The sequence below is a fragment of the Ictidomys tridecemlineatus genome, chromosome 3, assembly GCF_052094955.1.
Source record: "Ictidomys tridecemlineatus isolate mIctTri1 chromosome 3, mIctTri1.hap1, whole genome shotgun sequence".
Taxonomy (NCBI): Eukaryota; Metazoa; Chordata; class Mammalia; order Rodentia; family Sciuridae; genus Ictidomys; species Ictidomys tridecemlineatus.
The window spans coordinates 64232039-64304127 of NC_135479.1; the positions used below are offsets into that span (position 1 = coordinate 64232039).

The 72089-nt window shown below is 40.0% G+C and overlaps 1 protein-coding gene and 1 pseudogene across 9 annotated transcripts; one reads left to right on the top strand and one right to left on the bottom strand.

Annotated features, from left to right (window-relative positions):
- Positions 1 to 10204: 10204 nt before the first annotated feature.
- On the top strand, positions 10205 to 44189 carry LOC106145337 (zinc finger protein 699-like). 9 transcript variants are annotated; one of them, XM_078043071.1, is made up of 9 exons: positions 10205 to 10339; positions 30423 to 30523; positions 30882 to 31005; positions 33149 to 33178; positions 33645 to 33786; positions 35124 to 35231; positions 36731 to 36833; positions 39676 to 39750; positions 41687 to 44189. In XM_078043071.1, the coding sequence occupies exons 2-6, from the start codon at positions 30476 to 30478 to the stop codon at positions 35218 to 35220; spliced, it is 441 nt and encodes a 146-aa protein (XP_077899197.1). In that variant the 5' UTR covers positions 10205 to 10339; positions 30423 to 30475; the 3' UTR covers positions 35221 to 35231; positions 36731 to 36833; positions 39676 to 39750; positions 41687 to 44189. The 9 variants fall into 9 exon arrangements, 3 of the variants coding, with proteins under 3 accessions (XP_077899197.1, XP_077899198.1, XP_077899199.1); XM_078043072.1 differs by having other exon boundaries at positions 36752 to 36833; XM_078043073.1 differs by lacking the exon at positions 30423 to 30523.
- A 2279-nt stretch (positions 44190 to 46468) lies between these two features.
- LOC101970015 (transcription initiation factor TFIID subunit 3 pseudogene) lies at positions 46469 to 48558 on the bottom strand (annotated as a pseudogene).
- Between the last annotated feature and the right edge of the window lie 23531 nt (positions 48559 to 72089).

The window sequence follows — 72089 nt, forward strand, 5'->3', positions numbered from 1 at the left end:
TAAATCAAGCTAATTAACATATCCATAATCTCACATACCTATATTTTTATGTTGAGAATACTTAAAATCTATTTTAACAATTTTGAAATACATGTTAGCATTGACTACAGTCACTACGCCATGTGGATTACTAAGACATTCCTCTGTGTTACGTACCAATAATATCTCCCCAATTCCCAGTCCCTGGTTACCATGACTTTGCTTTCTCCTGTGATTTCAAACATTATAGATTCCACATATGAGCTCATGTGGTATCTGTCCTTCTGTGCCTGTCTTATTCTCCTTAGTATAATTTCCTCCAGGTTCAGTTACGTTGTCAAAAACGACTACCCCTTTTTCCCCCTCTAAAAGAGGTTGAATAGTATTCTCTTCTGCATATACACCACATTTCCTTTTTCCATTCTTCTTAAATGGACACTTAGGTAGCCTCATGTCTTGACTCTTGTGTATCAAATCAATATTCTTATCATACTAGTATCTGCACAAATGTTCCCCAGTCATTTGGTGTTTTTTGGCTTTGTTTGTGGATTTTGTTTAAATTTTATGTGTTCAAGTTCATCAGGAATATCCTTGTTGGCTTCTGTTTTTTTTTTTCTTAATGCTTTAGAAAGAACTTCTCCACTATGAAATGATACAGTAACAATGATTCATCCATGTTATTTGTGAGTTTTTTTCATGGTTGCCGTTTCACAGCTACCCACTTTCAAGACCCTGCAGAAATTTCCAGGTCCATCAGGCCTGGGAACTGCTCCAGCTGCTCTGGGAGGTGCCAGTGTCCACCCGGGAAATTTTCCATGTCTCACCCGCGGGTCTCCCAATGGCCCCAGAGCGGCCCTGAGACTCTGGGAGTATGTGTTCCCTTCTTGGCAGCCGTCCTTGGGGGTGGGCCTCAGGGAAAACTTTTCCAAGATCCCCTTCTATAGGAGGGGACGGGAAGGGAAGGGGGGAAAGGAAGGGCAGCAGAATAAAATAGACTTTATTATTGCTGTATGTATATACGTGACTGCATGACCAATGTGATTCTGCAACCTGTGCACTCAGAAAAATGAGAAATTACACCCCATCTGATTCAAATGTATGAAATGTCAAGATCATTGTATATATATATATATATATATATATATATATATATATATATATACAATGTGAATTCTAGAGAACGATAATAATGGCAGGACTGATGGACAACCACATTTATATGATGTAACGACATATTATTACAAATCACAACCTACTTTTTTAGTCTTCAAGTTCTTTCCGCATCTGGTCGACCATATATATATATATATATATATATATATATATATATATATTAGAACACTTAGAGGTGTGTCCCCTAAAGAGTAAACCAACATTAGTCCTAGGCCAAAGGCTACCCTGACCATGTCTTCACAAAGCCTGAGCAAGGCTCACCAGGTATATGTAGTATCCATGTAAAAGAAATGCACCCCAGAACAAAATTAAGAACATTTACACGAACATCTGTAGTACCAAAATATCTGTACTCCAAAATTCAGACCCTTTGTTATTTGATCAAAACTTAAGCATCATGAAAAGAAAAATAGAAAAATACAATCAATCGATAAAAAAGATTGGTTCAAATGTTAATCAGGACGGCTAATATGAAAAATTGTAGACAGATTCCTAAAAAAAAAAAAATCAAAAAAAGAAAGACCACATGATCCAACAACCAACTTCTGAATTCTCCCTAAAAGAAAAAAAAAAGATGCCCTTCTATAGCGATGCCTGGCTAGACCTGTCGGGAATTCCGAGGCAGACACCCTGGGGAGGCGCCAGATGCTCTTTGCCTCTGGGGCTCAGAAATGAGACCCAGGGAACACAGGACAAGGCCGGGCATGGGGCAGCCACTGCAAGCGACTGTCAGTCAAGGAAGCTGACCCACCTGGGTCATTGGCGCTGATCACCGGGCGCCACCTGGCGGTCACTTTTCTCCTGTCTCGGAGGGTCGACCAGATGCGGAAAGAACTTGAAGACTAAAAAAGTAGGTTGTGATTTGTAATAATATGTCGTTACATCATATAAATGTGGTTGCCCATCAGTCCTGCCATTATTATCGTTCTCTAGAATTCACTGGTGGTTATAGTTACGTGCGACTCCTGTAGAGCTGGATCTCAAAAGGCTGGGGGGACGAGGGACCCCTGGCTGCAGTCCTGAGTCCTGTTGCATCCTGTGGATGATGGCGGTGGCCTTCTTGGAGGAGGTGGGACTGAGAGAGGGTGGTGTGTGGGGAGTGTTCGGCAGCAGAAATAAACGCACAGGCGGGGCACAAGCTCCTAGGGACCCCAGGAAGGCTTGCTCATTTTCTTGGTCCACACTCTTCTGAACACCCTCTTAGGGCTTAGGCTACCTCCTACTTCCAGACGTAGAAAAACACTGGGAGGCAACTCGAAGGCGGATCACCTGGTTGCACAAGAGATGGCCCTGGTGGGAGCCTTCTCTCTCTTTTACCAGGAGGCTAACTTGGCCCCTCTAGGTTGGTCTGTCAGACCCAGGAGAGCAGGGCCCCCACACAGGTGTACATACAGGTCTAGACTGCTGCAAGGGTGACTCTTACTGTTCATGCTGCTTTTGTTTTTATCTTCTTTGGACAGAGCTTTTCTATGTTAGTGACAACGTGGCAATTTTCCAAATAGGATGCTGCTGCCTGTCTACCTTGCAACTGCCACCTGTAAACAGAAAACCCTTCCTCCCTACATGTCCTGTTTTATTGTTTTGCAGAATGCTCAACAGCACATAAATGTAAACATTCACCTGTGAAGAAGAGGAGCTAGAGCTTAAGGACAAATAGGTGCCATAATTCTTTTGTTTTAAATTAATAGGAGAGTCCCGCACACCTCTGGACTCAAGCCAATTGAGAGCTATTCATAGGGCACCACCCTGTGATGAGTTTGGGTTCTCTTGGCAATCCTACTTCTGATGCCAGTGTGTCAGGAGTCCCTAAGACCACTCCAGGCTCAGTATTCTCCAAGACTTACAGAGCCCACAAAGCTCATTAGACTTGTGGTCAGTTTGTCCCAGCATTTGTGTTAAATATCCAGCACTGTGATAAAATACCTAAGATAATTTAAAAGAGAAAGGGTTTATCTTGCTATTTCAAAGATTACTTTTTTAAAGAAAATATGTTTAGTTGTAGATGCGCACAATACCTTTATTTTATTTATCTATTTTTTTTATGTGGTGCTGAGGATCAAACCCAGTGCCTCACATGTGCTAGACAAGTGCTCTCCCACTGAGCTACAACCCCAGCCCTACTTCAGACATTTCGGTTTGAGGTCATTTGGAACCACGGTGTCTGCCTCACTGTGGTGAGGCAGCACTTCATGGTGAGAAAACATGGCAGAGAAAGATGCTCACCTCGTGGCAGCTGTGAATCAGAGAAAGACAGGAAGGGACTAGAGTCCTCCTATGCACATAAAAGGCATACTTCCAGTGACTTAGCTTCTTTCCACTAGGCCCCACCTGCTACTACCTTCCAATAGTGCCACACTAAGCCTTTAACACAGGCCTTTGTGTGTGTGTGTGGGGGGGCTTTCAATATCCAAACCACAGGATAATGAAAGGACAAAAATTCAAATAAGCAAAGAGTGTGAAATAGTGTGAAATCAGGAGAAAGCCGAGTTAGGCTCCCAAATGCCCCCCTTCCAGTGGGTTTGCATGGAGACATGCCTAATTCTCCCAGCAGCAATGTGTGACACCACTTGGAAAGATTTGCCAACCTAGGGAGCTTCCTCAAGTCTTGGTGTCAGGAGTTTTATTAGGTGGGATCTGGGTTTGGGGGGGTCAAATAAATCCATGGCTCTCTCTGTCCTGTGGTTGACCTTAGTTAAACTTTGGGTCCCTCGAAGACAAACGGATTCAGCATAATCCAGGGCCTCAGGCATACAAAAACATTCTGATAAGGAAGAATATCCCAAAATGGAAGGAGACCCTCATTGTTATACAAAATTATATATAAGGGGATATGAAAAAAAAAGAATACCCCAGAAATAAGTCCTGAAGACAGGCCCATGCTGGGAATGTGCTAGGTTTGTGTAAACTAGGTGGCTAACTTAGACCTTTTACTATGTACGGTTATGTAAGGGAGGGAGGAGACCATTGGAAGTCATCTTAAAATTTTGTTTATTATATTCTGAAAGAACTTGATAAGGAATATGCCATATTTCCTCCCAAAGATCAGTAGAGGAAAGAAGCTACTTTTTGGTCTTTCTTACCCCTACCACATCCACAACAGAAGTTCAGATAAGTGCATGTGGCACATTCATCCTAAGTTTAATGTTCCATACATATTTTTTTTTTTTTTACAAAATGCGTTTGCATAGAAAATAAACATTTGAGCCTGGCTTGGTGGTGTACTCCTGAAATTCCAGTTACTTGAGAGGTTAAGGCAGAAAGATTGCAAATTAGAAGCCAGCTTCTGAGGATGTATGTAGATCAGGGAGGCAAATATAGATAGGATTGTCCCCTGAATTAAACATTCTACCTCACCTTTAGCAATGTGTTACAACAAGGGTTTTTCTTTCTACACCTACCCAGGTTTGTTTTCGATAAATGAAATCCTTATCTACACCCCTGGCCTGCAACAGAATTGTATTTGCTTGGTCCTCCTGAATGGATTTGGGAAGACATGTGGTTATCCACAGTTCTCTGCAAGTTTGTTCTGAAGAACATCTTCCAATAACATGACTTCCAATGTCCTTAGGGAATGATAAAATTTTGGAAAATTGAAGCTTTTGCATCCATGGGCAGAAAAAGAAGAATTCTTTTTTTATTAGTTGTTCAAAACATTACATAGCTCTTGACATATCATATTTCATACATTTGATTCAAGTGGGTTATGAACTCCTATTTTCCCCTCGTATACAGATTGCAGAATCACATTAGTTACACATCCACGTTTTTACATACTGCCATACTAGTGTCTGTTGCCTTTCCTATCCTCTACTATCCCCCCTCCCCTCCCCTCCCATCTTCTCTCTCTACCCCATCTACTGTACTTCATTTCTCTCCCTTGTTTTTTCCCCTCTTTCCCTTCACCTCCTCTTATATGTAATTTTGTATAACGATGAGGGTCTCCTTCCATCCATGCAATTTCCCTTCTCTCTCCCTTTCCCTCCCACCTCTCGTCTCTGTTTAATGTTAATCTTCTTCTCATGCTAAAAGAAGAATTCTTGAAAGGCCATAAGTTCTCAAACTCCAACAGGGCCTAAGATTTTCCCTTCTAAGACCAGGACTGTTTCTATTACAAAACACAGCCCTTGAATCCACATGACCAGGCATGATCAGGCATGACCAGAGCTTCCACCTCATAAGGGAATGTTTGGTACTACAAGCTTAACAGTTTGTTACAGGATTCCTTGAGTTTGCCTCTTGGTGGGAAGCAAACACCAAGAATGTCTATTGCACAAAAGTTTATTTGCAGCAAATAAGGAGACCATGAGGAATCTATTCCAAAGCCATGACCCCCTGAATTTAGGTAAGGTGGGTAAATTCATCTGAACAGAGAATGCTTATTCAAAGGGGTAGAAACATGATCATATACACAGGTGCACAGGTAGGAGGGTACATTTGCTCAGCTGCATTTTAATAACATGCTATAGTTTGATGTTACAGAAGTGAGGCATTGGCCCTCCTTGGCTGAAGATTTTAGCATTAAAATGAGGTTAACTTTATCAAATATGTAGCCTGCTCTCTGAGGTCTTCTGCCTGGTGGAATGGTTCATACTAGTTTGAAGCTGTATAATGCTTACCCCCACCCCCCCTCTCTTCCAGGAACTTCCAAGAAAATCTTAAGAAGTTAATTGGAAAACAACTTTATATGAAAAACAACATTAAAGCTGGACACTATGATGCACACCTATAATCCCAGCGACTCAGGAGGCTGAAGCAGGAGGATTGCAAGTCCAAAGCCATCCTCAGCAAATTAGTGAAGCCCTAAGCAATTTAGCAAGATCCTGTCTTAAAATTAAAAATAAATTTAAAAAAAGGGTTAGGGAGGTTTCTCAGTGGTTAAGCACCCCTGAGTTCAGTTCCTGGTACCAAAATCAAAACCAAAATCAAAACAACAACTTTAAAGAAAGTTACCTAGGTATGGCAGCTGCAGCTAGGCTTCTCCTGCAATGCCGAGTCTCCTGCTGACAATTGAGTACTGTCTACCCTTGACTCCCCATGAGTTGTCATTTAATGGAAGGTTGCAGACACAATCACTATATAGGGGAGCAGAAGGAGGTGCCCAGCATCCTGCTTGTGATGCCGTGTTCAGAAAGCTCCCTGAATGCATCTGAGAACCATCTTCTGTCAGCAGAGGCAAAGTTCAGATCAAAGAATCAGATTGCTCCAGGTTGGTAGGTGGTCAAAGATTTATTCAGGGGAGCCTACCTATGAGGGTAGCTCTCTGGATGAGAGATGCAAGCCTTGTCTAGCTTTTAGACCATGCAGAAAGCAGGGGATGGGGAGGATTCACTAAGGACAGGTGTAGCCATCTGGTTGCTTCTCAGTCTGGTCACTCTCTGCTTAAAGATATTGTGTGAGTCAGAGCTGTAGCAGTTATCTTGGTCATCTGCCTCCTGAAACCATTTCACCATCATACACACACAGCACCCAAGCTGCCCTCAGCCGGTGTCTGCAGCCCCATCATGGATGCAGTTCTTGTCTACTTGTGCAGGCTGATTTCTCCGCCTTTCCTGTGAGAGAATCCAGTTTCAGTGTCAGCCCTTGGCAGATCTCAAAGCAAGGTACCACCCTGGGTGTTATCTCAGTTCTTACCATGTAACTGCAGCCGGGAGAAGGGATAATCGAGACCAGAGCTGAGAGTCCTTGTCCTGTCCACCCTTGCCTCTGTAAGAGGCGATGCTGGAGAAGCCCTGCTCCATTCTGAGACTTGTACTTCTTCCTCTTACGTCAAAGACATTAGTCTCAATTGGTGTTTTCTCCTTTTCATTAAAAAAATTCATTTCTTCTAAAAGTACCCTTTCAGAATTCCAATATATGCAACAGATAAATTTGGCTGAAGGTGAGCAGGCATATGGTTGGAGGAACGGAGTGATAATCATATTGCATACTTTTATTCAATTCCAGTAGTAGCATAATCCTGCCTTACTCCAGCGGATTTGTTCCAAGACCCTCAATGGATGTCAGAAACTGGACATTACTGAATCATGTTTATATCTCATGTTTTTTTTTCCCATCCAACTTCAGTATAAGATTCCGCCCCCCCCACCTTGTTAAGTTGAGAACATCCAACTATTCCCTTAAAGGAAGCATTTTATGGCTTCTTGGTGGCACATCTGGATCGCCAACATCACTACTTCTATGATTTGGGACCATTAATAAATAAAATAAGGGTTATTTGAACACAAGCCCTGCAATATTGCAACAGATGATTTGATAGTGGAGACAGCTACTAAGTGACTAATGGGAGGGTAACACACACATTCTAGTGTGCTGGACAAAAGAATGTCTCCTATCCCAGGTAGGATGGTGTGATATTTCATCACACTACTTAGAAGTGCGTGCCATTTAAAACTCATGAATTATTTCTGGAATTTTCTATTTAATATTTTCAGACTTGCAGTTCACTTCAACTAACGGAAATGGTGGAAATTGAAACCTGGGATGAGGGAGACTACTGTCCATAAAATGCTTCCGTTGATATCAACCTACAAATCAGATAAAGCTCTTTGCCACGACGTTCTTAGTACTTTGGCCACCTCTTGCTCAGAATTCAGGGTGAGATGGGGATAGAAAATTCTTAACTTTCTTCTAGTACAAATTTTTCCTTCAGTGATTTCAATGAGAGTCTGCAGTCTGAAGAGTAATGCATAAAGCATTTAACATCTGCTACGGTTTGAATACGAGGTCTCTCTCAAACCGCTGTGTGAATGCAGAAGTATTCAGAGGTACAATGATTGGATCAGGAGAGTTGCAACCTAAATGGTCCACCCTAGTTTGGATGGAATGTCTTGTCCAACTGTAGGCAGCTGGAGCATGGCTGGAGGCAGTGGGTCATTGGGGTTGTGTCCTGGAGGGGTTCATCATCCCTGTAGCCCCTTTCCCCTGCCTCTCTACTTCCCTGCTGCCATGTCCTGAGCAGCTTCCGTCTACCTTGCCCTTCTTCCACAATGTACTGCCTCATCTTGGGCCCAGAACAATGGATTTATCCCACCATGGACTACGTTTCTGAAACCACGAGATGAAATAAACTTTCCCTTCCTTAAATTTGTTTTTCTATTTTTGGTGTTAGGAATTGAATCCAGGGGCACTTTACCACTGAGATATATCCCTAGTCCTTTTAAATAATTTTTTTTTTGTGTGTGTGTGTTGAGACAGAGTCTTGCTAAGTTAGTTGCTTAAGGTCTTGCAAAGTTGGTGAGGCTGGCCTCAAACCTGCAATCCTCCTGTTTCAGCCTCCTGATTTGTTGGGTTTGACAAGTGTGCACCACCACCACCATGCTTGGCCTCTAAGTTTTCTTGTATTTTGATCACCACAATAGAAAGCAGACTAACACTACATCTTTTTTTTTTTTTTTGAGAGAGAGAGAGAGAGAGAGAGAGAGAGAGAGAGAGAGAGAAGAGAAGAGAGAGAGAGAGAATATGAATTTAATATTTTTTCTTTTAGTTTTTGGCGGACACAACATCTTTGTTTGTATGTGGTGCTGAGTATCCAACCCCGGGCCGCACGCATGCCAGGGGAGAGCGCTACCTCTTGAGCCACATCCGAAGCTCCAACACAACATCTATTTACTCAACTTCTCTATCTTCCTTGTTCTAGGCACAGATGGTATGTTAGTTAGGTTTCCATTGCTATGACAAAATACCTGAGAAAAACAAAAAGAGGAAAGGTCATTTGGCTCCATTGTTTCTGGGCCTGTGGTGAGGATGAACATCCTAGCTAGGAGCCTGTTGGAAAATGAAGATGCTCATATTATGGCAGCCAGGGAAGCAGGAGCATAAAGAGCTTATTTTTTGAACAAAACCCATCCCCCCCCATCCCATCCACCTACTGATGAGGTCAGCACTCCATCATCTAATCACCTTTAAAGGCCTCCCTTGTGAACACTCCTGCATTGAGGACCAAACCCTATGAACTTCTGGGAACATTTCAGATCCATACAGAGCAGATGGAGTTTACAAACAATTGGTCCTATCTGCAGATTATTTTTATAAAATCCCGAATATTTGGGAACATTTAGGTGATCACATTAGATTTTTTTTCTCATGGATTTTATATTGTGTGATTACATCATTACCTTTTAATAGTATTTTAAACCCTTCTAAGGATGCTATTGTTCTTTACTCCTAACATACACAAAATCATACTGAATCAGACACAAGTTTTTTGTATAGAAAGTATCAATATTAGTTGAAACGTCATTTTCCATGTTATAATTTAGATAGAACTCCAATAAAAATACCAATGAACTTATTTTTTTTCTGAAACCTGACAGGGTAATTATGAGGCCCATATAGAATTGAAATCCCAAAAACAGTGTGAATATGGTCTGGTTAGTCCTAAAAGAAGTCCCCTTTATCTTAAGTGTAGTGTTGATGCTTACTTTGACAAATAGAGGAAAAAAAATCAAGAAATTGACCCAAATGAAAATGCAAATGCAGTACAATGTATTACTGTACGGCTGGAAACTTAAATGAACGGGCAAAAGACTGTTAAAATTAATTAATTCAGAAAATTGATAAAAATTTGCAAGTTAAAATTGAATCTATACTTACACTATATGCCTAAAAATAAAAAACCATTGAGGGATTTAAATGTGAAAAAAGAAAACACAAAACCTAGAAGAAATAGTGTGAGAGTAAAATTTCCCAACTAGGACTCAAAACGGTCACTTAGTTAAAAAAAAAAAAAAAAAAGAATCCCACATTAAACTACATAAAAATTAAAAGTTCTACATACAAAAAAAAGAGAAAAAAGAAACAAAGAAATGACCAAAGTCAAAAGGCACTCTGGGAAACTTCTAAGATGTTCCCAGTGTCTGTCCAGAACACACCAAAATAAAGAAACCGCGGTCTAGGAGAAGATGCTATCGGACCTACGACCCCGGGGCTCACAGCCACCTCCGCAGTGGCGGCGCCCAAGGTAGAGTAGGCGGGGCGGAGGGCTACAGGGCATTCTGGGTAGCGAGGGGCGGAGGCCGCGCGGAGGCCTCTGGGTATTGTAGTCCAGGGAGGAGACGCACCGCGGAGGATTCTGGGTGTCGAGGTCTCAGACCACGCCCAACTCCCTGAGTCTGTGTGGGGTTGATGGGCGGTGCTCTGCGTTTTCTTGTCCCTGATGTTTGCGTCATCGTTCACGTCATTCGCTCGGGTAAGCGAGATTCCTGCCTTTCTTCTGTCGCGAGTGTTCTTCCTTCTCCGAAAGGAGGGCGGCGGGGATAGGACTGGCCCCGCGCTTGGGCGGGAAGGGGGCTTTGTGGCGCGAAGCGCTGGTGGGACTCAGGTCTGGAGTTGGCGTGTTCTTGGCCGAGGGGACGAGGCTCCAGATGAGCCTTTGGAGGACACCCTGGGCGCCTCTGCCCCGACAGCCCCTGGTTAGGGGTGCCACTCCCGTCTTTGTCCCTGGGCGCGTGAAGGGACAGTAAATCTCTGCGCGGGATCTTGGAGGGGTGGCCGGGTCCCCGAGGTCCTAGTGTGTCTGGGTCACTGCTCCTCGGGTGGGTGTGGGGCAGGTGGCCAGTGAATCTGAGGAGTGAATTTTTGAAGGGGAGGGGGCTTGTGATGTATGGAGGGCAGAATACGGTCTGTCTTGCCTCTAGTTCTGGGTGAGAGTGCGAGCGTTTTGCTGTCGACAGAAAAAGGTTAAAATTAAAAAAAAAAAGACAGAAAAAGTAAAACTTTTATTCATCCAAGGTATGATTCCACGTACGTGAAAAAAATCCTAAGGAGGAATCTGTGATCAAACAAGTAGAACTAACAAGTGAATTTAGGAACGAGGATAGTGTAAGTGCTCGGTTCACAAATGAGGGAAGCAGGAGATGGGAAGCAAACCTCCCATCAGCAAGCTTTTCATTTATTCTGCAGCCAAGTCAGTCGATCAGGCTCCTGAGGGCTCATTTTCAGGGCAGGGGAAATGCCTTGTCCTTGCAGAAGGAACATGGGTTTTGTAGTTTACAATGAGGATGAATTTAATCATTGGAGACTGCAGGCGTGCAGTTTGGACAGACAGGGACCTAGTTGTGCAGGTTAAAATTTTAACTCAGGAAGGCATTTGTAAAAAGTTTGAAGCTCCTTGTCACTGGGTGACAACTCAGGTGTTCACTGCTTATCTTCCTTCCTCTGGGACCCATTGTCACCTAGAGCTTCACTAATAGCTTTTTTGTTTTCCAGGACTCATCTGCAGTGGGAATGGGTAAGAGTCCAGGGCCCAGCATTTCAGTATTTGCTTCCTTCCTTCAGGACCCATTGGAGTTGGGAAGGGCTAAATGTTTGCTTTTGGTGGAAATGCTGGGGGCAACCTGCTTTTCCCTCAAGGCCCATTGATTCTGGGGAAGGATGTGTACTGGAAGAGGTTCAATGTTTGGCTAATTTTCTTCCTTCCTTTGGAGCCACACTGCCCCTCCATTTTTCTTGGGGGGGCTGTCTTGTAGGAATATTATTTTCCATAACACTTCAGATGGTATTTTTAAAAAACACCTGTAATTATAAGGGGAAGCAAACGCTATCAAAACCATCACATTACTATCAAATCAAAATATTTTGGGGGCTTGGGATGTAGCTTAGTGGTAGAGCTCTTGCTTAGCACATAAAGGCCCTGAGTGCAACACACACACACACACACACACACACCAAAAATAAAAATAAAATATAGGAAATATCTTTGTGACTTTGAATAGGTGATGATAGAACAGTTGGTACCTGAAAGGATGTTATTTTTTTTAAATACAAAGAAATCATAGCAGAAATAAATTTCTTTAAAATGCCTTTCAACTTAGAGAAGATATGGAATTCACTGTTTTTCTTCCCCAACTGGTTGTTCTCCAGTGTTTATTAACTTTCTCCAAGATGATATTTCTCATATCTCAAATTGACTGATTTGTTACTGCTGGTCATATATTTTCATCATGGTCATACTAACTTCTTTGTTCCTGCATGTGTCACTCTTAATTTCCTATTTTTCCTGTCTTTTATCACTTTGTTTTTAATGAAGAAATTAACTTAAAATACTGTCAAAGGACAAAAATACAATTTATAGATTTTTCTTCTTTTTTTCTTTTTTCTTTCTTTCTTTTTTTTTTTGGTACTAGGAGGTGAACCTAGGGATACCTTACAACTGATCTACAACCCTAACCCTTACTTTTAATTTTTAGACAAGTTGCAGAAGCCAGCTTTGAACTTATGATTGTCCTGACTTAGTCTCCCAAGTTGCTGGAATTACAGGCCTGTACCACTATGCCTAGCTAGTTATAGATCCTAATTGGTTTTGTTTTCTACTCTAGAATTAGGCAACGCTTTATTTCAAAAAATAAAATCATTGTTTCTGGTCTGGGGTTGTGGCTCAGTGGCAGAGCGCTTGCCTAGCACAAGTAAGGCACTGGGTTTGATCCTCAGCACCACATAAAAATAAATAAAGGTATTATGTCAAACTACAACTAAAAAATTAAAAAAATATTGTTCCAATTATCTAAGCAGAGGTTAGTCTTATAGCTGGAAAGAGCTAAAGAAAACAGAAGAATAACAGATTGGTTTTCAGGTTAGTTCAAGTTACCTGTTTTTGCCTAAGGATTAAGGCATTGGAACTCAATTATCATACCAATTGAAACTGTCCTGTTTAGGTAATGCATCTCTCTCATCCTGATTTCTTAGCGGGTTCCATGAAAATAAGAGGAAAATTGTAATGGAAACAACAGTGAAAGATCTTCTCAAAAGTGGTAGGAAGCAGTACTAATGGAAGGACTTATGCAGTATTCCAGCTGCTACCTGGAATGTGAACCTTGGTCCTCTTTTCACAGGAAAGCAGAGAGTTGAAACTCTAGACCTCATTCTAGTGTTTCGAGAAAGATTTAAAAAGTCAGACACCAAAGTCATGCAAGAGAATTTTATGAGAAGTGAAAGTGAGGTGAAAATAAAAATGAGACTTAAACAGAAAGCATGCTCAAGGGAGAGAGTGGTCCGTCTCCAATCAGAGAACAACATAGAAGATAATGCTGTCCCCAATTTTATTACTGTTTGATGTTTAGCAGACCTGGGGACAACCTTCTTTGCCAGTCAGTTATTCAGTTCCTCCTTCATGTCAAGCAGTGGAGTTTCTGACCTCAGTTGGTCCTCTGTGGAACTGTCACGGTGGCCATCCTCTTTAGGGGGGGCTTCATCCACAAGTCAATCCCATGTTAATGTGGGCACTGGGGTCAGTTGCTGGTCAAAAGTTACCTTAGTGCGCCCATGCTACTAAAGAAATCTTCTTTCCCAGACAAATGAAGACAACTTTAGCCATAATTCCTAGCTTTATGTCAACATCAATAGACCCTAACAAGAGTTATGCCATTAATCCTTTTCTCTTGACATATTTCCCAATTAGCTCCTTTTGCTTCTATTTCTTTTCTACAAGGTAACTACCACACTTTGCTTTCTTGTTTACTTTGGAAGTAGTTTAACGCAGACCCTAAAGTAATGTAAAGAACACCTGTGACCTTGCCTGCATTTCACTGCTCATTGCTATCTACTATCTAACAATCTCTACCCTTTGACTGTGGACATCTGGATTTTTGACTTAAGTGACTGGACAATTGTACTCTGCTCCATAGGTTCAATATGCATGTCAAGAGATTATAGAACTCTGGGTTGGGGTTGTGGCTCATCGGTAGAGCGCTTGCCTAGCACTTGTGAGGCATGAAGCCCTGGGTTCGATCCTCTGCCCAAATAAAAAAATAAATAAGTAAAATAAAGGTATTGTGTACAACTACAAAATAAATATTTAAAAAAGAGGTTATAGAACTCTTTGTTTATGGTTTCTGTTCTTTTTATACATTCTGGCCCATGTTCCTTCTCAACATTCAAAAGCCACTAGAAGTTCCCATTTTCCTGCCTTCCTTGAAACAATGATTCAGAGCAATCACAACCTGTATCTCTCAAATTGCAATTTCTAATGTAACAGTGGTCCACTTTATGCTTTGAATATCGCCCTCACTGCTGTGCTACTGAGATTTATTTTTAAAAGGACACATTTCTTTCTCTTTCTCTCTCCCTCCTCTTCCCTAATCTCTCTCACTCCCTAATCTCAGGAGAAATAGTCTTAATTTTCTTCCCCATCCCAGGCAGAGTTATCTGTCTTTGAACACATGACCGCCCCACAAAAATAGTTGAACTGATTTTAGGGATGGTACCAGAAGATCTCAGAAATGATTAATCCCAAATTAACAAGTAAATTACAACTCCGACAGAGAACACAATAGAGAATGCAGCCTTTGAATCACCTCTTTAAAAATCCCATTTCCCTGGATGGGCAGAACCACAGCCTCTGGGATAGCAGTCCCCTGTGTTTCTCTTTTGTTAGCAAAGTAATTCAACTTTTTTCTCTTTTTTCTCCAAACTCTGTCCTCATTATTGGATTGGCATTGGGGACAAGAACTCAGCTTTCAAAAACACTAAGACCCCCAAATCCTTTTTTGCTTTTGCAGTTTTTGAGTTTGGTTTGATCAGCCTGGTGATATGGAACTTTAGTATGAGTGACTGTATTCTGATGGTTAGCCTGGGCTTCTGGGGCTAGTGCAGGAACTTGGTGCAAAACACTGGCTTCCTATAATTTTTATTTAACAGTTAGCTTGTTAAACTTAGAATATCAGTACTACTCTCAGTTACCATCATTTTGCTCTTGTTGCCAAACCTCAGACCTTGCCCAAATGCCAATCCAATAATGACATGGTTTTGAGAAAAAAGAAGAAGATTTATTGCTTTGTTAACAAAGGAGACACCTCAGGGGACTCCTGTCCCAGAGGCTGTGATTCTCCCCATCAGCAGGAGCAGGGGGCTTTTAAAGAGGTGACTCTTGGGCTACTTCCACAGGTTCTCTATCTGGAGTTGTAATTCACTTGTTAATTTGGGAGATAGTCATTTCTGAGATCTGGTACCATCCCCAAAGTCTGGATTACTTTGTTCCTATGGTGGGTGTGGACTCAGGGACAGCAGGGAGAGAGGAACAGGAAGACACATGTTCTTTTTTTTGATTTTTTTTCTTAGTTGTAGTTGGACACAATACCTTTATTTTATTTATTTATTTTTATGTGGTGCTGAGGATCGAACCCAGGGCCTCACACATGCTAGGTGAGCGCTCTACCGCTGAGCCACGACCCCAGCGCTTCTATGGACACAAACATAATATATTTATTTGTGTTTATTTATTTTTATAGTGTGGTGCTGAGGATTGAACCCAGGGCCTCACACATGGGAGAAAAGTGCTCTACCACTGAGCTACAACCCCAACCTGAAACATCTCTATTTTAAAAGTAAGTTGGAGTGTCAGAGCATCGAGGGTTACAGTGTCAGCACCTCATTCATGAACCAGGAAGACTATCACAGCTATCAAGAGGCTAATACCAAGATTTGGAGCATGCTTCCTAACCAAGGTCTCCATTGATTCAGACCAACTAAAATCAAGGAGTCAGGGCTGGAGTGTGGCTCAGTGGTAGAGAACTTGCCTAGCATTTGTGAGGCCCTGGGTTTGATTCTCAGCACTGCATATAAATAAGTAAAATAAAGGTCCATTGACAAATAAAAAATATTTAAAAAATTAAAAAAAGTGCCAGTTGATGAGTACATTTATTTTAACCAAGTAGTCTGTTCGTCAGCTAGGTCTGTTCAAAACCCAGTATTTGTCTATTGCAATATCTGCTCAGATTCTTACTGGTCTAGACAGTAGGTGGAAATTCTGAAGTTAACCACTAGGTGGACTAAATGATCTCCTAGGACCTGTAAGGATTTGTGTTTGACTTAGCCATCACTATTTCAGGTTACACATAGAAGCTGCTGATTGTGAAATTCTAACCTACAACATTGTCTGGTCAAGTGAAAGAGTCTTATTATGATAGGGAGTCTTATCCTGATGGTCTCTGGAAAATATGCCCACAGCATGAAGTCAGCAACTTCTTGTCCTGGTTTCCAGTTTTGAATGTTGCCAGTTATGGTATCAGATATTTTGGTGAACGCTATGTGGTCCATGCATCAAACATAGAATTTGTCACTTGGAATTTATATCAAGCCATGCAGCTTCAGTGTATAGAGCTTCAGGAACCAATGAGTTTTTGTTCTTGGTTGGAGAGTTGTAGTCAGATGTTGTGAGCCAGCTGTGGTCTGTGTTTGTGAGCTGTGAGCATCCGAGCACATGAGAGGACTGGATTGACATTGCTGCTCTGAGTGGGCTGTACGATGTATGTGTCCTTTTTGCTCACTCTGCCTTTGATCGCACACAGCACCTGAGATGGGTGTGGCTTTCCAAGATGTCAGTCAAATCTGCTGACTGCAAGACATTACCAAGCAACCCCCTGAAACCCAATCCCTTGCCTTATTTGGGTTGAACTTTCTCAAATGTCTTTCTCCCCAATAAATGGGATGGTTTTCAGGTGGCACTCTCTTTTTCCAATGGACCCTTAAAGTCGAGAGCCATCCCTGATTTCTGCAAGTAAAAGGTATTTCTCTGTGTTATGTGCTTCCTTTGCTGTTTTCTTAGTCATTGATGTAGCCAGCTCTTGTGAACCCAGCCCAGCTAGCTGGCGATAGTCAATATTAAAGCAAACTAGAAGGATTCAGAATCCAGTCATCCTATGGGTAGATCATAAAACTACAAATAATGAAGAGGGCTACATTTCAATACTGGGTATACTATTTTTTTTTCTCTATAATCACCCCGATTTTACCATAGATAATCAAAGTAAGACTGGTTTGTTTGCAAAATAGGGTCTAGTCTTCTGATAATAGACTTATCTTGGAGATATTATAAGGCAAATTCTAGGTCATGGTAGTAAAGCCAGTATCACAGTAAAACTAGCCACAAGTTTTTTGGTTCCAGTGCCATATTTATGTATTTACAGTATATTTATACCATACTGTATAGTCTATTTAGCATGTAAAACATGTTTAACAAATAATATATGTGCCTGTTTTAGTCAGCTTTTTCTCTGCTGTGACAAGTACAGGAGGAAAACTTTATTTGGAGGCTCATGGTTCCAGAGGTCTTAATCCATAGATGGTAGGCCTAATTAATTATTCAGGGCTCAAGGTAAGGCAGATCATCACTGCAGAGGGAAGCAGCTCAAGACATGAGCCAGGAATCAGAGAGAGACACTAAGGTCAGCTCACAAAATATACACCCCCAAGGCATACCCTCCCTCAAAGACCCTCCTCCTCCAGCCACACCCACCCTCCAGCCACAGTTACCACTCAGTCAATCCTAATTCACTGATTGGGATAAGGGTCTCAAAACCCAATCATTTCACTTCCAAATATTCTTGCATTATCTCACACATGAGCTTCTGAAGGATACCCCCCCATCTAAACCATAACAGTGCCTTAATGAAAAAGACTTAAAAAATGCTCATGGTTATCTGAGTCACCAGGGAGTCATATCTTTTTGCTGTGGTTAGAGTTGTCTTGGTGTTGGTGATGGCTACTGCTGTATCAGGTAGTGACTGCTGAAGCTTGAGATTACTGTGACAATATCTTAAAATAAGACACAATAAAATCTGCTGCATTAATCAATTCTTCTTTTCATGAAAGAGTTCTTTGATAGCATTTTGTCCACAGTAGAACATCTTTCATAATTGGAGCCAATCCCCTCAAATCCCGCTGCTGCTTTTATAATCTAAGTTCATGTAACATTCTAGATCCTTTGTTGTCATTTCACAGTGTCCAGAGCATCTTCATCTATAGATGAAGACCCCTCTCAAAAAGTCACCTTCTTTGATCATCCATGACTGTTGGAATCAACTTTTTCCAAACTCTTATTAATATTGATATTTTTACTTCCTCTCATGAATCACAGATGTTCTTAATAGATGGTGAATCCTTTCCAGAAAGTTTTCAGTTTACTTTGCCCAGATCCATCCTAGGAATACCTGTGGCAGTTAGAGCCTTACAAAATGAATTAAGACTTGAAAGTCAAAATTACTTCTTGATCCATGGACCACAGAAAGGATGCTATGTTAGCAACCACAAAAACAGTATTAATCTTATTGCACATCTCCATCAGATCCCTTGGGTGACCAGGTGTGTCATCAATGAGCAGTTATATTTTGGAAGGAATCTTTTTTTCTGAGCAGTAGTTCTCACCTGTCAGCTTGACAGACTCAGTAAACCATGCTGCACACATATGTGCTCTCACCCAGGCTTTGTGGTTCATTCCCAGAGCACAGGCAGAGTGGCAAGCAAGCATTCCCTTGGGGCCCAGGATGGTCACAGTGGTAAGGGAGCATTGGCTTCAACTCAGGTCACCGGCTGCATCAGCCCCTACCGAGGAGTCAGCCTGTCCTTTGAAGCCAGGCGTTGACTTCTCCTTGGCTGTGAAGACCTGGGTGGCATCTTCTTCTAACCTGAGGCTGTTCCATCTACTTTGGAAATCTGTTGTTCAGAGCAGCCTCTTTCACCAGTTGTCTGAGCTGGATCCTCTGCATAACTGGCTGCAGCTTTTCTATCAGCACTTGGTGCTTTTCCTGGGACTTGAGTGTCATGGAGACAGCTCCTCCTCTTAAACCTCATGAACCCTTCTCTGTCTGCTTTCTTCTGCAGCTTTTTTTCCTTTTTAACTTCATAGAATTAAAGTGGGTTAGGGCCTTTTGCTCTGGATTAGACTTAAGAGATTGTTGTGGCTGGTTTGATCATTTATTCAGACCTCTAAAACTTTCTTCGTATCAGGCTGTTTCCCTTATCATTCCTGTTTTCACTGGACTGATGCTTTTAATTTCCTCTGAATATTTTTTCCTTTGCATTCACAATGAGCCATAGCTTTTGGCCTATCTTAGCTTTCTGTGTGCCATTCTCACTAAGCTTAATCAGTTTTAGCTTTTGATTTAAAGTGAGATGTTGAACATTTTTTTCCATATGTTTGTTGGCCATTTGTATATTTTTCTGTGAAGTGCCTGTTCAGTTCCTTTGCTCATTTATTGATTGGGTTATTTGTGTTTTTGGTGTTAAGTTTTTTGAGTTCTTTTTATATCCTGTTTCACCAAACACATAGGCACTATTGTAGGGGTTATTAATTGGCTTCTTTTTGACATTTTGTTGTTATGGTTGTTGGTTTGTTTCAAGGAACAGGGAGTCCTGAGGAGAGGGAGCCATATAGAGAATGGCCAGTTGATGGAGCAGTCACAACGTTTACTGATTCAATTCTCTGTCTTACATGGGCATGGTTCATGGTTCCCCAAGAGTTAAAATAGTTAACATCCAAGATGACTGATCACAAATCACTGTGACACATAATTATGGAAAACTTGAAGTAATAGGGAAAATTGTCAAAATGTGACACAGGGACATGAAGTAAGCATATACCATTAGAAAAAAAAAGTACTGAGCCAGGTGTGGGGCACACACCCATAATCCCAGCAATTTATGAGGCCGAGGCAGGACGATTCTAAGTTTGAGACCAGCCTGGTAATATAATGAGAAATTCTCAAAATAAAAATATAAAAATGTCTGGGAAGTTAGAGAGAAAATAGTACTGATAAACTCTCTGGTTGCCACAAATCTTCAACTTGTAAATAACAGTATCTGTGAAGCACATTAAAATGAATTATAATGAATCATAGTATGTTCATATTTGAGCAATTGTAGCCAGAATAACCCTATAAACTCCTAAATTTGTTTTATTAGAAATTTTAAAAGAATCTTATTTTTGAAATTTAAAGACTTTAAGGCTAAGAAGCTAAACCCAAGGCAGACGTCAGACTTTACCAGAAATACTTTATATGTTGATCTTGGGAAAGTTATATGTTGATCTTGGGAAAGAGCTGTTTTTTTTTTTTAAATTTTTTAAAAAGGTTTCTGCCTGTTGGCCTTGGTTTTTGAGATCTTTCCTAACCAGGAAAGATCTGTTTCTGTGTTTCTTTTTTGTACAATCTTGCAGTTGGAGTTTGTCAGAGGTCAAGTTAAGTGGAAGAGATTTGTATTTGCAGGTCTGTCTGTTTTAAAGGTTCCTGTCTGTCAGCCATGGTTTTTGGGATCCTCTCTTGTTTGTCTCTGTTTGTTATCTGTTACTGGCCCTTTAAAACATGGGCCATGCTATGTCCATCTTACTAGTAGCCTCTTGGGGAGAAAGATCTTGGCTAAGTGGGCCATCTATAGGTATAAACCTGTCTAAGAGAAAGATGATTTATTGTAAACAATCTGCCTTTGAATGGTTTTCTGGATTATTATGCAATCGTACAAATGGAGTTGGCCTGTCAGAAGTAAATTATACGGAAGAGATCTCTGTACAGGCATTTATGCACTTGCATGATAAGGAGTCTGAATAGTCAGAAACTAAGTTGAAGGTGCAAAAAGGCACTTCTGATCTGCAAGGATAGCAGAACTCCAGGAGAAAGTGTTAAAAAAAAATTAAATCCTTCAACCCAGTTCTGGCACTTCTAGTACTATTTCCCAGCTTGGCTCCAGGCAGCTGCAGATCATCTCTCTGTGGGTGAAGGACACCAGCCCTGGGCGGGGAAAAAAATCCCAGGAAACTGTCAGAGCTGTAGAAAAATGGGCAATGAGAACCTGGCCTCTGCCATGCCTTCTAGCCCCTTTTGCCCATGGGGGATGGAGGCTGCTGGCCACAAATAATGTGGCAGTAAGTTCCAACACTGTTAGTTTATGACCCGGGGACCAGAATAGTCTCCTCTGTTAAGATCTGACAGGACACCCCCTTGACCAGGAGATATCCATCACTGGGGCAGAGTAATTCTTGCTATAACAGTATTCCATCAAATTAAATGCCTGGGGACACACTCATACATTGCTGGTGGGACTGCAAAATGGTGCAGCCAATATGGTAAGCAGTATGGAGATTCCTTGGAAAACTGGGAATGAAACCACCTTTTGACCCAGCTATCCCACTCCTCGGTCTGTACCCAAATGACTTAAAAACATCATACTACAGGGACACAGCTACATCAGTGTTTATTGCAGTACAATTCACAATCGCCAAACTGGAACCGGCCTAGATGCCCTTCAGTAGATGAATGGATAAAGAAAATGTGGCATATATACACAATGGAATATTATTCAGCAGTGAAAGAGAATAAAATCATGGTGTTTGCAGGTAGATGGATAAAGTTGGAGAATATAATGCTAAGTGAAGTAAGACAATCCCCAAAAACCAAATACCAAATGTTTTCTCTGATATAAAAAGGCTGATTCATAGTGGAGTTGGGAGGGGGAGCATGGGAGGATTAGATGAACTGTAGAGAGGGGAAAGGGGAAAGAGGGGGAGGGAGTGGGTAAGGGGGTAAAAAAAGATGTACAAAAAGACATTAATGGTGTGAATATATTTTGTATACAAGCAGAGATATGAAAAATTGTGCTTTATATATGTAATATGAATTGCAATGCATTCTGCTGTCATATATGACAAATTAGAATAATAAAAAAAAATTCCTGGGGCGACTGGCAAGACAAACAACTGCACCCAGAAAAGAAAAAAAAAAAAGCAAACAAGCCAACCTCTGTTTTGTTGGCAGCTTCTGCAAAGGGATTTTCAAGAAAGCCTTAAAAAAAAAAAGATGGAAAGGGTCTCTTCTATTGAATATCAATATGCCTGTGTAAGACCCAAAGAAGACTCTGGGTACATTTGAGAGTATACCTAGAGTCACTTTACATTTAACTCACTTAAAGTTGATGACATTGTTTAATGATAAGGAATGCAGATGAGGCTCAAAATTATCCTGTTCTCCAACCCCTTGAATACAACCTGGGAGAAAAAAGGCACAATTTTTGTATATGCCAGATTGTTCGACCCTCTTCTGAGATGAAATTTGTTATATAAATTAAATGTACAGATAACATTCATAAGGATTGTTTCAGAATATGAATTTAAGAAAGGGTCTGAGACTAGAAAAGAGATATAAGAAAGTTGTAGGTATGGAAATATATTTTATTTCAGAAAATTAGAAGGTAAAAGAAATGTTTCTGGATGAAGTATTTTTGTATGGTAAAGTAAGATTCTTCTAAAGTCTAAGATGAAAGAGAAGCCAAAATTAGGAAATAAACAAGTTGTAGAATGTCTTAAGTTGCAGAAGGTTTGTGGAAGGTAAATCTCAAAAAATTTGGATTATTTATATTGGTTATAGTTAGCAAAAGTTATTCAAATTTTAATGTACTGATATGAAGCAAAGTCTGAAACTTTCCTTTCCCTTACTTAGGTAAAGATAGTCTTAAAGGAATTATGGTTTGTACCTGTTTTAAAGTCTTTTAAACGAAGACTTTGTAACTGGTTAAATAAACCACTATTATTTTAGGTTATAACCATATAGTCGATACCCTAAGTATATATGACTAGATATATGTGTACATCTGAGAACTATATTTGTCTGAGCCTTGTCTAAGTGTTATGTAAAAGTTTCTAAAATGAGCTGGTTTGCTGACAAGGTAACCAATAAGTGCCCTTCTTTACATTGTATCTGATGTAGAAGGGCCACACTGCCATTGGAAGACCTGTTAAGATGTAAGTATCTGTTTGCTTTGACTAAATCTATTTCTGATCATTAACACTGTTTCTCAAATATATAAGAGATTTAAGGCTATCCTTTTACTTTTTCTAGTACTGCTAACCCATGCAGACCTGTGATTATTGTTTCCATAAGCTATGGATTCTAAATTTTACTTTAAAAGTTAAAATTAGTTAATATAAGTACATCCGTGTAATTGTGATGCTAACCATTTCTGGCTTCTTTGTATATTAGATGTATTCATGTTCTTCAAGTATACAAGCCTTTTAAAATGGAAAGTTTGAAAAAAAATTTACCAAGTTGTTCTCCAAATCAAAATTGTTTGTAGTAATAATCTCCTTCAGATTTATATAGAAATAACTAATTTAGCTTGTATTTATTTATGTCATTTAATGTTTTCTAACTGGATAAGGTAACCTATCATCAATATTTACAAATAAAAGATTGTGTTACTCTTAACACTGGGATGGGACTTTAAATGTACTTTTGGAAGATAATAAGGGGATCCTGATTTGTTCAGAGGTTGACATGGTGGAACATGAGAACATTCTGCTCCCTTTTCCATGAAAGGGAAGTTAAAAGTTCTCTTAGTCTCTCTGTTTGATTATGTTTCAGATATAATATTGTATTTTGTTAACTGATATCCAGATAGACCCAGGAAATAAGACATGATAACTTCATAGAATGATATTTTAAAAGTGGGGAGGGTAAAGATCAGATTCAGAAATAATACACATTTCAAGATTTGACAAGAGACCAGCCTTAGTGGAGTTAAGGCTCTGCCTCTTGTTCTTTTTCATGTTCACATGACTCTGAAGTAGGCTAGAATTAAGCTTATCTAAAGTTGTGTTCAAAAGATACATATATATTTTCCTTTAAAGATTACTGTGATCTCAAAGTAAATGGTATGTAATACAAAACTTAAGTAAAGTTTTGGGTAAATTGTAAAGGTATTTAGGTTTACAAGAGTTTTTTAAAAGTAATATGTATATGTAATTGAGATGGAAAATATATAGGTTTTTTAAGAGGCTAAACAGACCCCAAAGAAACATTAGTGTTCAATTTGTATTTTTTCTTTTAAAGCTTTATAACTATTGCCTGTTAGTGTTTTGCAGAAGTACTACTTCTAACAGAATAACCTGAATTAATTTGAGATAATAAGCCATCACCTATAGGACAAATAGGATATAATGCTACTTCTAGTACCAATACTGACCCCAATTAAAAGAAAGGGATGACTGAAATTATAGATACTGAGGTTATAACCCATTACCCCTACTTTAAGACTGGTGAAACTAGCCTGCTGGATGTTTAAAGCCAAAAATGTGGAGAACAAATCAAGAAAATAAAAGGGCCAAGGAAAGAGCAGCCAGTATTTTGGTCCTTCCCCTCAAAGGTCAGCCAGGACCCATAGAATGACAGGACCCCTCTAAAGTATCCTTTAGTGCTGGTGAGTCACCTGACCTCCTTATCAGGGGAAGCTGGAGGACCCTAGAGAACAGGCAGCTAACCAGTGTGCATTCTGCAGAGAGGAGGGTCATTGAAGAGGGAGATGTCTCTGATGCTTCCAGAGGAAGCCATGTGTGGTTGGCAAAACTCTGACTCATCCTGCAGATGGCATGACAGGGAGAGGAAGGCTAAAGGAGCCAAGAGGCTTTTCAAATGTTCCTAAGGGTGGTCTCTGAGGAATCCCAGCTGACTCTTAACAGTAGATAGGAACAAGGTCAATTTTGACCAACTTGGTCTTAAACACCTGGTAGGAGAGTATAACCAAAGCATAGCCATATATGAACATTTAAAAGGAAAGACAATGTTTTTTTTTGTAAAAATGTAACTTAAGATGTACACTTATGTTAGCCCTACCAAAAGCAAGTGAAGCTGGAGGCTATAAAGCAAGTGTTCTTGTGTCTGAATGCCTAATAATAATGATCAAAAAGGACTCCAGGGTCACAAGTTTGTCCTGAGTCAATTTGAGCCTGATCTTATAGACCTACACCTAACCTCCTACATAGATAAATTTTGTCCTAGAGCACACCACACCCACCAATGATTATGAATTTCTGTTTTCAGAGACTGGCTGAAATACTAATTCCTTTTGTGTAATTATTTACAAAAAAGATAATGTTTTGCTCTCTTGTTTGTTGTTGTCTTCTATAATCCCTGCCCTATGTGTGCCTTGTCCAGTTACCCACCACCTGCTACCATGGACCTCTGGATTGTCCTGATGCTGAATTTAACTGTCCATTTCCCACCTGATAGAGGAAAAGGACTTCAGGTCACTTCCCCCACAACTTCACCCCACCCCCCCTCAGCAGGAAGCAGCTTGGAGATGTCATTGCTCATTTTTTCCCCATAGATATGGCATGTAGAAATTGATAGTGGGGAAATGTCACAGTGGCCCACTTTATGCGTTGAATATAGCCCTTGCTGCTCTGCCACTCGACTTATTTTTAAAAGAACATTCTTCTTTCTCTTCCTCTCTCCCTCCTCCTCGCTGATCTTTCCACCTCTCTAATCTCACAGGAAACAGGGTCACCTTTTTCCCTATCCTAGGCAGAATTGTTAGAGCACACCCACCACAGGAATGTAGTAATTCAGACTTTGGGGATGACACCAGAAGACCTCAAAAATGACTGTCTCCCAAATTAAAAAGTGAATTATAACTCCAATAGAGAACATGTAGAATGTGGCCTTTGAATCACCTCTTAAAAAAACCCCGTTTCCCAAATGGGGAGAGTCACATCCTCTGGGATAGGAATCCCCTGTGTTTCTCCTTTGTTAGCAAAGTAGAAATCCTTCTTTTTCCTTTTACTCCAAACTGTTCTTGGTATTGAATTTGCATTGGCGACATGGACTGAGCTTTTGATTACGAGACAACAACAGAAAAATAACTGATCAGTTAACATCATGTTACTTCAGGTAATTTTTTTTTTTTTTGGCAATGGTGAAGGCAGAGGAAACTTCATTACCATGCCAAATGAAATTGGCCTATTAGGAAAATTTAGTTATTTTTGCTCTAATTCTGATTGGTTTTACCTGGTTGCTTGGATCTCTATTGTTAAATAACTCCATTTTAAGTTTTAACCTGGTCTGTTGGGGACTAGTGCAGGAGCATAGTTCAAAACATTGTCCTCCTTAATTTTACAGAGAATAGCCTAGTGAAATCTTTATACTTATCATTTCCATTTATAGTCAGTCTATTACCATATATTCTATATTAAAAATAAACAGAATCATTTTAATTTATAGTTAGCCTTTTTACCTATATTCTGTATTAATTAAAATAAACATTAGAGAGAATAGTATGAGCCCCATGTAAATATTACCCAGTTCTAAAAATTATCAAGTGTGGCCAATATTGTTTCATTAGCTTCATAGGGTTAAAAGTCATGTTTTAAGCACAACTCAGACATTATTTTTAGTTATAAATAGTTAGTGGGTTTCTGTTTTAAAAAACAAAACAGTTTTAACACACAACAAAATTGATGACCCTTTAGAATTATCTAATAATTGATTATTGTTCACATTTATTTGGTTGGCTTAAAACTCTTTATAATGTTTGTTGAAATCAGGATCCTGATATCATCAGGTCATTCTTTGCATTATTAAGTTGTGTGTTAGGACTCTTTACTCATGACTACTCATTCCCTCATGTGACTAATTTGTGGAAGGTTTGGTATTTTCTTTTTAAAATAGATGGACACAATACCTTTATTTTATTTATTTATTTTTATGTGCCTCACACATGCTAGGCAAGGGTTTTACGACTGAGCCACAACCATACCCCCAGGCTTGGTATTTTCAAATTCCAAATATCAAATAACTGCACAGGGTATTATAAGAAGTATATTTGGTCTTTGTCTAAAACCATTGAGACTGGTTTTCTGAGTAATAGAAGTGTCTTTTGTTTTAATGAGCCCTTTTAATTAAATCTGAGTTTACAGTAATGAAGTAACTTAGGGTGGGCCTTATAGATAGTCTGGGGTAGGCTGACCAGCAGAGAGACCAAGTAATTAGGGTCTGGGACTCAGCCTCACCCATCAACTAACTGCTGAGAAGACTGGTGAGGGGATAGGTTGGATATTAAGCTCAATGAAATTTGAACAGCTATAGGAATATTGGCACAGGCCTGTCATCTCAGCTACTCTGGAGACTCAGGGAGGATTCCAAATTCCAGGCCAGCTTGGGTGGCATAGTGAGATCCCATCTCAAAAGCAAAACTAAATAAAACAACCCTTGAACAATAAAATTCCATGAGCCTTCTGGGTTAATAGTATGCAGAGGTGCTAGGAGGGTGGCAGACCTAGAAAGGGCATGGACACTCCATGTCCCTTCCCTACCCCAGTACATTTCAGTATCTAGATATTCATCTCTGTCCTTTATTTATTTTTTTTGCAGTACTGGGAATAAAATCCAAGGACACTGTACCACTGAGTTCCATCCCCAGCTCTTTTTATTTTTTTATTATGAGACAGGACCTCACAAAGTTGCCCAGGCTGGCCTTGAACTTGGGATCCTCTTGACTCAGCCTCATGAGTAGCTGCAGTGACACCCACTTGTATCCAGCTAGTTGGGTTGGGTATGCTTGGGTTATGCATTTGTGGATTCATTCATTTTGGATAGAAAAATATAACTGTGTAGTTAGACCTACAGTGGTTGTGTCTGTACTGAATGTATATAGACTTTTCCCTTGTCATTATTTCCTAAACAATACTTAACTATTGACAATAGTGCTTGCATAATATCAAAACCAGATTTTCAAACTCTGATGCTGTGTTCTTGCAGCAGGCCCCAGCTGCCTGCCAGTGACTTCTTTCTGGCTTCTTATCTCATAAATTTGAAGAATGAAATCCATAGATGAGGGAGAGTGAATGTAAAAAATGCAGGATTTATTCAAGTGAGAAGAAAAGAGACACAGTTCTTATAAAGCGAGAGGGGAACCAGTAGGGATTACCACTTAAACGCACTGGTCTAGGGGCTTATATAGCTACTAGGTAGAGGCATTGTTCAATATCCATGGTAATCAGGTCTTAGAAAAGTAACAAGACTCTTGGTCCAGCCTGCAATTCTGATTGGTTATCTCTTGAGTCTATAGCCTTCACTCAGGTCTGTCTTGCTTCCCTTTTCTTGCTGCTTTGGGACAAAAGAGTTGACTAGGTTGTTTGAAATGTTTCTACAGGTTAATGTCATGGAACAGCCTTTAATTTAGAGAACCTCTTTGGGAAAGGGGAGGCCTATTTCCTTAACTGCCTGTTTACTATCTGTCCATTCTACTTTATTCAATATTATGCATTATAAATCATCTAGGGATGATTTAAAGAATAGAGGGGAATACTGGTTTTGTGTAGGATAGTTGCAAGCACACCATTTTATTCAAGGTACTTGACGTCCTTGGATTTTTGTATCTTCAGGGCGTCATGGAACCATTTCCCCCATGGATACTGAGAAAAGACTGAAGTGTTATTCCTGAGTTCTGTGAGCCATTCTAGCAAATTGAACATAAGAAAGCAGGCCTTGGGAACTTGCGTATAGCCAGTAGGTAGAAACAGGTCTGAACATAGGGATTGGGTTGGTGTCTGAAGTGGGGACTCAAGAGACTGATTTACCTCTGGGACCTGGAACTCCCTCCAGGAAGACAGTGTTGGAATTGAATTATAGGAAGCCCAGTGGGTTTCTGCTGAAGAATTGCTTGCAGTGTGGGGACCCTACCTCCTGCCATATGTTAGAGGGTGGAAAGACAGGCTGTTTCATCAGACTGCTCCAAAACACTGACCCAGCTCTAGGGACACAGGGCCCTTAGTCCCAGATCAGAGTGTGGAGCTGAGTTTGCAGATAGTTGAGCTCTCTAGACCTTGATCAGGCTTCTGGGTGAGAATTGTGCTGGTGCCCCCAGAACTTGCTGATTGATGTTAGAATCAGGCTTGTTCCCACATGGGGGACAGTTGCATGCAAGTACACTGGCTTCTCTCGCTTCCCACAGGCTAGCCATCTTCAGGTTACCCTTCTACACGGGGAGCAGAAGAATGTCAGTGGGACTCCAGAGAGCTGGGAGAGAGGTCAGACTTCCCAGAAATTTCATCCTTGTGGTCACAGGATGGATGTTTTTCTTTCACTGGCCCTTGCAGCTGCAGGGTGAACGCCAGTGCAGGTCCCGGGGAAGTGATCTGGTTTATCTGGCATCCTCCCTGTGGGTGATTGGCCTGTGGGTGCATTGCCCATTAAGTAGTGAACCATGAGCCACACTCCAGAGCAAGTAGAGCAAAAGGTAGGAATGTCCCTGCTCAAGTGCCTGGTGATGATGTGTCAGGGAAGGGTAGGAGCAATAAAGGTCACAGATGGTTCCAGAAGGGAGGACTTAGCTGGGTGTGGTGGTGCATGTGAGTACTGATACAGGAGGATTACAAGTTCAAGGCTAGCTTAGCAAGACTCTCAGCAAATTAGTGAAACCTTTTCAAAAAATAAGTACTGAAAAGGCTGGGGATATAGCTTGGAGGTAAAATGCCACTGAGTTCAATTCCCAGTCCAAAGGAAAATAAGAAAACAGAGGGGCAGCAACTCCTGGGGATTTGGCAAGTCCAGGATTTGGGGAACAGGGTAGCAGTGTGATCCCCATCAGGCTGCCATTGTGCAGATGGCCCAGCTGCGTGGTGGAGAGTTTGTTGTAGCCAAGATTCTCATGTAGGCTGGTGGGTGAATCAGATGGATCTTGAATGGGATTGGGTTATATCAGAGGAAATAACCTGTGCGAGAAAATAGGGGTAGTCTGGGTGCTTTGTCATACCCCAAGTGAAGTGTCATACCCAAAGAAAACTGTGGATCCCTGAAACTGTGCAGTTCAAGGGAGATTTGAAAAGGCTAGCAGAGTCTTCACATCAAAGTGGTCTGTCAGAAGAACACTGTATTTTCTGGAAATGGCATGGGCTGGCCTCAGTGTCCCTATCACATTGTTTCTGCTTGGAATAGCTGTGGGCAGCATGACCAAGATATGGTCTCAGCAGTGGAATGTGGACATTTAGATTCCCAACTTGAGGGTAATGGCGGCCACACCTGATGTTCTGTGAGTTCTGGGGAAGGTGCAGAGTACTCAAGATGTCTGGATATATGTGGCTTGGCAGACAGCACATTTCATATTTGGTTGGGCTTTCAGCATTACACAACTGGGAGGTGCATTTACAGCTCTGCTTAGTGTCCCTGGGAGAAGAGCCACTGCTCTGGGCGGAGCTGGCACTGTCAGTTGGCCACAGGTGCTTGAGCTCCCTGTGTGCGGGCATTTTAGCTGGGGCAGGCACTGCCATCGGCATGCCTCTGCTGCTTCCTGCTGTCCTCTCACAGGGTGGCTGAGACTGGAGACAGTTCACAACTGCCTCCTTCACTTATCAGCATCAGCCCTTGTTCTGAAAGGCTCTATGTTGTTCACCTCTGAATTGCATGGGACAGAGGACTGGATGCCAGCCCGAGGAGCCCAACTTGGTCTTGAAGCCACCTGGGTTTTCCAGAACTTTAGAATAATTGTGGTATGATGCATCGATACTTGGGGGAAACAGGGATTGACTGTTCAGTGCCAAAGGATGCTTTGTAACCCGGGAGTCTAGTGGTCTGAGGAACATCCCTGAATAGGATTGAAATTTACCTGGCTTCTACAGAGAAGCCAGATTGGGCACCTTGGTGCAGAAAAGATGAGCCATGCCCTTTTCAGCAGTGCTTGCTTCGCTCATTCAAGTATACTCTGACAGCCCCTGAAATATCTCCATGTTCAATTTTGGGCAGGAATGCAGATCTGGGCTTGATCCTAGTCCTGAGATCCCATTGAGGAGATTTACATGTTCTGGGAAGTTAAAACTGTCAATTTTCATTTTGTCAGAACATCAGTAAGTATATTTACCTTGTTTGTAAATTCATGGACTGAATATCCAAATTGAGAAAGTGGCCCAAGGCATGAATCATTAAATGTTTGTAATGTGTTTTTATTTACTATTCTTATGCCCTGAGAAAACACTGTAGTTTAATTGATGAGTTTTTCTCTTCCTTTTGCCTGTGTTTGAAGCTCCAGGTGGGTTGGAACTGGGTTTTTCTTGCAAGCCCCACGAAGAACTGCCTAGCTGCTTGACACAGCAGGTTTATAACTACTGGGGAGGGGTGGCAGAGCCTTGGGACCCAGGACACCAGGTGGTAGGACGTGGAATATCCCCAGCTGCCTGATGAGCAGGGCTAGGCTTTGTGTTGCAGGATATTGTGGCCTTTATGGATGTGACTGTGAATTTCCCTCAGAAGGATTGGGGGCTGCTTGAGTCCTGCTCAGAAGACCTTGTACAAGGAGGTGATGAGAACTTTGACAACCTGGTCTCTCTAGGTAAGCCTGGCTGCTCTTAGGCTTGGCTCTTGCCTCCTGTGGCTCTGACTTTGCCATAGGTTTAGGCTCAGAAACAAGGACATTGCTTCCTCTATTTTCCTGGGGAAAATCTGACTCTAGTAGAATCTCACACTGGCAGACACTGCCTTCCTAGTCCCTTTTCTCCAAGCTGGGACTCTCCTGCTAAGGCAGTAGACTCTTATCAGGGTGCTCCCAGGTCCACACACTCCGCGTCCTGTCTGGGTCCACCAAATAGCCCGTTAAGCCTACAGCCAAGAGTCACCTCCCTATTTTTTTCTAGAAGCAGGAGTTCCCCATTGTAAGCTGGAACTCATCATTCAACTAGAGCAAAGGGAGGAGCCCTGGGGAAAAGAGCCAAGTTGTCTGCCAGGCACCTCTCTAGGTGCACGGGAAGGACAGGGCCTTGGAACCCAGTGTAATCAGTAGTGCATTAATTCATTTAAAATTTTTCTTCTTCTTATTATTTTTGCATTAATTCATTTTAATGTTAGTATAATGAAATACCTGAGTCAGCATAGTTATACAGAAAAGAGGTTTATTTAACTCACAGTTTAAGTCCAAGTTGAGGGCCCATATCTGGTGATGGCCTTCTTGCTTGGAGAGACACTAGGCAGCACAGGGCATCACATGGCGAGACAGGAAACATAGGTGACTGTGTCTCTCCGTCCTCTTCTAAAACGATCAGTATTCAATTATGGAGTCTCTGTCTTGGTAACCGCATCTAATTCTAATCATATCCCAAAGGCCCTGCCTTAAAACACCTAGTCAGACTAAGTTTTCATCATTTTATTATTATTATTTTCACAGTATTGGGGATTAGATTGCCCTGTGGGGCATTCTATATCGAGCTCCATCTCAGCCCTTCGTGTTTTTGTTTTGAGGCAGGGTCTCCTTAATTTGTTGAGACTGACTTTGAACTTACATTCCTTCTGCCTCAGCCTCCTAAGTTGCTGAGATCAGAGGTCTGTCCCTCACACCTAGCAGATTTCTACCCTTTTAGTACCTCATAATGGGTACCAGATTCCGACTTGTGAACCCTTAGGAAATACATACGAATCACATCTATACGGTAGTGAGGAGGAGACTTCTCTGAGGCCTGGGAAGGAGGCAGTTTTCCTGGCCTCCTTGGCTGCTCTTCAGCCTGCCTGGCTCTTCCTCCTTTCCAGGTCTCTGTCTTTGCCTGAGGGAAGGGCTACTTTGGTGTCCCTGGACTCATCTTCCTAAGATTCCCCCTTTTCTCCATTTAGCTCTCCTTTCTCCCGTCTTTCACCTTTTGCCAACTTCTTGTGACTGCCTGACTCTGGGAGCTCAAGTGCCTCTGCCCTTCTCATACCATTTGGTGTTTCCTATTTTTGGCCTTTTGGTCTGCACATCACTCTCCTACTTCAGTTTCTGTCTGTCACTTTGTTTCTCTTCTCATTTATTGTATCATTGCAGTACTTGAGAAATACAATACAGCATGGAAGACACAGAAATAAGCATCTGTTGGCCGTGTCCCCATCTTAAGAAACTAACCCCTTTCAAGGCCCTACTTCCCCTTCCTAGATTGTATTTCTCTGTGTTTCCCCCAGAGATAGCCATTACTTTTCAACTGGTCACTATTGTTCCCAGGTGTGACTTTGTTCTATTTCATATGTTCATGTTCCTAAACTATATGGTGCTGATGTCCGTGTTTCTTCACTTGACGTGACTGACACTGTGCTGCAGTATTTTCTGCTGTTTGCTTTGCTTTATGATGATGAACGAGAGAGATTTTCTCTATTGTGGGTTTTGCGATTCATTTATTCTCTCTTGGGCTTTATATAATTTCAGTGTCTAAAGAGAACACAGTTTGCCCATTTCCTTGTAGATGGACAGGTAATTAGTTACTGACTTGGGCTTCGTAACAGAGCAGCTGTAGTCAGGCCTGTTTGTGTCTGTTAAAGACCTGGGTACAGGTTTCTCTAAGATGCAAATGAGAGGAGAGTTGCCACACCACAGCTGTACATATATATCTTCAGCTCCTCTGAGGAGATTGTTCTCCAGTGAGGTCACACCACTTTCTCCTCCTGTATATCCTCACCATCAATTAGAAATATCAAACTTTATTGATGTGTAATGGATATGACATTGTTCCCCGCAGGTTTCAGCTTAATCAGCAGTGAGTTTGCAGGTAATTGGCATATATCTGTCAGTCACTGATATGTTTTCTGCTATGAGATATTTGCTTATATCTTTGGCCTATTTTTCTCTTGAATTATTGCATTGCATTATTCTCTTATTGATTTGTAGAAATTCTTTATAAATCCTGGAATTTAACTCCTGATTAAGATGTTTTCCTAGATCACCCACTTAATAGATGTTTTCCTAGATTACCCTCTTAATTGCCTTTTGTAATTTTGTAAAGATGGATTTCACTTGAATTCGACAGTCTGTTTCCTGTATGGTTGTGCTTCGTGTCTTATTTTGTGCATTTCTATTCTTAATTTTTGTATTTCTAATTGAAAGCATTTTTTCCTATTCCTAATTGTTTGTTTGAGGATAGTTGATTTCACTGAGAATGATGTGAAAGTTGTCTTTTGCTTTGCTGTTGGTATCTATCAGCAGAAATTTTTGAGTGTCATTTCCTGTTTTCCTAGACTATTTTTGTAGAGATGGAGATTCTCATTTTGTTTCAAAGTGGTGCTATTTGACAGGATTCCCAACTCAAGAGCACCATCTCCTGTCAGTGGAGGGAAGTGCAGCTTCCTTACAGGATGGTTTTCAATTTGGCTTCTTGAGGTAGGAGTTGCATCTTCCAATTTTTTTTTCCTTTTCTTTTAAAAAATCTTGTAGGATTCAGAAATTCCCTTCCTCTGCTACTTACTCCCTTCCCTCCTGTCTTCAGAGGTCTTTATTTCTTTCTTCTCTACCCTTTAACCTAGATGTTTGCCTTTGTAGGATTCTCTCTTCTTTCGTGTACTCTTTAAAGTCCCTGTAGTCACTGATTTGCTTTATTAGGACTACATTTATGACTATGTTGATAATAACTATTTTCATTTACTTTAGAATAGACATGTGCTATTTTGGAACAATGTTAGTTTAACTTGAGACCCTTTGTTCCCCCCTTTTCACACTATTTTTCTGGTCTCCTTCACTCCCCACAGTGGGATCACAGGAGAACTTTGCTGAACACTGGTGTTAATTCTTATCCTTATCCATAATTGATCATTTGTAAGTTTCTTTATTTTGTTATTCTTAGGGAGTCAGTTAGGGGTTTATCTGTTTTTACTGATCATTATAGCCTTTTGGAAGATTGTGTAGATCCAGATTTAGTTGGCTGCCATTATCCATGGATATTTGATATCTTCCTCTATTTATTTATGGTACTGAGGGAACCCAGGGGTGCTGGGTTCCCTGCCCCTTCCCCCCTTTTTTGGGAGAGTATCTCACTAATTTGCCCAGGCTAATTTGCCCTCCTGCATCCTCAGCCTCTTGAATTGCTGGGATTACAGGTGAGCACCTATAAAATGTACATTTTACATTGCACCTTGCAAAATGTGCAAATCTTAAGTATAACTTTATGTGATATCTTATATGTACACAGACCTGTGTAATCTGAGGCCCTGTCACAATACAGATCAATTACTGTTACCTAGCAAAGTTCCTCTGTGCCACTATATATAGTCATTTTTCCCCTATGTCTATCAGAAGCAGCCTTTGTTCTTATTTTGTTCAATATGCATTGATTTTTCCTTTTCTAAAAACTGCATGTAAATGGATTGTATGAAAAAGATTAGCAGATTGCTTGTTTATAGTTATTGACTTTTCAAAAACATTCTCTGTGTGAAGCAGTTTCATTCAGACTATGGAATATTTTCTCAATTCTTGCTTCTACCTACCTGTACACACTACTCCCTCCAGGGGAAAAAAACAACAACAAACAACAACTACAACAAAAACACCCATTAAGAGACCTGGAGCTGCTTGTACTGAGTTCTCACCTGCATGAGGTCTCTGTTTTTTCTCTGATATATGGTTGGTTCCAGGGGTTAGAAAAAATAACCTGACCTTGGCCAGGTCAGGCTGCTATATAAGCAGATTGGGTGGCTTAAACACCACCCATTTATTTCCCACAGATCTGGATACTGGGAAGTCCAAGGTCAGGGTTCTGGACATTTGATTCCTGGTGAGGATCCTCATCCTGGCTTGAAAATGGCTGCCTTCTTTCTTTGATCTCAAGTAGGGTATGTATTTGGTGGTGGTGGTGGTGGTGGTGGGTCAGTGAACAAACAACATAAGTGTGAATGCAGTCTGGTCTGTTTTCCTATTCCTATAAGGACATGTAGCCATCCTATCTCAAGAGGTTCACCGTAAATCTTCTTTAGATCTATTTTTTTTTGGGTGTTGGAGATTGAAACCAGGGCTCTTCACAAGCTAAGCATGTGTTCTGCCCCTGAACGACACCCCAGCCCTCCTCTAAGACTGTGACCTCCCAAAGGCCTTCCTTCCACATCCTCTGGGAGTTAGGGCTTCAATCTGTGAAGTTTTGAGAAGACACAAAGATCCTATCTGTAGCACTCCCTTCTCACATCCCCCAATTAGTCACTTGTTGAATTGTCTGGTAGTGAATCAAAAAAGAGGGTCTTCCCTGCCACCAGTCTCCCAGAATATGACTACTTAATGTAATATCAGTGTCAAAATGTTAAAACACAATTCTCATCTTGATGAGATCAATCAAGATTGTTTAATTCATAAATGAGGGTATTGGCAGAGGGAAAAAACTGTATCAGTGCAGGTTCAAGAGTCTAGGGTTTATTTGAATAGCATCAAAATAGACAGCTGTAAGTTCACCTAGATAACTTTACAAGACTGGCAGACTTAAAAACAGCTGCATTCTCTGAATAATCAGAGAATTAGAAACGCTGTGGATGACATGAAATTTATACACTTACACATCTTACAAATTTTGGAATATTTTTCTTAATACTCCAAATAATTAGCGTATTTATAGTCCCATGTTCCAGTGGTATATTCTGTTAGTTTATTGTTTCTCTTTTCACTTTGGTTTTTCATGTAGTCAACAGTAGTAGGTTTTAATTGTTTCTGCCATCTAAATGGAGCTATCAGAGAGTAGCTCAGTCAGTATAGGTTCAAGTGAGTCAAAGGTGGAGGGAGTTGAGGTCATAGTAATGAAGGGAGTATGCAGGGCTGTACTTGCTAAGATATCTGGTAATAAATATGAAGGGGACCAGTGGAGCATCCGAGCTGGAAAGTTGCACCATATGGCTTACATTTTAGACATACTCCAGCTGCTGTATAGAAAGGAGAACTATAGTAGTAGAAATCCGTTTGTAGTGTGTATCCTCTGTTTTCCAAAAGCAGATGTAATGTTTAAAATTGGAATGGAAGGGTAAATCAGGTAAGGAAATTCTTTTTGGGAGGTGAAGTGTTTGCTGTATTGTGGTTGCTTTGGTTTGGATATGGTTTCTCTCCCAAGGTCCATGTATTGAAAGTTGGTCCTCAGTGTGACATTATAGGAGGTGATGGATCTTCTAAGAGGTGGAGCCTATTAGAAGATGCTGAGGTCACCTGAGGGGTGCTTTTTTTGTGTGTGTGAGCAGCTTCTGAGGGCCCTGCCCTCAGAAGGAAAGAGTGGTCTCCTGAAGTGAGTTCTTACAAGGATGAGTTGTTACAAGAGCCTGAATGTGAACTCTAAATTGCCCTATGGTTTCCTATCTTGCAGTGTGATCTCTCCCTTTTATAGTCCTGCTCTTATGTGCCATGTGCCATGAAGTCTTCATCAGAGCCACAATGATGCCAGGCTATGCCCTCAAACCTCCAAAATGGTGAGCTAAGTAAACCTCTTTTCTTTATGGAATTACTCAGCCTCAAGTGTATTGTTGTAGTAATGAAAAATGAAGCTGATAGAGTCACACTAACACAAGGCTGAAGGTCCTGCTATTTCAACTCTTTTAGACTATTCTGATTAAAACCTTTTTCTCTTCACCAGAACCAGAGGCAGAAATCCATCTCTGTTTCTGTTGTCCGCTGGTCTTCTCCAGTCATCACTTCCTCTACAATCCCATGCTGTACAATCATCCTGCTCAGATGTCTCCTTGTTCATATGTAGAAAGCCACTGGCAAACCAGGAGTCTTTGCCCAGTGGATCCAGTGCAACTCAGCAATAATTTTCTGATCAAAAGTGTCAGAGTGAGGCAGGAGAAGATAAAGAAGGGTCTAAAAACTTGTTTAGAAGGGAAAGGCAGCCTTCAAAGGCATTCCAGTTCACCCCAAAGACAACCAATCATCTCAAGAAAAAGGAACACAGTGGCAGAAATGGAGCCCAGCCAGGTCCAAAGGGCATATCTTAAGGAAATAAGGAAGATATTTAAAGAAATAGAAAATTTAAGATGGGAAGCACTGGATTGTGTGGAGGTTGGACAAGACTACAGTCTGAGGATGAAGCTGCTCACGCACACAAAAAGCACATTCCAGGCAAAGACTTTACTTATGGGAAGTGTTTCACAGAGTGTCTTCCTTGACTCAGCATCACCTTGACACCATAAGACACACACAGAAGAGCAGGCCTACGTGTGCACTGAGTGTGGGCAAGGTTTTGGCAATGAGTCACACCTTGTTGCACATCAGAGGACACGTTCAGGGGTGAAGCTGTTTTAGTCAGCTTTTTTTTTTTTTTTTTTTTTTTTTTTTGCTGCTGTGACTGAAACATCTAACCAAAACAATTGTAAAGGAGGGCTGTGAACAAAATGGCAGCCCCAGTGCTCAGAGGTTGTCTTGCTTCTCCAAAGCTTTGGGATGGTGGTCTCGGCAGTCAGTCCTGGGGACTCAGTCTAGAGCTGAAGTTCCAGTAAGAACTAAAAAACGTTTGACACCACTTGCTTATGAACCCGAATGCAAAACAGAAAAGGAGTTTATAGAACATGCCTGGAAAGCAGGATTCCCCTAGAATGTTTCGAATGTCCCAGGCACGTATGTGGCCTGTGCAGCTGGTATCTTTGATGCTTATGTTCCTCCTGAGGGAAATGCTCAAATGTCATTTCTTTCAAAGGAAGGACTGAAACGGACAACTGAGCATTTGAATAAAAATGCAGAATCACAGTTGTCAATCCAGAACATAAAAGAAATTGATGCTAATTTTAAAACAAAGAACTTCCCTGAAAAAGCTAAGGATATTTTCATAGAAGCTCACCTTTGTCCAAGCAACTTGCACCATGACTAGCTTCAAGCCTTGGTAACTGAACACTGTTTTCTGGATGTGGTCTGTAATATCAAGTATAAGACTGTCTGCTGGGGCTTTGTGGAATCTTTAGAGCCGGCCCAGGTGCTTCAGGTTCACTGCTCAAGTAATGGTGAACCAAAGCAACATGTGTGGCCAGGTTACTGTACGCATGCACACACAAGGCCATCTATGATTGCATTAGGCAGTTGATATATGGAAAAGAAGGTGTGCTCAAGGTTGTCTTGGAGAATGCTGTGTTTGAAAAACACCTGGTGAACTCCTGTGGGAGCTGGAGAATGCATGCCAAGATTGGCCCCTCCATGGGTGCCCCCTATGCAGCCCATCCTTAAAATGGTGATGATTCCTGGCCCCCAGTTGGAACCATGGGGAAAATGTGAAGAGGCACAAAAAGAGGCCCATATGTCTCAGCTAGCCTGAGGACAAAAATGACTCTTGGGGTAAAGCATGGGTGATGATGCTACTGGAAGTTGTGAAGTCATCCATCTCCTTCTGACCACCCGTTTCCTCTTGCCCTGCTTGGATCTTTTCAGCAGATTCATCTTCACAACCATGTCAGGAGGTTGGCTAGTAGGCGTAGGCATGGACCCTTTTTCTTTTTAAAATCAGATGTCTAGCTTCTGAGTCTAGATGAAAGACAATATGTTTCAGTGAACAAACTCTGATATACTTTTTTTTTTCACAGCAGAGACTATGGGAACTAATAGGCAACATTCTTTTGTAATCATTGAGCAGAGATCAGAATTTTTGATATCAAAGTGTTGGATAAATTTTGTTATTGTGCCTTGTGTGGTGACACACATCTGTAAACCTGTGACTTGGGAGGCAAGAAGATTGTAAGTTTAAGGCCATCTGGGCAACTTAACAAGATCTTGTCTCAAAACAAAAAATAATGAAAAGGACTGGGGATGTAGCTCAATGGTAGAGCACCCATGGTTTCAGTTTTTTTTTTTTTTTGTGTGTGTGTGTGTGCGTTCTATACATTCCCCCAGTTGAGACTGGGAATAGGTCAACCTTTTAAGTGGAAAAGTGGAAGACAAGACTAGTTGTGAGTGATCTGACTTCCAGGAAATCCAGACTTGGGGGAATAATTAGTGTTTATAAAACAGGGTACTACTTGAGATGGTCTTTTTCTCATATAATGACTTACTGAATTAGCATTTGTACTTCATAGAAGAATATAAATCTAAAGAAGTCATTTTTTTCCTCAGTTTTTGGATTGTGTTCTTAATTAGTAGCTGCTTCTTGGTGTGGCCCCAGGAAGTTTGGCAGGAGGCAAGGGAGTTCATCATCAAGACGTGGTTCCCTAATTTCTATCACCTCCTAGAGATGGCAGCTATTCTTTCCAGCCCAGAATTGGGATAGTGAATGCACCAGAAAACAAACCTGTGTCAAATAAAACAGCCCCACCCCTCCTTTTTTTCTTTTAGCTTCAGTTGGGCTGTTAAGAGAAGGATGTGGGACTTCATAAGCTCTGTGTCCTGGATCATCTGAGTAATGACAAGGTAAAATCTCACTTGCCCAGGAAAAAAAAAAGCAAAAACAAAACCAAAAAATGAAAAGCAAACAAAAAAACCCAAACCTTGTAAAGGAGGAAAAGTTTATTTGGGAGCTTATGGTTTCAGAGGTCTCAGTCCATAGACAGCTGGCTTCATTCCTCGGGGCTCGAGGTGAGGCTGAACATCATGGCAGAAGAGTGTGGTGGAGGGAAGTGGCTCCCATGATGATTAGGAAGCAGAGAGACTCCACTTGCTAGATACAAAATACGTACCCCAAAAGGATGCCCCCACTGACCCACCTCCTCTAGCCACACCATATGTGCTTCAGTTACTTCTCAGTTAATCCTATAAGGGGATTAATTCACTGATTGGGTTAAGGCTGTCACAACCTAATCATTTCTCCTCTAAAACTTTTTGCATTGTTTCATACTTGAGCTTCTGGAGGACATATCACATTCAAATCATAACAAGCCCTTTGTGTGCAAAGAGTATGGGTGAGGCTTCAGCAAGAATGCAGATCTCCTCAGACATAAGAGGACACACTCAAGGGGAGAAGCCTTTTGTGTGCAAGAAGTGTGGGCAAGTGTATACCAGTGAGTCAAGGTATACCTTGCTGTGCATGAGAACACACTTAGGAGAGAAACCTTATGGGTGCCGGAAGTGTGGGTGAAGGTTTAGGGATAAGTCATATTAAAATAAGCACTTGAAGACACTCTGGGGAGAAGCCTTTTGTGTGCAAGGAGTGTGGGAGAGTCTACACCCATAAGTCAAACTTCACTTTGCTTGAGAGAACACATTGAGAGAGAGGCTACATGGAAGTCAGGAGGGCAGACAAACCTTTAGCAATCAGTCACACCTTGTTAGAAATCAGAGGACACACTCAGATGAGAAGCCTTTTGTATGCCAGCATTGTGGGCAGAGTTTTAGTTTGGAGGAAAATCTCCTTAGACACCAGAGGACACAGTCTGGGGAGAAGCCCTTTGTGATGAAAGTGGGCAAGGATTTATCTAGAAGTCCAACCTTGTGAAACACCAGGGGACACGCTCAGGGGAGAAATGTTTTGTGAGCAATGTGTTGGTAACCCTATGGCAGTAATTCAAGCCACATCATACACTAAAGAACATGCTCAGGAGAGTTGCCTTATGTGTGCCCGGAGTGTGAGCAAAGGTTTAACAGCAAGTCCACCTATAATAAGCACTTGAAGGCACACTTAATCAGAGGAGCGTTTTTTTGTGCAAGGAGTGTGTTGTTGCTTCAGCTTGAAGTCATATCTCACTATACACCAGAAGACTCACTCAAGGGAATAACTGCTTCATTACAAAGCTGTAGCTGATATATAGATCACTTGTTCATGGGTCTATCCTGAAGGTAAAACAGACCTACACTGCTACAGACAATTTAAATGTGACTCAAGCCTCCCCAAGCAATTCTAAGAGGTCAAGGATTGGAGAACAGAGGTGCCAGGTGAGGTGAGGGAATTACCTGACTTCATGGGGAAATATGGTCTCTTTCTTACTGAGAACAAACAATCTTTAAAACTTTTGCTAGAATAAAAAACAGAACAAAACTAAACTAACAACAACAACAAAAACAGAGAGAAGACCCAAATGAAATCAGAGAAAATACTCAAAAGATCATTAGGGACATTATCACGAATAAGAAACCCACAAACGGAAAACCTAGAAGAAATGGATAAATTCTTGGACACATATAATGTAGCATGATATATTTTTTCTATCCCTTCACTTTGTGTTTTTACCAGGCAGTATCTCATTGGCTTTTATTAATTTTTTATTTTTAATCCATTTGTCTAGTCTATATCTTTAGGTTGGGGGGTTTAGTGTTCACATTCAAGATTATTACTAATAGGTAACAATGTACTGCATTCTGTTTTCACTTATTTTGCATATCCTTGGTTCCTTCATTCTTTTCATTGAGCCAGGAAGAAACAAGTCAATGATGAGCAACAGAATAGAATATGAAAATATCTTTCTACAAAGAAAAGCCCAGGAACAGATGGTTTTGCTGCTGAATTACATCGAACTTTTAAGAAGAAGAAGTAATATCAGTTCTTCAAGAAAATTGACTGGCCCTCCAGATTCAAGAGTTGACTCCTTCAGACTCATTCTAGAACAACATTACTGTGATTTCAAAACCAGGTGTTATGGTTTAGTATGAGGTGACCCCCAAAACTTGTGTGAGATAATACAGAGGTGAAGTGATTAGGTTATCAGAGACATAACCTAATCAGTGGATTTATTCACTGATATGGATTACCTGGGTGGTAAACATAGGCAGATAAGGTGTGGCTAGGGGAAGTAGGTCACTGAGGGCATGATTTTGGGATTTATATTTTGCCCCCAGTGAGCAGACCTCTCTTTCTGTTTCCTGGTTGCCATGCCCTGAGCTGCTGTCCTCCACCATACTCTTCTGCCCTGATGTTCAGTCTCATGTTGGGCTCAGAGCTATGGAGTAAACCGACCATGGATTGAACCTAGAAACCTTGAAACAAAATAACTTCTTCTGTTAGTGTCTATGAATAAATTACTGTTTATACACATTTAAATAGTTCTATATATGTTTATATGTGTTCTGTAAATATATATCTTTGTATATGTACATATGTGTAAACACGGCTTCTTTTGTTGAGGAGGCCATACAGGTCTCAGCCTAGCTCTGAAGACCTAAGAGACATCTCAGTAGAAGTGTTCCAGAAGTGTGGGTGAAGGTTTAGGGATAAGTCATATTATAATAAGCACTTGAAGATACTCTGGGGAGGAGCCTTTTGTGTGCAAGGAGTGTGGGAGAGCCTACAAAGTCAAACTTCACTTTGCTTGAGAGAACAAGTAGTACCACCTATTAGGGATCCCCTTTCATGATACCCCCTTGAATATTCCAAATATATCCTCATCCAGATGGACAGTTCTGGGAAGAGAAGCCAGTTCCCCACCCACATTTGCACTTGAGACTGCTTAAAAGGAACCATTCTGGTGTTTGCCCTCAGCCAAATACCACCTATAACAGGTAATGAAGCATAATATCTGTTGGCCAGAAAGTCTGGCTTACTGAAAACAAACCCATGTTTTTGGTGTTCCTACAAAAAAGTAGAAGAAGCAGCTAAGGCACCTGGATCCCTTGTTGTCTCTAATCAAGGTCATATTCAGGTCTGCTAGGTAGTTAGGGTTTTCTAGGTCCATCAAGGGATGACAAGAATCAGTTTTCCTAGGAATGTTTGGCCTTCAGAATTTGGGATCTTTTCCCAGGCCCTGAGATAGCTTCAGACAATCACAGAGCAGTCAGTCATGCAGAGCTCTCCCTCCAGTTTGGTGCTGTCTTAACTCATGCATGTTCTTAGTGCCTTCAGCATGACCCAAGGGCTCAGAATTGGGTAATGTACAACCAAGCTAATATTCTCCTGCTGTACACATCCACATGGGAAACCCACTGTATGGGACCACCATGGATGTTTCAAAGACTTTTTTTTAAAAACCCTGATCAATAGTTTGGGGAAGTGAAGTAGGGTCCTTATTGAGAATGACAGGACTTGGGTTGGTCCTGGTAAAAGGGTACTGCCTAGTGTATTGCCAACAGATGAAGGCATCCCTAAGGCTCAGGTAAGGGACTCTTCTAGAATTTGCTACCAGTATTCCATGAGGGGCCTTGCTGCACCCTGGTATGAATGGAGGAATGTGGTCATGTCAGATTGTATGTGTTTTCCTTGGGTTATATTTATATCACATATGTACACAACTATGAATTTATATATTTCTTAATAAATTGATGTTTTTATATGTACATTTACTTATATGTTAGAAAGATACATTTGTTTCTCCATGCATGCATGATTCCATAATAAAGTGTATTGATGGCCTTTCTTGTAATTGCTATGTTAAAACACTCCAGACTGCCAAGGAAAGGTATATATGTACATGAGTTAATCTCTCAATTTTAATCTATACATTTTTATCTGGTTGTATGTATGCTTATTATGTTCCTAAATGTATCTTTGCATATAGATTTATATAAAAATTTATACAACATTTATATGAATATTTATGATTTTTGTGGAGACCAGTGAGGTTTCAGCTGAGAGACACCTCTAAACTTTGCAGCGCTGTTAAAGTTTCTGGACTGACTATGTTCTTGGCCTATACCCAGTTATCACCTTGTATGTGCAGTTTGCCTCCTTCCCCACATCATTTTTGCCACGTGCTCCTTGCCCAATAAGTTGTGTCTGAATTAGCCACACTTATCATCTATCTGCTTGTGGGGATAGGCTCAGTACTCTTCCTCTCATCTGGAATTATATTTGATTGTTCAATGATCAAATATAATTCCAGAAAAATTTTGGTGGAGGGGATTTTCTTGGTAAAAACTTGTTAAACCTCTGTGTAGCCTAAGAATATGGAAAACACGTACAAATAAACCTGCTTTGGCTTACTGAACCCATCTCTTGTTTTCAGTGGTCCTCCAGAAGGTAGAGGAGGAGACTAAAACATCTGGTTCCCAGGTGTATGTACTCGAGGTCATTTACAGGTCCACCAATCAGGCAGGGCTTTTTAGATCCAGCAAAGGGTAGACCTCTGGCTTGCTCAGGAATTTGTAGCTTTCAGTAACTGGGTCCTATTCCTGGGCCCACAGAAATCTCCAAATGTATACATTTAGTCCAATCCTCACAGGGCTGTGCAAGTAGCCTGCTGGCATCTTAACTCAAGCATATTTCCATTGCTTTCAGTGCAACCTGAGGGCTCAGAGTGCTGATGTTTGACTTGGGGAAGAGTTCCCCTACCACATTCCCATGGGTGTCATGTCAAATGGGATACCCAAGGTTGTTCCCAAATTGGGTTAACCTAGAGCCACAGTTTTATATGCAGGGTCCAATGGGTGTCAGTCTCTGACTCTCTGTCTCTCTTTCTCTCTCTCTGTCTCTCTCTTCCTTTAATGGAACCTACCCATCTTTTGCATAAAAGTCAAAGAAATATATAAAAACAAAACAGATAAGCAAAACCATTTCAAATCATAAACCCTAGATTTAAATTGCTTCGTTTTCCTTACAACTGCTAGTGTCCTCCCCCCCCCCCCACAATGTTTTGGACACTGCACAGATCCATTTAGCCCAAAGAAAGTTACTGTGAACTATGGCTCTTTTACTCTAATCTTTGCTTACATAGAGCTGTAATTACAGACAAGGCCGAAATCACAGTGGATTTAAGAGGAAGTCAGAATTAAAACACAATGCAAAATTAAAAACTACTTCATAGACATTTATTATTTACATTAGGGTTTTTTTTTTAGTATAAAGAGCTTTTATACAAATTAATAAAATGTACAAGCAGTGAGAAGAGGTTTCAGTTTAAAGGGCAAAATTAGAACATTAGCAACAGAGATATTAAAAATATGTTAAACATGATATAGCAATTTGTATACGGGGTAAAGTTGGGAGTTCATAACCCACTTGAATCAAACTGTGAAAGATGATGTATTAAGAACTGTGTAATGTTTTGAACGACCAACAATAAAAAAAAATATGTTAAACAAAACATATTGGACGCCTGTAGTCCCAGGGACTTGAGAGGCTGAGACAGGAGGATCACGAGTTCAAAGACAGCCTCAGCAAAAGCGAGGTGCTAAATAACTCAGTGAGATCCTGTCTCTAAATAAAATACAAAAATAGGCCTGGGGTTGTGGCTCATGGTTGAGTGCCCCTGAGTTCAATCCCCAATGCCCCCCACCCCCCAAAACATAAGGTATTTTACAAAAGCCGGAACACTTTACATGTTAATTTAGAACAGATGAGCCTGGGCACCCAAGGAATTTTCAGGAAGCAGGTTTATTTGTACTTCTGTATTCTTAGGCTACACAGAGGTTTCATAAGTTTTTACCAAGAAGACAGAATAGTAACTTTTGTATAGCAAAAGGTTTGATGGCAGACTTGGCTTTTAAAAGAAAGAGGAACCTGGTCTTTACAAGTAAGAAGAAGCTTCAAACCACATTGAGCTGTTTGCAGAGAGCTCCTGTGAAATCCTGTTGACAGTGTTTGTAAAATCTTGCTGACAAGAAGCTTAATTGTGAGGAAGGTTCCTGGAGAAGCTTAATTATGACTTTGGTAGAGGGGTTTTTCTGGTAGCTGCATCAATGTTAGCAATAAAAATGGGGTTTGGGGGGAAGGCTTCATCTATTCTCATCACAAAAATGTGATGGAGTTATTATTATTAAGGGAAAGGAAAACTGTATACAGACTAATGATAACATCCTTCAATTATAGTCAAGGTAGTCTACCCATTATCATCTAATACCTTAATCAGAAGGCCCTGGAGGTAATGAAGAAAATCAAAAGGGAGGATGTATGGTATTTGTTTTTTAAATTAATAATACTTGTCACTGGTAATTGAAAAATGGAGGTGGGCAGCTCTTAGGACATGCCTCTGCTAGGGTTTTTGTCAATCACACCACCATGGAATCATAGGCCAGTGGATTTCGGAAGAGAAAATCCAGAGTGGATGGAGTGTTCCTGTCTTCAGTCCTCCCAAATGCACTGTCCACATGGACTCAGGGGAGACGTGATGCAGAGCCACACCAGCTCCCCTCTAGAGGTGCCAGGGAAGAGGCCCAAGCTGACACTGCTTACTCCCGCTCACGTGGAGATGTCAGGGTGCTCAGTGCTTCTTTCTTCTTGCTGGAACACATCAGGTTGAGTCATTATTCCAACACAGGCTCCGTGGTACTAGTCCTCATGGCCGGTCATTGGACTCCCATCAGGATGGTTACATCAGGACAGATCCAGATCTGAGTGCCCCACTCATCTGGGATCACTCAAGTGCTGCCTTAGTCATCAGTCACCACACTCCGCACAGGGGCTTTGGAGCTTCCAGCTCCAGGGATGGCAGGGGATGGAGATGGCATCAGAACTGGTAATGCTCTGACCTGGGAGAGCAATGGCAGTGTCCGGGCTGTAGGGCTTGCTTGCAAGGGTATGGAGGCTGGCGTTGGCAGTGGGGACTTTAGATCTTTTCAGAGAATGGACTGACTTAGCCTTGGGGCAGGAACCACTCTGCTGTTGACAATCTTGTCTTGGTCAGAGCCAACTCTCAGAGTCAGTCTGGGGATAACTGGACTTGTGGTGGAAACAACTGGTTCCCTTTTTATGTTTTTTTCTGCTTGCTTCTTTTGTTTTCTCTCTTCTCTCTCACCTCTCTCTCCCCTTCCTTCTACTTTCTTCCCTTTCTTTCTCTTTTTGTCTTTTTTTTAGTTTTTAAAAAATCTTTTCTTTCTCTTTAGGCTTTTCTTTCTCCACAGTTGTTTTTGGAGCACTTGTGACAAGGAAGGCAGCATGAGTGGGACCCATACTTAGTGGGGCTGACTTGGGCGGTCATTTCTTTTGGGGGCAATACCATCAGTTTTGGTGGATCCTTCATCTTTTCTTCTTTACCTTTAATTTTCTCTTTTTCTCTCTTATCTTTATTGCCTTTTTCTCTACTTTTCTTCTTATCTTTGTGCTTCTCTTTCTCCTTCCTCACAGTTTTATCTTTCAATCTCATGTTTGCATCTGCGTCTTCTCATTCTTTTGTTTTAAACTTACAGGCCCTCTCCTTAGCTTTCTGCTTTTTTGTCTTTTTTTTTTTTCAATTTAGTCTTCTGTTCTTTTATCAGCTTCTTTACCTCCATGGATGAAGGCCGCTTGGTTTTCTCATACACATTGTGGAGTGGTTTAGAAGTGGGAGGAGAAAACTGAAGGAGAAGCGATGGAAGGAAAGGTGGGAGGCATACTGAAACATCTTCCCAGTTTCGCCTTCAGTGTAAGGCATTCATTGTCTATATCAGTTATCTGGACTGTGGCAGTGTAGATCCCACTCATGCTGCCTTCCTTGTCTCCTGAAAGTAGCAACGGAGTGGATCCTGACTTTGTGAAATTGTTTGAATGAGTGAAACCTTTTGGAGTGCTGTATTCCAAACCTGAAATTCTCTTAGGGATTGTTTGGAATTCTGATCCAGAATAAAATCTGAAAGGATTCGGCTCCCATTCAACACAGACTTGTGCAATCGCAGTATCAATGTGATCATTTTATGTGTTAGGACGGCCTTTCTTGGCTGAGTCCCATTGTTCAGCATCAAGGGGAGACTATTTGTTCCACCTGGAATATCTCTTTACTATTTTTTTCACTTATTGTAGCTGAAGTAGTCCTATTTGGTGTTTTAGGTCTGATAGATGCTTAGGGAATATGAGACATAATCTTGGGGCTTTTGAGGATCTTAGAACATCCAGGTGATTTCTTTCTTTGGATATAGTTTTTGGTGACTGAATAGTACTTTCAACCGTTGCTGGTGACTGGTTAGTTTTAGGTTATTCAGTCTTCTGTCCTGGAGATCTAGTTTTAGTTGTAATTGACTTTGTTTCTTGTTGAGAGCCACAGCCGAAGGGGCCCCAGCAAACTTCCAGTTGCCAGCTGATGATTGGCTCACAGCAGCCCCAGCAAACTTCCAGCTGCCAGCTGATTGGCTCCTCTGTGGTGATGCTCATTGGGCTGTTTCCCCGCCCTTTCAGACCATGGAGCTGCTCATTGGGGGACTCTTTTGGCTCCGCCCATGTGACCCAGCCAATCGGCCTCAAGAGCAGAAGGAGTGGGGGGGTTGAGAGGCTCATGGGAAGCTGGTGGTGGCAGTTGGGCTCTGAGGGAATTCCTGAAGAGCTCCTGTGATGCAGTGTGTGTTCTAAAAATAAAGTTTGTTTCTCCTTGATAAGTGGCTCGTGAATTGTGCCCAGCCAGACTACGGCATTTAGCTGGAAGTTTGCTGGGGCTGCTGTGAGCCAATCATCAGCTGGCAGCTGGAAGTTTGCTGAGGCCCCTTTGGCTGTGGATCTCAACAGTTTCTAATGACTTTGCTGGTGGTATTTGTTATTTTGCGACTGGAGCAAACATTGGTGGCTCTGGTGTTAGAGTTGTGAGGTCTGTACACTCCTGTACATGGACAGGAGAAAACATTGGTGGGATCTTTGTGTGTTTATTGAGTTGAGTGGTTCTCAAACTTTCAATAATACTACATTTAGGGTGTCTCCTTTAGTGCTTAACAGTTGTGTTTGCTTCATTGCAAGAATTTCTTCAGGTTTAAGATTGTCCAAGAGTCTTACCCCCAAATTTTCATAATTAATAATTTTCTCCTTCCCTAATTCATCAATCTTCTTTTAAGGGTACGTGCATGGTTTCTGCTTGGTGTACCCCATCAGTGGGTACCTGCTCTTCTTCTTGAGAAGACATGATAGGTGGCATGTATTCAGGAATGTATTTTCTTTCTTCTGCATCTTTACTTCCAGGTTGAAGAAACTGAAGTACATTGTTCTTGCTAATAGGAAATGAAGGGATTTGATGTGCAAAAGGGATAGGTTCAATATTATGAATGTAGTATTCTAGTTCATGTAGATTTTAGTCCCAAGAATTAGAAAACAACCAACATCATCCAAAATTGGATCTGTTTGACCATCTCAAAGCCCCAGTAGTATGGAGTATGCCAGTTGGAGAGCTGACATTTTTCTCAATGAGATCTTTTACCAACAACTGCATGCTACAGAACTGTAAAACTTGACAGAGGAACTCTACCACCACTGACTAGAATTGCTTGGCAGAATGCTAGAGGAGAGACAGCACCAACTTTCAAGCCCAAGAAAAATGACATGCAAGCCTGCCTCCCCATACTGTCTTCTGCATGACAGACTTTTCTTCTTTGTAAGCCCTTAGTGGGCCAATAAAAGGTGAGTGTTGTCCTGCTTGGGTGGAAGTAGAACTTCCTCCATGAGGAAGAAGGACTGTGAGAAAGACTCTATTGACACAAATCAAAGTGTAGACTGAATAACTGGGACTGATGGTGGGGTATCTTGCGCAGGGCCAGTCAAAAGTGAGCCTCACGTAGGGATTTGGAGCAACCAAGAATTGGAAAAGAACACTGAAGACAAAATGGAAGGAGCAAGGCATTTAATTAATCTCCAGATTGAAGGAGGATGGGTGGTCCATAAAAAATTTAGAAGGATGTAGGATCTGCAGATGTTAAGATGGCAGGCTAAGAAGTTCCAGAAGTCTAGCCTAAGCCATGAATAGAGGGTCTGGAACCTTTTGGACCTCATAGACTTTAAAGTCTCCATATCCTTAGTTCTTGGGAACTCAGGTGGTTTAAACCTGGATAGGACTAGATTAGTAGGAGACAGTGAAAGAGCAATGTTTCAGTTTGATTTGCCCTGACACAGTTTATGGTTTGGCTGCTGATGGAGCAGTTGGCAGAAGCTGAGAAAAATGGATTGATATTTCTTATGTATGAGCCAGTAGACTAAGAGAGACTCAGGAGGCCAGTCTGTAAGTCATGAATAAATAGTCTGGATCTCCGTGGCTCCACCAAATGTCAAGAATCCCATCTCCTGGTTCTCAGAAGCTCAGATAGTGGAAGCCTGGATAACACTGGAATTGGAGACTATAAAAGAACATGGCATCATGAATTTGGCCCTTAGGTGGGAAATTGAACCCTGGATGGGAGACAGCATGGATGGACTACCAGAATTCAAAAGGGTGGACATGTACTATATACATTGGAGCTAGAATGTAAAGAAATTTCAGGAGTCATTAATAGAGGGTCTGGAGTCCTCTTCACCAATCAAAGGGTTATATCTCCTCTGTTTTAGAAAGCTCAGCAGGTTGTGCCCTGGATTGAAATGGAATTGGAGATTCTGTGTAAGAGTTCCACTTGATTTTTTTCCTGCCATAGACCATGAATTAAACCTTGAATTGGTCACAGCTGGGGTAGTCTAACTGAAGTTAAGAGGATGAATGGGTACTGTGCATGAATGAGCCACTTGGTTAAGAAAGTTCAGTCAGGCCAGCCTCTGGGCCATGAAGAGCCTGGGACCCTCTGGCCCTGACAGTCTTCAAGAGTACCAAGTCTTCTTATTGCATAAACTCAGGTTGTTGAAGACTGGATAGGACTGCAATTAAAATTTCACAACAGTTCTGTGTCCCATATGATTTAGCTATGAATTAATCCTTGGATTGGACGCAGCTGGGACAATCTGCAGGCACTGGAGAGGATAGATTAGTATCTAGCATGAGTGAGCCTGTAAATTCATTAGGAAAGTCCCAGAGGATTAGACTCTAGATCATGAAGAGAGAGTCTGGGATCATCTTGCCCCACTAATCTGCCAGAGTATCATTTTCTATTTTCAGAAATTCAGAAGCTCAGGTGGAGGAAGCTAGTATAGAACTGAAATTGGAGGCTTCTTGAAAATACATGGTCCCATGCATGGTATCTAGCTCCTTTTTCATGCCCAGAAATATCATAAAAAGATAGGGTCTCTAAGCATCCTCTTCTTCTCCCCTCTTTACTCATGCATAACTTCTGTAAGGAGAGCCCCAGTGTCATAAATACTCTAGATTTCTCTGGACCTTTCAATTTGCAAATGTCCCATCTTCACTGTTTTCAGACAGTAGGCAGCTAAAGCCTGGATAGGAGTGACATTATAGGGCTCATGGGATTTAACTGCCAATACCTTCCTAGAAACAATATCTCTCTTCTCTCATTAATAAAGAGATGCAGGCTCCTTATAGACACCTCTTTCCTTTCCCTCTGTACCAATGAATCCTATGCTAACACTCTCTGCTAGAAATTATCTTGTACTTCTCACTTCCTCAGACCTTTGAAAGACTGGGACAGCCATGCCCCCACCTGCCTACAGTTACCACCTAGTGAGTCCATTAAGATCATTAATTTATCAGATGGATTAAGCTGCTGATTAGGTTGCAGCTCTCATAATGTAATCTTTTAACCTCTGGACATTCCTGAATTAACACAGTTTTTGAAGGGCACCTTTTATCCAAAGGTAACTGAGGAGGACTGCCCACTGGTAGTTCTCTGCCAGAGTGTGTACATCCAGAAGGGACTGCTTGAAGTTGGTTGCATGAACCATAGGATTTCTGGGCTTTGTTACAGATGCACAGTGATTTTGCACAGAGCTGTGATCTAATCTTGCTTTTAGGAAAAAGAAACATGGATTGGGAAGGATCTACTGAAAATGACAAATTTGGAATGCAAAAGGAGGGATCCCAGTTTTTAAAAATAGTGTATTTTGAAGTGTGGTAGCACATACATGACACAAAATTTCCTATCTTTACTGTGGTGCTGGGGATCAACCCAGTGCTTTGCTCACATGTTCTATCACCCTCAGCTCCTTAACCATTTTAAATGCACAGTTCAGTGGCATTAAGTGCTTCCCCATTGTTATGTATCCATTACTGCCATCTACCCACAGATCTTCTTTCATCTTGCAGAACTGAAACTCTGTACCCATCAAACAAGGACTTTTTATTTTTCTTCTCTGAGCTCCTGGTAACAGAGTTCCACTATATCTGTGAATTTGATTAATCTAGGAACTTCATAGTAGTGGAATCACATGGTATTTGCCTCTATGTGGCTTGCTTATTTTACTTAGCATGATTTCCTCAAGGTTCATTCATGTGTAGCATGTGGATTCTAATAGAATTTCTTCCTTTTTGTGGCATAAAAATAGGCCATTGAATGTTTGTATCACATTTTGATTATCCATTCTTCCATCCATGGACACTGGGGCTCCTTCTATCTTTTGGCTATTGTGAATAATTCTGCTATGAATGAGTCTTTTAAAAAAATATCTTTATTTTATTCATATATTTTTATATGGTGCAGAGGATCAAACCCTGTGCCCTGCATGTGCTAGCCAAGTGCTTTACCACTGAGCCACAACCCCAGCCCCTATGAGTGAGTTTGATGACTCAAATATCAGTTCTTCTAGAGCTCTACTCAGAATGGAATTGCTGGATCCTATGCGAATTCTGTGTATATTTTTATGAACTGCCACTATGGTTTTCCATAGTGCCTGAACTATTTTACATCTTCACCGATCATATGCAAGGGTTCTAATGTTTTCACATCCTCAACACTGGTTATTTTACATTTTTTCCTTTGGTGCCAGACATTCTAATGAGTGTGAAGTTGTATCTCATTGTAGTTTTGATTTGCATTTCCCTAGTGATCAATAGTATTAACCATGGTTTCTTCGTGCTTGTTGGATATTTGTGTTTCTTTTTTTACAGAATTGTCTCTGCAAGTCCTGTTCTTGTTTTTTTTTATTAGTGAATTATAGTTATACCCAAATAGTTGGGTTTATTTTGACAAATTTTTATATGCATGGAATTTAATTTATTCCATTTTAGTACTTGATACTCCTTCTTTCCCAACCTAAAATTCTTCCTCTACTCTGCTGGTCTTACTTTCATTCATTTAATTTTTGATTTGTGCCTTATAGATTTAAATAAAGGAGGAATTCATTGTAGTATTTATACATTCACATAGCAGACTTTGTCAAATTCTTTCTGCATTTCCTCCCCTTTCCTATTCCTTCTCCCTCTTTTGATCTTCATCTTCTATTTCACTGATCTTTCTTTTGCATTTATGATATCAATCCCCCTTTCCATATTATTTTGCTCAGCTTCTGTATATTAATAGAAAACATTTGATGCTTGATTTTCTGAGTCTGATTTATTTCAATTAATGATGTTCTCCAGTTTCACCCACTTACTGGAAAATACCATAATTCTATTCTTCTTTAGGACTGAGTAAAAGTCCATTTTGTATATATAACATATTTTCTTTTTTTAAAAAATATTTATTCTAATTTGTTATATATGATAGCAGAATGCATTTCAATTCATAGTACACATATAGAGAACACTTTTCCATGTCTCTGGTTGTACACAAAGTAGAGTCACACCATTTGTATCTTTGTACTTAAGGTAATGATGTCCATCTCATTCCACTGTCTTTCCTAATCCCACACCCCCTCCCTTCCCCTCCCTCCCCTTTGCTCTATCTAAAGTTCCTTCATTCCTTCCATGCTCCCTCCATCCCCATTATCAAAGAAAACATTCAGCATTTGGGTTTTTTTGGGGATTGGCTTACTTCACTTAGCATAATATTCTCCAGCTCCATCCATTTACCTGCAAATGCCATGATTTTATTTTCTTTTAATGCTGAGTAATATGCCATTGTGTATATGTAGCATATTTTCTTTTTTTGTTTGTATTCCTTTTTAAATTTGTTTTAATTAGTTACACATTAGTTAAATTTGTTTAATTAGTTACACAGTAAAATGATCTTGACATATCATATATTTGAATCAAATGGGGTATAATTTCTCATTTTTTCTGAGTGTACAGATTGCAGAATCACATTGGTCATATAATCACATATATACCCACAGCAATACCAGTGTCTATTTTATTCTGCTGTTCTTCCATTCCCCCTTCCCCTCCCCTCCCCCCATCACCTCTCTCTACCCAATCTAATGTGACACACTTCTTTTTTTTTGATATTTTCTTTATCCATTCATCTACTGAAGGGCATCTAGGTTAGTTCCACAATTTAGCTATTGTGAATTGTGCTGCTATAAACATTGATGTGGCTGTGTCCCTGTAGTATGCTGTTTTTAAATCCTTTGAGTATAAAGTGAGGAGAGGAATTGCTGGTCAATTGGTGGTTTCATTCCAAGTTTTCAAAGGAATCTCCATACTGCTTTCCATATTGGTTGCACCATTTTGCAGTCCCATCAGCAATGTATGAGTGTACCTTTCTCCCCACATCCTTGCTAACACTTACTGTTGTTTGTATTCTTAATAGCTGCCATTCTGACTGGAGTGAGATGAAATCTTAGAGTAAGTTTTGATTTGCATTTCTCTAATTACTTGAGATGTTGAGCATTTTTCATGTATTTGTTGATTGATTGTATATTATCTTCTGAGAAGTATCTATCTTGGCCCATTTATTGATTGGGTTATTTGTTTTTTTTTTTTGGTGTTAAGATTTTTGAGTTCTTTATATATCTTAGAGATTAGTGCTCTATCTGATGTGTGGGTGGTAAAAATTTGCTCTCATTCTATAGGCTCTCTATTCACCTCACTGATTGTTTCTTTTGCAAGAAGAAGCTTTTTAGTTTGAATCCATCCCATTTATTGATTCTTGATTTTTTTTTCTTATGATTTGGGAGTCTCATTAAGGAAGTTGGGGCCTAATCTGACATGATGAAGATTTGGGCCTACTTTTTCTTATATAAATGCAGGGTCTCTGGTTTAATTCCTAGGTTCTTGATCCACTTTGAGTTGAGTTTTGTGCATGATGAGAGGTAGGAATTAAGCCCCTGCTTAATTTCATTTTGTTGCATATGGATTTCCAATTTCCCCAGCACCAGTTGTTGAAGAAATTCTCTTTTTTTCCAATATATGCTTTTGGTCCTTTGTCTAATATGAGATAACTGTATTTATGTGGGTTTGTCTCTGTGTCTTCTATTCTACATTGATCTACAAGTCTATTTTGGTGCCAATACCATGCTGTTTTTGTTACTATCGCTCTGTAGTATAGTTTAAGGTCTGGTATAGTGATGCTACTTTCTTCACTTTTCTTGCCAAGGATTGCTTTAGCTATTCTGGGTCTCTTATTTTTCCAGATGAATTTCATGATTGCTTTTTCTACTTTTATGAGGAATATCATTGAGATTTTGATTGGAATTGCATTAAAATCTGTATAGTGCTTTTAATATTATAGTCATTTTGATAATATTAATTCTGCCTATCCAAGAATAAGGGAGATCTTTTCATCTTCTAAGGTCTTCTATAATTTCTTTCTTTAGCATTCTATAATTTTCATTGTAGAGGTCTTTCACCTCTTTCATTAAGTGGATTCCCAAGTATTTTATTTTTTTGGAGGGTATTGTAAATGGGGGTAGTTTTCCTAGTTTGTTTTCAGAGGATTTGTCACTGATATACAGAAATGTCTTTGATTTATATCCTGCTACTTTGCTGGATTCCTTTATTAGTTCTAGAAGTTTTCTGGTGGAATTTTTTGTATCTCTAGGTATAGAATCATATCGTTGGCAAATAGTGCTAATTTGAGTTCTTCTTTTTCTGTCCATATCTCTTTAATTTCTTTCATCTATCTGATTGTGCTGGCTAGAGTTTCAATAATATGTTAAATAGAAGTGGTAAAAGAGGGCATCCCTGTCTTGTTCCAGTTTTTACAGGGAATGCTTTCAATTTTTCTCCATTTAGAGTGATGTTGGCCTGGGGCTTAGCATAGATAGCTTTTACAATGTTGAGATATATTCCTGTTAACCCTAGTTTTTATGGTGTTTTGAACATGAAGGGATGCTAAATTTTCTTGAATTCTCTTTCTGCATCTATTGAGCTGATCGTATGATTCTTTTCTTTAAGTACATTTATGTGATGAATTACATTTATTGAACCTACCTTACATCCCTAGCATGAACCCCAATTGATCATGGTGCACTATTTTTTTTATATGTTTTGTATTCAATTTGCCAGAATTTTATTGAGAATTTTTGCATCTATGTTTATTAGAGATATTGGTCTCAAGTTTTCTTTCTTTGATGTGTCTTTGTCTGATTTTGAAATCAGGGTGATATTGGCCTCATACAATGAGTTTGGAAGTGCTCCCTATTTTCTATTTCATGAAATAATTTGAGGAGTATTGGTATTAACTTTTCTTTGAAGGTCTTGTAGAACTCAGCTGTGTATCCATTCGGTCTTGGCTTTTCTTGTGGTAGACTTCTGATGGAGTCTTCTATTTCATTACTTGAAATTGATCTCTTTAACTTGTGTATATCATCCTGATTCAGTTTTGGCAAATCATTTGATGCTAGAAATTTGTTGATGCCTTCAATATTTAATTGGAGTATACATTTTCAAAATAATTCCTGATTATCTTCTGATTTTCTGTAGTGCCCATCTTGATATTTCGATTTTCATCATAGATGTTAGTAATTTGAGTTTTCTCTCTCCTTCTCTTCATCAGCATGTGTAAAGGTTTATCAGATTTATTTATTTATTTTGAAACTTTAAGGTTAGTTTATTAAGTCAGTGATGAAAGTGATCAGAAGAATATTCTCCTGAAAATTATTTTTTTTCTTAGAAAAAAAGAAAGGAATATCAAAACCCTCTCAGAATAGCCACAGATGCTGTGGCAGTCAACTTCTCTGCAGATGGGGACAGTCCATTAGTCTGCTGAGTCACTCCCTGGGTCAGCGGGATTGTAGTCTGGATCATCTTCATCATCCTCCAGCTCCAAGTCGTTGATTTCCTGGAACAAAGACTCATCTACCTCCACATTGTTTCTAGCATCCTCCAAGAACTGGATATCAGTGTCAAGATTATGATCTGTTTCAAATAGCTGTTTCCCACTTAATTTATTTTTTCCTGCTTGCTCTTCTTCTTTCATCCATTTCTTTTTAATTTCCAAAAGTTCTGCATCAAACTTGGCCTTCCAACTTGAAAAATTCTCTATTGTAACAGGAGTGCCATGGGATAGTTGCTTTTGTGCTTCTTCTGCTTCTCTTTCTTTTTGTTTCTTTTCTTCCTCTCTTCTAGTTTTTATCTGATCTAATTCCTCCAAAACTGAGGTTAAAAAAGAAACACAGTCGTAAATAGTTGAACTAAAATGTCTATGAATTTATTAGCTAATTATCAATCTCAATAGTTTGGAAAAGATAAATTGTATAAAAAGGAGAGTAAACAAAATCACAATATTTTAAAGATATTGAAAATGAACATATCCAGAGTGCTGGAAATGTCAAATGCTTGTGCTTTTAAAAGACATATTGAAAGAGCTCTGGAAAGTTTGATAATTAAAAAGTATTTATTAATTGTATACATAATTGTAATACATATGTAGGTAGACAATGATTCCTAATTAATTATGGGCATTTATTTTGAGAAATGCACTGTTAAGTGTTTTTGCCATTTTGCAAGCACCATAGACTGTACTGACAGCTATATGATTTACATCTACCTATGTAGGCTATATATTATAGCCATCATTGTACATGATGAAGTCCATTTCTGACTGGATGATCCTTTTACCAAATGTGGCCATATGTTATAAAGTGTACATCACATAAAGAAATGAATAAATAGTCCTATGTAACTAAAGGCAGAACCTTTAAAAAAAAGGCACTTGCTGTTTAGATCATTATAAATGACAGAGTGTGTGTTGCAGGGAAACAGAAAAGTGGTATCCTTTCCATATATATATATATATATATATCTATATATATATATCCAATAAATAAATCAAAATATCCAAAAATTGTTATAAGAAAGGGATTTATAGGGTAGACATGCATGCATATAATACCAGCTACTTGGGAAGCTAACATAGGAGGACTGCAAACCTGAGCAAATATTGAGACTCTATGGCAAAATAAAATTTAAAAAGGGCTGTGGATCTGGATGTAGTTCAGGGTAGGGTGATAGGGCATCCTTAATTTCAATTTTGAGAGAGAGAGAGAGAGATTTTTTTCAAAATTACAAAAAAAAACCCCAACAAATTTATACACAGCAGGATGCAGTGCACACGCCTATAACCCATGACTGAGGCAAAGTATTGCAAGTTCAAAGCCAGAGTCAGCAACTTAGGCAACAACTTAGCAACAAGGCCCTAAGCAACTTAGCAAGAGACAGTCTCATAAAAATTAAAAAAAAATGTGCTGAGGATGTGGCTTAGTGGTTAAACACCCCCTGGGTTAAATCTCTGAGACTGAAAAAAAAGTTAATAAACTGGGCAATATTAAAATAGAAATTCTATTCAACAAGTGATACCATTAAAGAGTACAAAGAAAAGTGACAGAGTAGAAAAATTAACTTCCTCCCAAATTTTTGGAATAAGAAAGGAAATGGTAGAGACCTCATAAGAAAATCAGGCAAGAGGCTTGAAGAGCCACATTACATAGGAGGTATGTAAATGTTCAATAATCATAAAAATATCAACATCTTAAGAAATTAGACAAACGTGAAATAAAATCATGTTAGATAAATAAAATTAAATACTATCGATGAAGATATAAAACAAATGAATTATCATGAACAAAACATGATAAATTGTTATCATCAATTTATGGAAACTGGCTCTCAAAAATATATGAGACTCCGAGAGACCAACAGGGCAACAGGCGTGGAGAGATCAATTCTGTGACCTCTTCGGCTGCGCAGGCAAAGAGAGTCTTAAACTGACTGAATGCTGTTTGCTCAAGATCATTTGGAAATGCTGGGCTGAAGTGGATCTAGGGCAAGCAGTTTGAGTCCCTCAGAGCCCACACTGAGCTTGGAGTGGGTGAATTCAGGCTGCCCGTGCACAGTTTCTGGTTGATTGTTTGCATCCAGCCGCCAAACTGCCAGGACTCAGTGCTACAGAGACGCTCCAGTGGAATAGAGAATCAACTCTTTGGTTCCTCTGTGAACCTTTTGAGGTGATGCCAACCAAGCCTCCATAGGCAGCGGGCCCAGAGCTGAGGTGGGACCTGGGAGAGTCGGACTGGACCCACCCTTCACATCGGACACCCTGGCAAAGAGAACGGCCACCCTTCGCATTGGACACCACCATGGCAGAGAACTGACGTCACCAGAATTCGGTGGATGGGATAGCTCCAGCGAAACCGGCGGCTGCAGGTGTGTCACGCCTGGGCCCCCACTGTCCACACAGCAGGGAAATCTCAAGGGCCCCTCCCCAGCATGATTGTCAGACCGAGGGAGGGACGTCTGACCCCTGGCTACTGCTCCCACCAGCGCTGACAACCGAGATTTCTTGTGCTAGCTCCTGGGGGCGTGGCTACCGGAGGGAAGCAGGCAAAATAAGCTGATGGTCCCCAGCCCTGGCTCCACAACCTTGGGGTCTGGGGGAATGGCAAACAGAGAGAGAGTGTGCCCAGTCGCTCAAGAAAACAGGGCACCTGGGAGCTGTAGCTAGTTCTGTGGTGAATGCTACCCATGAGTGGGGCCTGGCTGGAGGAAAAGCAGGGAAGTGGCTGGAGACCAGGAAAGGCCCTGGGCGACCAGGATTGGAGAGCCACCCAGTGGGGGAGGAAGAGCCGCCTCACAGGGATTGTTTCCTGCGTATTGAAAGGAGAAGCTTGGCCTGGTGGGCACTGGAAGAGAAGTTAATTGAGCTTTAAGACTGCATTTTTTTCATTTCTTTTCAATTTCCTTTTTCCCCTTTTCTTTAATTCTACCTATTTACTCTCATTCTCTTTAGCGACTTCTTCCTTCCCCTTCTAATACCTTTCCTCCCAAGCATTACGACGCTGTTTATGTGTAATTTACTAAATGTATATAGGTAAATGTTCTGAGGCAATCTATAGTGCTACCAAGTCCCTAGTTACCCCCAAATACTCCGGACAATTCTCCTGTTAATATCCCCTGTCAGTAGAGCAATCTTCCAAGGTTGCCAAGATATACCAACCTCTATATTATCACATCACTTGACCTAAACATAAGTCCTAAGACCAAACCGCAGATAGCTATATGCCATCAGAATCCGTACGCTATTTTATGAAATGAATGAATCTGCTTTAAAGTACAATAAAATTCATCATCTCTAGTCATAGTCTCCCATCACAAAGGAGAGACCCTGGAGATACACCAAACCAAAATAAATTTATAGGAGTAAACAGTAACTCAGCAGTCAAACAGAACCAGAAGTAACATGAGCATCATGAAAAAGCAAGGAATAAAAGGAATACAAACAATTCAAGACAGCCTAAATATACAGGAGGACCTAGAGGCATCAGAGAAATGGTCAAATAAAGAACTCAAGGAATACCTTACGCAGATGGAATGGAATCTTAAAGAGGTCATGAGACAGCAAATTTAAACAATGAAAGGACGCATTGAAAATGAATTACATAAACAGATTCAGGAAGCAAATAAGAAACTTTACCAGGAGATAGAGATTATAAAAAAAAATCAAACAATAATCCTAGAAATGGAGGAAACTATAAACCAAATTAAAAACTCAAACGAGAGTATCACTAGCGGAGTGGAGCAAGTAGAAGTCAGAATGTCAGACAATGAAGACAAAATATATCATCTTGAAAAGAGTCTAGCCTACTCAGGCTGGCAAGAAACCACAAGCAAAACATCCAAGAGATATGGGATAACATAAAAAAACCAAACTTAACAGTCATTGGGATAGAGGAAGGTATAGAGGTCCAATCAAGGGAATGAGCAATCTGTTGAATGAAATAATATTAGAAAGCTTACCAGACATAAAACAGGAAATGGATGTACAAATTCTAGATGCATACAGGACACCAAGCATACAGAATCACAGTAGACCAACTCCAAGACACATTGTTATGAAGATACCAATATACAGAACAAAGAGAGAATATTAAAAGCTACAAGAGAAAGGAGGCAGATTACATTCAGGGGTAAACCAATTAGGTTAATGGCTGATTTTTCATCACAAATGCTGAAAGCGAGAAGATCCTGGAACAACGTATTTCCAACACTGAAAGACAATGGATGCCAACCAAGAATTTTGTATCCAGCAAAATTAAGCTTCAGGTACGACAACGAAATAAAAATCTTTCGCGATAAAAAAAAAGTGAAAAGAATTCGCAGCCAGAAAACCATCACTGCAAAGTATCTTGGGCAAAACACTACACAAGGAAGAAATGAAAAACAACAACCAAAACCAACAGTGGGAAGTACCGCAGTAAAGCGAGAGTGAAGAAAAAAAAAGCTAATCATGGAGAAACAAACCAAATAAAAAAAATAGATAAATAATCAAACATGAGTGCAAGTACAAACCATAATCAATAGTACCCCTAAACGTTAATGGCTTAAACTCACCAATAAAGCAACATAGGCTGGTAACCTGGATTAAAAAAACAGATCCAACAATATGCTGCCTTCAGGAGACACATCTGATTGGAAAAGACATAAACAGACTGAAGGTGAAAGGTTGGGAAAAATCATACCACGCACTCGGTCCTCGGAAGCAAGCAGGGGTGGCCATCCTCATATCGAATAAAATCGACTTCAAGACTAAGTTAATCAAAAGGGATAAGGAAGGACATTATATACTGTTACAGGGAACCATTCACCAACAATACATAACAATTATCAATATTTATGCACCAAATAATGGTGCTGCAATGTTCATAAAGTAAACTCTCCTCAAGTTCAATAGTCAAATAGACCACAACACAATAATTATGGGTGACTTCCACACACCTCTCTCACCATTGTTCAGATCTTCCAAACAAAAGTTGAATAAAGACACTATAGAACTCAATAACACAATTAATAACCTAGACTTAACTGACATATATAGAATATACCAACCATCATCAAGCGGATATACTTTTTTCTCAGCAGCACATGGATCCTTCTCAAAATTAGACCATATATTATGCCATAGGGCAACCCTTAGAAAATCAAAGGTGAGGGGATAATACCATGCATCTTATCTGATCATAATGGAATGAAACTGGAAATCAAAGATAAAAGAAGGAAGGAAAAATCCTACATCACTTGGAAAATGAACAGTGTTACTGAATGATCAATGGGTTACAGAAGACATAAAAGAGGAAATAAAAAATTCTTAGAGATAAATGAAAATACAGACACAACATATCAGAATCTATGGGACACAATGAAAGCAGTTTTAGGAGGGAAATTCATTGCCTGGAGTTCATTCCTCAAAAAAAAAAAAAAAAAAAAAAAAAAAGAAAAAAGAAAAAAACCAACAAATAAATGATCTCACACTTCATCTCAAAACCCTAGAAAATGAAGAGCAAAACAACAGCAAATGTAACAGAAGGCAAGAAATAATTAAAATCAGAGCTGAAATCAACAAAATTGAAACAAAGGAAACTATTGAAAAAATTGACAAAACTAAAAGTTGGTTCTTCGAAAAAATAAATAAGAACCACAGACTGTTAGCCATTCTAATGAAGAGAAGAAGAGAGAGAACTCAAATTACTAACATATGGGATGAAAAAGGCAATATCACAACAGACACTACAGAAATTCAGAAGACAATTAGAAATTACTTTGAAAACCTATATTCCAATAAAATAGAAGATAGTAAAGACATTGATAAATTTCTTAAGTCATATGATTTGCCCAGATTGTGTCAGGAGGATACATGTAACTTAAACAGACCAATATCAATGGAAGAAATAGAAGAAGCCATCAAAATACTACCAACCAAGAAAAGCCCAGGACCAGATGGGTATACAGCAGAGTTTTACAAAACCTTTAAAGAAGAATTAATACCAATACTTTTCAAGTTATTTCAGGAAATAGAAAAAGAGGGAGCCCTTCCAAATTCATTCTACGAGGCCAACATCACCCTGATTCCGATACCAAAGACACCTCAAAGAAAGAAAACTACAGACCAATATCTCTAATGAACCTAGATGCAAAAATCCTCAATAAAATTCTGGCGAATTGGATGAAAAAACATATCAAAAAAATTGTGTACCATGATCAAGTAGGATTCATCCCTGGGATGCAAGGCTGGTTCCATATATGGAAATCAATAAATGTTATTCACCACATCAATAGACTTAAAGATAAGAACCATATGATCATCTTGATAGATGAAGAAAAAGCATTTGACAAAGTACAGCATCCCTTTATGTTCAAAACACTTGAAAAACTAGGGATAACAGGAACTTACCTCAACATTGTAAAAGCTATCTATGCTAAGCCTCAGGCTAGCATCATTCTAAATGGAGAAAAATTGAAGGTATTCCCTCTAAAATCTGGAACAAGACAGGGAGGCCCTCTCTCACTACTTCTATTCAACATAGTTCTCGAAACACTGGCCAGAGCAATTAGACAGATGAAAGTAATTAAAGGCATAAAGATAGGAAAAGAAGAACTTAAATTGGTAATATTTGTGGATGACATGATCCTAACCTTTTGGGTTCTACAAAGAAACTACTAGAGCTAGTAAATGAATTCAGCAAACTGGCAGGATATAAAATCAACACGCATAAATCAAAGGCATTCCTGTATATCAGTGACAAATCTTCTGAAATAGAAATGAGGACAACCACCTCATTCACAATACCCCCCCCCCCAAAAAAAAATACTTGGGAATTAACCTAACAAAAGAGGTGAAAGTTGGGCTGGGGATGTGGCTCAAGAGGTAGTGTGCTCGCCTGGCATGCATACGGCCCGGGTTCAATTCTCAGCACCACATACAAACAAAGATGTTTGTGTCCACTGAGAACTAAAAAATAAATATTAAAAATTCTCTCTCTAAAAAAAATGAGGTGAAAGACTTATACAATGAAAACTACAGAACCCTAAGGAGAGAAATAGAAGATCTTAGAAGATGGAAAAATATACCCTGTTCATGGATAGGCAGAACTAAAGTCATCAAAATGGCGATATTACCAAAAGTTCTCTATAGGATTAATGCAATGGCAATCAAAATCTCAACGGCATTTCCTGTAGAAATAGATAAAGCAATCATGAAATTCATGTGGAAAAAGAAAAGACCCAGAATAGCAAAAGCAATTCTAAGCAGGAAGAGTGAAACAGGTGGTATAGCGATACCAGACTTCAAACTATACTACAGAGCAATAGTAACAAAAACAGCATGGTACTGGTACCAAAACATGCTGGTGGACCAATGGTACAGAATAGAGGACACAGAGACCAATCCACAAAATTACAACTACCTTATATTTGACAAAGGTGCTAAAATCATGCATTGGAGAAAGGATAGCATCTTCAACAAATGGTGCTGGGAAAACCGGAAATACATATGCAACAAAATGAAACTGAATCCCCTTCTCTTGTCATGCAGAAAAGTTAACTCAAAATGGATCAAAGAGCTTGATATCAAACCAGAGACTCTGCATCTGATAGAAGAAAAAGTTGACTCCGATCTACATATTGTGGGGTCAGGCTCCAAATTCCTTAATAGAACACCTATAGCACAAGAGTTAAAAACAAGAATCAACAAATGGGACTTACTAAAACTAAAAAGTTTTTTTTTTATCAGCAAGAGAAACAATAAGAGAGGTAAATAGGGAGCCTACATCCTGGGAACAAATTTTTATTCCTCACACTTCAGATAGAGCCCTAATATCCAGAGTATACAAAGAACTCAAAAAATTAGACAATAAGATAACAAATAACCCAGTCAACAAATGGGCCAAGGACCTGAACAGACACTTCTCAGAGGAGGATATACAATCAATCAATAAGTACATGAAAAAATTCTCACCATCTCTAGCTGTCAGAGAAATGCAAATTAAACCACCCTAAGATACCATCTCACTCCAGTAAGATTGGCAGCCATTACGAAGTCAAACAACAACAAGTGCTGGCGAGGATGTGGAGAAAAGGGTACTCTTGTACATTGCTGGTGGGACTGCAAATTGGTGCGGCCAATTTGGAAAGCAGTATGGAGATTCCTTGGAAAGCTGGGAATGGAACCACCATTTGACCCAGCTATTCCCCTTCTCGGAGTATTCCCCAAAGACCTTAAAAGAGCGTACTATAAGGATACAGCTACATCGACATTCATAGCAGCACAATTCACAATAGCTAAACTGTGGAACCAACCTAGATGGCCTTCAATAGATGAATGGATAAAAAAATGTGGCATTTATACACAATGAAGTATTACTCAGCACTAAAAAATTACAAAATCATGGCATTTGCAGGGAAATGGATGGCATTAGAGCAGATTATGCTTAGTGAAGCTAGCCAATCCCTAAAAAACAAATGCCAAATGTCTTTTTTGATATAAGGAGGGCAACTCAAAATAGAGCAGGGAGGAAGAGCATGAGAAGAAGATCACCATTAAACAGGGATGAGAGGTGGGAGGGAAAGGGAGAGAGAAGGGAAATTCCATGGAAATAGAAGAAGACCCTCATTGTTATACAAAATTACATATAAGACGAAGAGAGGAGAAAGTGAAAAAATCAAGAGAGAGAAATGAATTACAGTAATGGGGTAGAGAGAGAAGATGGGAGGGGAGGAGAGGGGAGGGCAGGGGGGATAGCAGAGGATAGGAGAGGCAGCAGAATACAACATACACTAGTATGGCGGTATGTATAAATGTGGATGTATAACCAATATGAATCTGCAATCTATATACAGGGTAAAAATGGGAGTTCATAACCCACTTGAATCAAATGTATAAAATATGATATGTCAAGAGCTATGTAATGTTTTGAATAAGTAATAAAAATATATATGAGACTCCCCCACCAGTACTACAGACTTACAGAAACTAACACACACATGTACCATGATAAATATAAGGACCCAGAAGTACTGAAATCTAGGGGTAGGAGAAAGAGGTTGTACATTTGAGAAGAGAGAATAAAGTGTGCAAATATGGTTTCTAAGGCTTAGATACATTTTTGGTCACATTATATCCAGTGGGGGAAAACATGAAACACCAAATGAAAATTACATAGATGATTAAGTGATCCTTTACATATATACATGTTTGAAAAAGGAAATACATAAAATTTATCAGAAAATAAAAATTTATACAACCACATAGATTAAACCCACTGAAATTGAGTGTAGATGATAAAACTCACCATTACAAAGATAACCATTTTCCCCAAAATTAATCTGTAATATTATTACAATAAAATTTCAGCATGCTTTACTTTTAATGGAAGAAGGGACCAAAGCAAAAAGTTTTAAAAACTCATCTGGGAGGCAAAGTATGTGTAAATTTAACCCCCCAAAAACCTTATTAGTAGGTATAAAAGAAGTAGGTAACATTACTTGGCAATAATGTGCATTGTGAAACTATAGTATTAAGATGATTAAAAAAGGGAATCATAATACAAAAACAAAATCCATAGTTAAATCCATTAATATATATTTTTCTATTAAGAGCAATATAAAGGCCTAAATAAATCCAACCATATCTAGAATAACATTAGGTGTGAAAGGACAATGAAACCCAATCTAAAGGTAGGTATTGGGGCTAGGGGCACAGTTCATGGGTAGTGTGTGTGCAGAATCTGCAGGACCCTGGGTTAATATCCAAGAACCACAACAAAAGACAGGTGTTACGGGGGGATGATATTGGAAATAAAGCAGAATGAGAGCCCCCTGACTCTCCCTCCATCTGTGTATGCAATGAATAAATATCTACTCATGTTTCGAGTCCCTCTTAGACAGTCATAAATGAGTAGAGAGACTTAGATATGGAGGACAACTTAGAAAATATCTACACTCAAATGAGTAGAAAAAGCTGAAATATACTTGTTCATTAGTTTTGCTTTGGGCAATGTGCCATATAATTGGGACACAATCCCCAACAGCCAGTATGTAATCTTTCTCTCCCAAATAGAGAAAGATTGGACCATACGTTACTTACCTCTAAAGGTTTCTGTGGTTTGTATCTTAATTTATGTAGTGCTGGGGGAGGAAGGGACTAGGGTTACATAACCATACAAACTGAAGAAAAGAGTAATTTCTATGGCTATGCAAGAACTTCCTTGGGCCTCATTACCTGACATCACAGCAGAGGAATTAAATCTGAAAGGTGTCAGTTTATACCTAGAAGCAATTTGCCTACGCTGTCAACTGCTATTGCTGACAGCTAGCTGAGCTTCTATCTAGCCTGCATCATGCATTTAGTAGGGGGAAATAACAGTCAATTCCTTGATAACCTGAGTGGGAATTCAGCATTTCTTGAGCCCTATCTCCCAGTTCACCCCAGTAATAATGCCAGGCCTACCAATTCCTTTTATGAGGAGTTTATCGAAACACTGAGTGTCTTAATTTTAACACGTTCTGTTCAAGGGACTACATTCAAAACCCCAAATTGCTGGGAGTTAAGGGGACTAAACATGTAAAATTTCTCCTAGATCACAAACAAGTGGTTTTACATTGGGGTGTAAGCATTTCCATGGCCTACAAACCCCAGAAGTTGTGCAGAAAAAGGATTAAAAGGCACAGAACCCAGTTTGTTTCCAGCAAAGGTCTACAGCACACTCTTCCAGTGGCTACTTAATAGCCTGGATTCTAACAAACTTGCATCAGAGATTCCATGCACCAGTCTACTAGCAGACCTCCTGCAACATGGATTCAGGCACTGGAATGGCGGTTTTCAGAAAGCTGAATGATAACAAGAAATCCAGAGCATATGGATATAGAGAAAAAGAAACCTTACATACTGTTGAAGAGAATATAATTTTAGCAAAGCTCTTTTTAAAAATAGTATGAACATTCTTAAAAAAACTAATAATATGGCTCAGTTAGTAGAGTGCTTGTCCTGCATGCCCAAGGCCCTGGGTTCAATCCCCAGCACCACACACACGTACACACACAAAACCCTAAAAATAGAACTAGCATATAATCCACTAAGAATAATTATGGATATATATCTTTTGTTGTTGTTGTTCTGGAGATTGAACCCAAGGGTGTTTAAGCACTAAGCCATATCCTCCCCTCCTTTTAGACAGAGAAGGGAGAGAAAGAGAGAGAATTTTTAAATATTTATTTTTCAGTTTTCCGCGGTGCTGAGGATCGAACCCAGCACCCCGCGCATGCCAGGCGAGTGCCTTACCGCTTGAGCCACATCCCCAGCCCCCACCCTTTTTTGAATTTATTTAGAGACAGAGTCTCACTGAATTGCTAAATGCCTTGCTAAGTTGCTGAGGCTGGCTTTGAATTTGCGATCCTCTTGCCTCAGCCTCCTGAGTTGCTGGGATTACAGGCATGTATCACTGCACCCGGAGATAGACACACACTCACACACACACACACACACACACACACACACTCACAAATATATATATATATATATATTTGTTTGAGTTGTAGATGGACACAACACCTTTATTTTATTTATTTATTTTTATGTAATGCTGAAGATCGAACCCAGTGCCTCACACATTCTAAGCAAGGGCTCTGCCACTGAGTCACAACCCCAGGCCTAATTCTGGATATACATCTAAAGGAATTAAAATACATATGTTTTTTAAAAAATGGCTCCATTACCATTTTCATTATAACACTATTCACAGTAGCTAATAAAAAGAAGCAACTAGCTGGGTGCAATAGCTCATACCTGTAATCTCAGCAGTTTGGGAGGCTGAGGCAGGAAAATTGTGCGTTTAAAGCCACTCTAGCCCTAAACAACTCAGTGATACCCTGTCATTCAGTAAAATATAAAAAAGGTGATATAGCTCAGTGGTTAAGCATACCTGGATTCAATCCTTGGTGTGTACACACACACACACACACACACACACACACACACACACACAAAGGAAAAAGAAAATAGACTACTAAATTGCCTTTAAGATGAAAGCTATACCAGGAGATTCTTTCCAGCTGCAGGGCATCCAGCTACACTTGATAAGCTCTACCCCATACTTCAAACTACTTTCCAGGAGGATGAACTCAGACACTGCAAGAGAATTTAGACATCATAGCTATGAGGACCTTATGTCAGGTGCTTCTGAAATACAGGAGCAGGAAAAGATGGGAGGGTTGGAACACACAGTAATGTCTGCAAAAGAGAGCTCTCCATTCAAAGACATGGTGATGAGGTGTGTATATCTGGGGAGGACAAAGGGAGAAGAGGCACAGACATTTTTTTTTTCAAATGGCCAAGTGATTATTCTATACTTCCCCCCATGTGAAATGCTCACAGACAACAAAATGTGTAAAAAACTGCCATCCAGTTACACCATATGTGGAAATTAACAAAAAATGCATTCATGACTAAAATTGAAGACATCAAGCTACAAAGCTCTTCTAGAAGACATGCAAAAGTTTTTAAGATACAAGATTCCATAATGACTTTTTTAGATCAGACACAAAAAGTGTAAGCAATGAAAATAAACATAGATACAATGGTAAATTTTTTTTAGAAATACCATGCAGTAAAGGGAACAATGAATAAAGTGAGAAGAAAACCTACCTGTTATGGTTTGGATGTGGTGTCCTCCAAAAGCTCATGTGTGAGACAATGCAAGAAGGTTTGGAGAAGAAATGATTGGGCTATAGCCTTAACCTAGTCAGTGAATTAATCCCTAATGGAATTAACTGAGTGGTAACTGGAAGCAGGTGGGGGTGTGGCTGGAGGACGTAGTCCATTGCGGGTAAGGCTTTGCGATATGTATTTGTATTTTTTGTGTGTTTTTTTTTAGTAGGCTGGTGTGAAATTTATTTTACCAATGAGGCAGAGCAATGTTAATGTTGTTACACAAATCAATGCAGAGAAAGGACTAGGATCCCTCTCTTTGGTTCCTTCTGTCTACATTTCATTTTTTGGCTAGTAATGAGTAGGTGAAATTCAGGATTTCCTTGATAATGACTGAATTTTCTTGGGTTGTCAGCTCCTGTAGGTAATCTGACCAAGATTGCCCAACTGTGATTTTTCCGAGATTCTGGCTCAAATGTAGACAGTAGGTATGTTTTTCCTCAAGGTCTATTTTTTTTTTATCAGTTTAGTGCCCTAATATTGCCCTCTGCTGCATGTCATTCATCAGGTTTTCCACTCCCCCATTCCCTGGGCAAGACCAAGTACACAGACTACCCATAGAGTCCCTAGATCAGGATCAAAGACAAAATGCCCTGGCACTCTTCCACCCAATTGAGTTCTGCACCTGTGCCCAGTCCTGGTCTCATCTTAGTTTAAGGCTGAAGCAATAAACCTTGTTTTATTCTATTTCCCCAAATCAATTTCTCTTCACCATCCTCTCAGCATAATATAATTGGTAGAACATAGAACTAAAGGGTGAGAACTGATCACAAAACTAGATTACACAATCTCCTTGTAAATTAGCCCCACAGAACCATGGATCATGATAAGATAGAAAACAAACTTTGAAAATATTGTAGAGATTTACTGTTATTTTAAACCTCATCTACACAAAAAATGTGAACAACAAAACCCTTATAAACTGTTTTTCCCCCTAGACACTACTGATTTATATTTAAGTATTTCCATAGCATCTAATTGAGGACTTAGCTGTCATGTAGATAGTCACATTGTTGCAAATAATGTTTTTTTATGATAATAGGTTGAACCATATGAAATTATCATCTTTGTAGTTCAAAAATGGTTGCATATTGGTACCAATTTTCTAGGTAAAAAATAGATGGATATTGTTAATTTCATATGATTCAAACTTTATTATTATTTAGCTGATTGCCTCCCCCTGCCCTGCCCAACTTTCTCTTGACTTTAGGAATATATAAGAATACAAAAAAACTTTCAAATTTCTTTACGTTTAGAGTAAAAATAATTGAGAGTTCTAATCTTTCAGACCTAAATTCTTAACACAAGAATTTTACCCTTCCCCCTTTTTGGTACTGGGGATTGAACTCAGAGGTGCTTTGACACTGAGCTATTTCCCCTATTTTATTTTGAGGTAAGGCCTCACTGAATTACTGAGGCCAGCCTTGAACTTGTGATCCTCCCTGCCTTAGCTTCCCGATTCACTGGATTACAGGCGTGTACCACCACTCCCAGTCCCTACCCCTTTTCATGGTTGTGCTGAATCATATTTTAAGTGGCATCATAAAAGAACACATCATTGAAGAACTGAATCCAACCTGATTTCTGCTGAAAATACAGATAATCTTAGTATACATAGCTGGAAGAAACCTAATTTTCCTGATATTATTTTTCTCTTAGCACTTAATCCACATTCTTTCTTCCTTTCATATTTTTAAATACCTGGGATTGAACTCAGGGACACTGAACCACTGAGCTGCATTCCTAGCCCTAATTTGTATTTTATTTAGAGTTGCTTAGCACCTTGCCATCGCTGAGGCTGGCTTTGTACTCATGATCCTCCTGCCTCAGCCTCCCAGTTTCTGGGATTATAGGTGTGCACCACAGTGCCCAGCTCCTTTCACATTTTAAATTGGTGTAGACTGGTTGCATAATTAAGAAGGAAGAAGGCACCCTTGGCATTTGTGCTCTTCCAAATTTCCAAACATTTGACATTAGAAATGGTGTTTGAAGAGTGTTTTTTTGTCTTATCCCATCTCCAGGGTCCTATATTTTGATAAAAGCAAGATGATCCTTATAAATTGAATCACCTCATAGGAACTAACAAACTATCTTTCACCATGACTTCAGTTCTACTCTTTTAGCATCACAAAAAGTGTACATGAAGTAACAAACTTTCCATATGCACAAGGAAGAAAAATCTTCCTTCTGTTCTTTCTTTATTCTCTAACATTCCATTCATTTCATGATTTGTGTCTAATCAGCAAAACTGTGAAAGTAGTATACCTATAAGGAGACCTTGCACATACAAAACCTATGTGAATTTCTTAAATCATACCCAACTAGAGAACAATGGTGTATTCTCATCCTTTAAAGAAAATTCTATACAGGATTAAAATGATGAGTATCATATATTTACAAATGGTAAGTATCTCACCAGCTAATATCAATATAAATTGGAAAAAAGGTATGCTATTTTATGAATAATATGGTGTATAGACAAAAGAAACTCTTCT

Excerpts from the sequence above, each read along its gene's own strand:
- LOC106145337 (XM_078043071.1), top strand. The coding sequence starts at position 30,476 with ATGTTCTGGGAAGTTAAAACTGTCAATTTTCATTTTGTCAGAACATCA. Across the intron at positions 30,524-30,881 it reads TTCATTTTGTCAGAACATCA|GATATTGTGGCCTTTATGGA; the intron begins GTAAGTATATTT and ends TTTGTGTTGCAG. Across the intron at positions 31,006-33,148 it reads TGACAACCTGGTCTCTCTAG|GTTTCAGCTTAATCAGCAGT; the intron begins GTAAGCCTGGCT and ends TGTTCCCCGCAG.